Source organism: Mchenga conophoros, linkage group LG22, assembly GCF_057382185.1.
Source record: "Mchenga conophoros isolate Kocher_MC1m ecotype Shallow Benthic linkage group LG22, M_conophoros_male_GT1.1, whole genome shotgun sequence".
Lineage (NCBI taxonomy): Eukaryota > Metazoa > Chordata > Actinopteri > Cichliformes > Cichlidae > Mchenga > Mchenga conophoros.
The window spans coordinates 3,654,323-3,726,411 of record NC_140546.1 but is presented as its reverse complement, the minus strand read 5'-3'; the positions used below and the strand labels follow the sequence as shown (position 1 = coordinate 3,726,411).

At 41.8% G+C, this 72,089-nt stretch overlaps 1 protein-coding gene and 1 gene segment (V, D, J or C); both read left to right on the top strand.

Moving 5' to 3' along the window:
- The first annotated feature begins 26,612 nt into the window (after window positions 1-26,612).
- On the top strand, window positions 26,613-45,142 carry LOC146548555 (immunoglobulin kappa light chain-like). Its single transcript, XM_085262277.1, has 4 exons — window positions 26,613-26,735; window positions 26,843-27,156; window positions 43,334-43,367; window positions 44,706-45,142. The coding sequence occupies exons 1-4, from the start codon at window positions 26,684-26,686 to the stop codon at window positions 45,047-45,049; spliced, it is 744 nt and encodes a 247-aa protein (XP_085118403.1). The 5' UTR covers window positions 26,613-26,683; the 3' UTR covers window positions 45,050-45,142.
- Window positions 45,143-68,341: 23,199 nt separating this feature from the next.
- LOC146548554 (Ig kappa-b4 chain C region-like) lies at window positions 68,342-70,065 on the top strand. The segment is given in 2 exon segments: window positions 68,342-68,373; window positions 69,605-70,065. A coding segment is annotated over 1 exon segment (255 nt).
- Window positions 70,066-72,089: the final 2,024 nt, after the last annotated feature.

Genomic DNA, 72,089 nt, shown 5'->3' with positions numbered 1-72,089 from the left:
TGGGGAAAAACGCTCGTCCCAAACGAGTTTAAAGGCATTTGAGTCTCAAAAAGTGGTTTTAGTGTCAGGGTTACAGTTAGGTTATAGTTAGGCATTCACTTTTGATGGTTAAGGTTATAGTAAGCAGTTAGGAAAAGCATCATGTCAATTAGATATCCTCACTAAGATATGAAAACCAGTGTATTTCTTTGAGTGTGTGTACTCAGTCAACTGTATCAGTCTCTGCACTTGAGAGAGGTTTTTGTATGATGGCTTTTCACTATGTGAACACATACTGGCTGTTAATGTAGTGATCACTCTGACAGTAATAAACTGCTGCATCTTCAGCCTGGACTCCACTGATGGTCAGAGTGAAGTCAGAGTTTGATCCACTGCCTGTAAAACGAGCTGGAATCCCTGATTGTCGAGTGCTAGCATAGTAAATGAGCAGTTTAGGAACTCCTCCATCTTTCTGTTGGTACCAGGCTAAAAGATGGTTGTTGCTCCAAACACGAACATCCTGACTGGTCCTACACTTGATGCTCACAGTTCCTCCCACAGCAGAGCTCACTGCTCCAGGCTGAGTCACTGTGATCTGTCCTCTGGACTCTGAGGACACAGAGACAAAAACATAAAGCAGCTTCATGGTTTTGTGGGCTTCATTTCAGAGGGACAGATGTTGATAGAGGAGAGGAGTTTGATTCTCTGGACTTTACCTGTGAAGCAGCAGCAGAGGAGAGTCCAGATGAGGACGCAGATCAAAGTCATGTTTTTGATGAGGAGGATTTCTGTGGCTTCTGTTGTGATGAAGGACAGCTGTCAGTCATCCAGTGTTCAACTCTCAGGACTATAAACTCTCCCAGAGCACTGGAGCATGGTGCTGCTGATGCAAAGTGCCTCTCTATGGAAATCATGGAAATGCCCTTGTCCATTATAAAAGGTTTACTCTGTGTTCAAGAATCAGTGATTTGGTATTTCTGTCTGCTGTAATTTCATCTTTTTTCCTCTTTCTCTTTTTAATTAATCCATTGAGTTATTCATAAAATCAACAATTTGTGTTTTGTTGATTATTTTTAAAAGCATTTTTTTAAAGTTTTACATTGTGCATCTTATGCTGAGCAAGCTTTGGTTGTGAGGATTGGGCAGGCTATTCTGTGACGTACTTAAAATCTGGTAATACAGTTGGTAAATATTTGCACGAAGAAAAGTCATCATTTCTTCATCGTGCTCTGTACTACACTATAAAGATTACAGCATAAAAACATAAGCAGCACATCGTCAGAACTTATACTGAATCTTTGCACCAGACCATGTGTGTTACTCATGGCCGTTGATCAGTGGCTGTTGATTAATGGTCATGAGAATTTGCATATTAATGATCAAGGAACTGACCTCCCAGCCCATTGGTCCTTCAGTGGGCTGGTTTCAGTCATTATGCAAATGTACTGTTTCTAAGGTTGGAGAAACCTGCAGTCAGCTGAGACTGAAGAAGTCACCTGGATGAGTGACGAAACGTTTCTCCCCCTGAAAACGCTGCGTCCAGATGAACAGAATCAACCTTGTGGGTTTTACTTACCTGGATGATTGAGCGTGCATCAAGACACCATGTGTGTTAGTGCCTAATTATGAATAATATTACTCAGATATTGATCAGTGACAAACACAAAAGGCTACAGTTTCAAATATTTTAGACTCTCTGACTGGTGAGAGTAAAATGCTGAACATTTGTCTCAATGCTAGATAGAAAGCACTCAGGCATAGGATTTAGTGTTTATACGAATGTCTGTGGATGAGGCATGTTTTATGAAGAGCTTTGTCTATGTTTATGTTGTGATATTTTGATACCATGGTAGCATTTACAGGATATTGTTTTATTGTGATATTATACAGAAAAGAGTTACTCAATAAGGCCCATTTAATAGTTGTTTTTCTCTTTCTCTCTGACCCAAGAATTGATGTGTAAGACTCACAGGCTGGTACCCCAAGGTCGAAAATACCACAGAGACGAGACCACTTCCTTACTCCCATCCTCCCTTTTTCTTTATCTCTTAGAAAAAGGCTCGTTAAAGGCCAGGTGGTTCGTTTCAGAATTCACTAATGAAAGAACTCTGTATTCTATGTCTAGGAGTGTATTTTGCTGGGATGATCATAAATTGTAGCTGAACTGATAAACTACACAAAGGATACTTCTCTGCTCACAAGGCAGGAAGACGTTTCCTTATTTGGTCTGTACCGGTTTGAACTGGGAAAGCTGACACACGAACCTTTTTTTCCCTCTATATAAGCTGTTATGTACTAAATAAACCTTTGAGTCGATTGGGAAGGCAACCTAAAGCAGTCTCTGTTTTCTTGTTCTCCCAAGCTGCTCCCGAGCTCGTACTAACACGCTGAATGGCATACCTGAGTGTTACTTTAAATAATTAGGAATCTTAGAAGGAAAGGACAGAACTCTGCTTATCGCTCGTGCCTTGGAGGGAAAACCGGGATGGACATTTTTTTCCTTCAATTTGGCGTCAGAAGTGGGATGGACTGACAGAAGGTAAATATGCGTCTTTCATATTTATATAAAGACCGTATTATACCTCTCTCAGTGATCGATCCATAAAAAAAAACGGGATATGCTGACGAAGTTTCACTTAGTGATCCAGAGAGATACACTGACGACTTCCTCAGTCCCCGAATAAAGTAAATTAACCCTTGTGTGGTGTTGGTGGACACAGGAAGTTGCCTGTTGTCTTGAATATTTTAATTTTGTTAAAAAAAAAAAAAAAAAAAAACGGGTCTCAAGGGTTAAAAGCAGTAAATTAAAAGCAGAAAGACACAGGAAGTTGCCTGTTGTTTTGCGAGAAGTTGCTCGTTAAGTGAGAAGTTGCTCACCAAAAAGTGACACAGGAAGTTGCCTGTTGTTAAGTGAGAGTTGCTCACCCAAACAAAAATTGCTAGCAATAAATTTAAAGTGACCTCAGCTGTGCCGCAGCGAAAATACTAACCTAAATCCTCCTAGCGTGTAAACCCCTCTGGAAATCACTGAACATGGGTCAGAATTATTCAAAGACCACAGACAGGTCCGATAAAAAATCTAAAGTACCTGTAAAACCAAAAATTAATAAAATACAAAATAAAGTCTCAAATAACGGTTCAGTACAGCTCCCATTTCCGGTTACGTGTAACCTACGTCCGCGAATCGGTGAAGACGTCCATGATCACGTATCCAGAACATGCGGAAGTGCTTATGTGACCGACTTTGTTTACAACTTACGGACTGTAAGTTCAATGCATTCTAATTTCTTTTCGGAGCCCTATCCCGAACGATTATCGCCAGAAAACAGGTCAGTAGAAATGTTGAATATCATTTGTGATAAGAAAAGTAGTCTGCTTAAAAAGTCCTGTAGAAAATATATGACAGAATGCCGCGACGTGATACATCAAATGTTACCACTATGGAAAAAGGGACCGGAACCAGGTGTAGATGCTTTAACATCAAATAAAACTAGTGCAGGCTCTAGCAAAGAACATAAACCTACCGCAGGAAAAGCTAGTCTTGCATGTTCAGCCGTTCAGCCTACAGCCCCACCTCATTACGATGAGACCGAATTAATAGTCGCTGTAGCAGCTGCACGCAAACGATGTCAGCATTCTGATCCAACCAGCTCAAAAGAAAGCGACGAAAAATCTGAATCACATGCAACGGATCTTAGACACCTAATTAAACAGGATCAGGAAAAACAATATATACGCCGCAAGGAAGAATTAGCAGAACATAAAAAAAGAGAAAAACTTTTGAAAGAAGAATGTGAGGAACTTATGAGAAAACAATTTAGACGACTATGAAGAAAAACTTTTGCATCAGGCAGTGTCCACGATAGACACCCACATGAAACGCCACGATATCGTAGCTAGAGGTTTAGAGGTAGCTAAAGAAATACCTGTTACCCGAACTTTAATAAAGACTTATCTAAAAGGAAAAAAGGAAAAACAAAGCCGGAATGACAAAGGTCCTCACGCCAACACTCGCGGTAGTAAACAAACAGAACCAAAATCTAGTGACGTCAATGACACTTACCCCTTTATGATAATAGGAGATCAGTGTTGTATTCAGCCCCCTAAAATCTCAGAATTAGTGACAACTATTAAAGAGCTTCCCGATCCTCTTAAAAATCCTACAGCCTTTGTCTCTGCACTACAGAGAAGTACCAGATATCACCATTTGGGTGGTCCGGATTACAGGTACATATTGTGTCAATGCATTCCTGGAGTAACCGAGTCACAACTCATAAGAGAGAGAGGTGAATTAGATCCAAAGCATGATAAAGCATCCACAACTGCAGAGTTTTTGTGGGTAAATAATGACAAAATCACCAATTTCTTTAAGAATCTAAAGAAATTCCTGCTAACAATGTCCAGAGACAAAATTGACTTAAATGCAGTAACTATGTGTAAACAGAAGCCTGATGAATCTATCCTAGTATTCATAAAACGCTTTATGCACTGTTGGACAAGCTAGAGGTGCAAATTTAGCTCAGTTTTCCAGCAGCCGCAGACACCCAGAGCAAAAATGAATTTGTGTATTTCATTTAACATAAAGGGTGAAATGTTTGCTGACACTGATAACAGCTTATGTTTTCTCTGCCCTATGTACCGACATGATGGAGAAGGAACATCCTCTGTGTCAGCTGGACCCTCAGCAGAGAATGAACTCAACATCCTTTTTGTCCGGTACTCCATGTCACACACTGTGCCAAAAAAACGTGTACAGACGCCACTACCAGGTAATCCCATGACTGGGAGCCACACTTTTGTTTCTCTAAGGTCAAACAGTGATTTTGTCACATAACTCAGACATAGGTTATGACATAACTACACCATGTCGACACATAGATCTAACCTACCCTATCCACTGTACTATTTCTGCACTTACGTTGCCAGCTGAATACCAGAATATGACATTATGGTCAAAAAGTGAGAATGATATAGGATTTATTGACTGTACACTTTATCACGTACACCTATTAAAACACAACAAGCCAGTATATGTCAAGCAACATCCCATTTCTGCCGAAAAAGCCGCAGCCCTAGATGTCATGATAGGAGATTTATTGACTACAGGAGTAATAAAGCCCACACTCCTGTCAATCCTGTGCCAAAGCCTAACAAACCTGGCGTATGGCGTTTCATACAAGACTTAAGGCAAATTAATGCAGTCAACATTCCTCTGCCACCTCTCGTTTCAGATGTTCACAGCATATTGACATGCATTGCATACACATTTTACCGTGGTGGATTTATGCTCCGCTCCTTTTTCTCAGTACCTGTGCATGAAGACACACAGCTGTTATTTGCATTCACACATAGAAATAAGCAGTACACTTGGACTCGTTTGCCCCAAGGCATGATAGACAGCTCTGCTGCTTTCTCAATGGTGCTTCACTCCTCCAGGGCTGCACCCTGATCCACATGTGGATGACCTCCTCCTCTGTGCTGAAAGTGAAAAACTATGTCAAACTGCTACACACATGCTTCTCCAGCACCTCCAAAAGACTGGCCACAAAGCATCAGCAAAGAAAATGCAGTACTGTCAGACTTCTGTTCAATATTTGGGATTCACACTGTCTCACGGAAAACGTTCCATGACTACAGACAGGGTCAAAGCTGTGACCTCCGTCCCTCGTCCCACTACACAGTAGGAAATGTTGTCCTTCCTGGGCATGGTGAACTATTGCAGACAGTGGATACCAGACTGTTCTTTTCATGACCACATTCTGCGTGACTGTTGTAAAAAAGAGAAGCCTCCTCGAATACTGTGGTCCACAGAAATGACTGCCTCTTTCAATGCATTACAGGGAGTGCTGACCTCCGCCACTCAAAGGTGCTGCCTGAATTGTTCAGGGAATGCCGGCCTGCCTGAGGGCAGTAGCAGCTTGCTCTATCATGATAAGGGACTGCGAGAAGCTCACACTCTCACATGACACTATTCTACACACCAATCACCAGGTCACGACCATTCTAGCAAACATAACTACACAACATATGCAAATCTCACTATAAAAGCGAGCAGCACACCTGATTCGCCAGCACATTTATTGATCCTATGCTGTGTTCTTCTGACCGACAGGATGGCTCAGACAGGCTTGACGATCATGACTGCATGACACGTATACAGGAATCCACAGCACCACGTCCAGATTTAGAGCAAACACCTATCCCAGACTCAGCCACGGTTTATGTGGACGGGTCCTGTTCAAGGCCGAGAGACAACTCATTTCTTTGTGGCTATTCAGTGGTGACATTGCCTGACATCATACTAGAGGCTCACTCATTACCATTTCACTCAGCACAAAAAGCAGAGCTCATGGCTTTAATACGCGCCTGTGAGCTCCATTTGGATAAGCATGTGACAATTTACACAGACAGCCGCTATGCATTTGGCGTTGTGCATGACTTTGGCACATTGTGGAGACAAAGAGGATTTAGATCTGCTGATGGAAAATAAATTGCTAAATTCTGATTTTGTTCAAAGACTTTTTCAGGCTATACAGTTACCATCGGCCGTTGCAGTTGTAAAAACGAAAGGACACAGTACAGCTGACACAGACGAAGCAACAGGTAATGCCTTAGCAGACGTGACAGCCAAGGCTGCAGCTCCCACCTCCGCAGGAAGTATTATCTGTGCCCCTACAGCTGCCACTTGTTACACTCCCAGACTATTTAGAAACAAATGTTGATTTAAAATTCATACAAGAGCAAGCCTCTGCATGTGATTACACCTATTGGGAGAATAATGACTGTACCTTAGATGACAGAGATGGCTTATACAAAATCTTAAGGGTTTGATTGCCCTCCCATATTCCCTGATGCCAGTCCTTGCCCGACATTTTCACTGTGTGAGTCATGTCGGACAAAGAGGGGTAATAGGGGCAATAAAATTAAGATTTGTAATTGAGAAAACATCACATGCAGTAAAAAGCATATTAGCAACCTGTCTAACATGTGCGCGAACTAATGTAGGTAGCTCAAAAGCAAAACATCAGCATTTACCACAACCAGATTTTCCATTTCATACATTACAAATTGATTTCACACATATGCCAGCACAAGGAAGCATCAAGTACTTACTGGTAATAGTGGATCAATTTAGTAAATGGGTAGAAGCTTATCCAACCTCAAAAGAAACTGCAGAAGTAGTCTGTCAAAAGTTGAGCAATGAAATAATACCCAGATTCGGAATACCTCACCAGATTAACAGTGATAGAGGATCTTCATTCACATTAGAAGTAATTCAAAAGTGTGCTAAAACTTTAATGACCTGGGTCAAATTACTTCCTCAAGTCCTCTGTGAGATTAAAATGACTCCATCTGCAGTAACCAAATTATCTCCATTTGAAATAAGACTATTCCCAACACCATGGTCAGCTTCCAGAGGGGCACCGCTAGTAGAAGGTGATGTATATTGCATTGTCCACTGATGTTCACAACCTGGTAGAAAAACTGAATAATAACTATCAGAAAGTTTGTCTCTCTCAGCCTTTCCCCTCCACAGTTCCACCAGTGGAGACAAGGAGATGCGTGTTGGAGAAGTTGCTAAAACCAAGGACACTCTGGGAGGCCGCGCGTGTTCCAGCCCCAGACTGTACTGGCAGTGACGAAGAACCAGCATCCTCACAGACGGACAACCTCAGTGGATTCATGCCAGCAGGGTTAAGACCAGCCCAATCGGACCATCTCAGGCGTCGGATCAAGCAGATGACATCTCCGGCGGGCCAGCGCCAGGAACAAGAACAAATAAACACACACGGGTAGATGACATCTCAGGCGAGCCAGCGCCCGGATCCAATGTACATACACACACGCAATCACTGATTAACACACAACGTCTGAAAGAACAACAACAAGGTACTCAAACATCCAGCAGGAACAGAAAGCCGGAAGTACCACATGATGTCTAACCTGATAAAGCTAGACTCATTCCATCCTGATAATGGAGAAAATGAAATGCCCATTGTCATCACACGACGCTTATTCTGTGTCTCTCGAACCTGGGACCAGGCCAGGAGACGACTGAAGAACTGTTTTTCTTATATATTTAGGTTATTTATCATATCTATCGCATTAACCTTAGGATTTTTCTTTGCTATTTCGTGTTGTAGACTGCAACCATGTTCACATTTCTGCAGGTCATATTTTGCTGACTATACCTCATGCTCTATTTTGCAAGACACCTACTTAATGCACTCATTACGCTCCCTAAAATCAGTAAATAGCAACATAGACGCCACTAATAAACCATCTTATGCGCCCTCTAGAACAGGAGTCAACTCCTGGTATGAAAATGCCAGAACAGCCGCTCGTGACTTAGGAAACAGTAACTGTTATGTCTGTTCAAAGGCTAATCCAGAACAGGTAATAGTAGGATACCCCATATCCGGTTTCCCCCTCACTGAGGGACTAGAGAAAATCGGCAGAGATAATGCTCTCCTTAAAGACACTTTACAGTTGACTCTGAGCCCTCTCGACTGCTTACTTAGACACGCACACACACCAACTAACCCTGAGACTCCATTAGGCGAATTATTGAAGTTATCTAATGACACCGCAGGGACCTGCGCCCCAATGAAACGCCCCAAGAATAGGTTAAAGCCCTCACTGCCCTTAGGACAGATCCCTTTCCATTTTAATACTAGTATGATATGTCTGCGCAGACTAAAGTTAACTGGCCCAGACACACACATAGATTATACAAAGGATAACTACACATTCTTCTCTGACTCCCCAGGTGCACGCTGTAATGAGACATGGCTAGCTGTCTCTGTGGCTGAAGTTGTATCATATCTGGAGGAACACACACACAGTTCAAGTTCGAGCGCAGAATCGATCATTGTTCCCCCAGAGGGTGTCTTAAATGATACTGACTGGGGGGAGTTAGTTAAATCACACATGGTCACGCGCCTGACCAGACCAATCCCACACGCTTATTGGATGTGCAATAATACCCTTAGATTAGCTTTACCTGTTAATTGGACCGGTACCTGTGGTCTAGTGACCGTTGATGTATGCTGTACTTTCATTCCCAATAATACCGCTCCTAACGGTCCATTCACACAAGCTATGAATAAACTTGAAGCATTGAAGATAGAACTAATTGCCAATACAGGTCACGGTCAGTGGCTACATAAGTGGCTACAGGACACGTTTGGAAGATGGAAGAAACTAATTGTAGCCTTTGTAACCGTTGCAGCATGTTTTCGATGATTATTGTCTGTTGTGTGATACCATGTATACGCTCTCAGAATTTTTGATATTAAGCTTGCTCGAAGGACCAGTTACAGTTATGATTTGTCTTTATATTATGTTATTACATTCTGTCTTTATACTATGTTATCATTTCATGATAAAAGGGGGGAACTGTTGTGATATTTTGATACCATGGTAGCATTTACAGGATATTGTTTTATTGTGATATTATACAGAAAAGAGTTACTCAATAAGGCCCATTTAATAGTTGTTTTTCTCTTTCTCTCTGACCCAAGAATTGATGTGTAAGACTCACAGGCTGGTACGCCAAGGTCGAAAATACCACAGAGACGAGACCACTTCCTTACTCCCATCCTCCCTTTTTCTTTATCTCTTAGAAAAAGGCTCGTTAAAGGCCAGGTGGTTCGTTTCAGAATTCACTAATGAAAGAACTCTGTATTCTATGTCTAGGAGTGTATTTTGCTGGGATGATCATAAATTGTAGCTGAACTGATAAACTACACAAAGGATACTTCTCTGCTCACAAGGCAGGAAGACGTTTCCTTATTTGGTCTGTACCGGTTTGAACTGGGAAAGCTGACACACGAACCTTTTTTTTCCTCTATATAAGCTGTTATGTACTAAATAAACCTTTGAGTCGATTGGGAAGGCAACCTAAAGCAGTCTCTGTTTTCTTGTTCTCCCAAGCTGCTCCCGAGCTCGTACTAACACGCTGAATGGCATACCTGAGTGTTACTTTAAATAATTAGGAATCTTAGAAGGAAAGGACAGAACTCTGCTTATCGCTCGTGCCTTGGAGGGAAAACCGGGATGGACATTTTTTTCCTTCAGTTTATATGTCTGGTTGGGTCTTAGACTCCATCTCACCGCCCCCCCACACACACCCGTCTGGGGCTCTCCCCAGCTTGTTTCTAGGAGGGAGGCGGCTGTCCCTCCAGTGGTCCTGCTTGGGCTCTTGTGCTCTGGGGGGAATCTAGATGTCTGGGTCCTGGATGTCCTCCGTGCTTGCTCCATGTCCTGGGGGGCAGTGCTATGGCTCCCCGCAATTACTATTAGATAGTTACATGGAGAAACCTTTTGAAAACAAGCGCACTCACGCACACAGGTGTGCACAGACACTCACCGTCTTCCTTGGATGCTGCCTCTAAGCATATCGTCTGCTGTCGGTCTTTTGTGCTGCTCAGTAGCATTCAGTCTTTATTATTTACTCTTACTTATGCTTATCTAGGTTGTTGCTGTGGTCTCCCTACTGTGTTGTTCTCTTTTTGCTTGTTTTCTTCTTTTTCTTCCAGCAGGTGATCTTATGGGTTTTCATTGTCTTTTCTCACTGTCCCTCTTCCCCTCTGTTTTTCTTTCCCTCTCCTTTTCTTAAACTTCTCTTATCTGTCTTTCTCTTTACGATCCCCCGGTTATATCTGTTCCAATTGTAATCATTTAAAAAAATAAAAAAATAAAAAAATAATGAAGATCAATCAAGTGGACCAGTATGGCAAAGCCATAATGATACACTTGAGAAAATAAATCTGTGGAGAATTTTTCTTGGCCTTCAGACAATAATTCTGATTGCTTCATTGCCGAACGGGACAGGACAAAAAAATGTGATCGTCCAAAAGCTCATGGATTGAACTGTATTTAAACTAACATTGTATGATGGTATTTGAAGAAGTCACATCAGCTGAGTCGTGGCTGCTGTGCAAACAGTGAATGATTTTGTTGAGTTTGTTTGTTTCAGAGTCAGAGAGCCGTGTCTCTCTACAGTCAGAGGTTTTTGTACGGCGCCTCAATGAGTTTGTATCACTGTGGTGGACTTTTGGTGGAGGAACCAGACTGCAAGTTGGACGTAAGTTTATTCTGGTTTACTATCAAATACTGTCTTTTTATTAAAGTGCATTTAACAATTTCTCTTCTGATTTTAAGAGAAAAGCACGTAGCTTTACAATAAGTTTGATGCTGGAATTTTTTATCATCCTCTTGTGTCGTGGAGGATAATTCAGATCTGCTCTGTCAAAATATTATGTCTACATTTCAGTCAAATTAAACTGAAAAAAAATCTAACAATAATATAAAGAAGAAAAACTTTCAAGTATTGTTTGAAATTACTTTGAGTTTGTGTGAATTTTAAAAATTGTTTTAGATATACATGAAGTGGATTTTGTGTCGCTGAATTAATTAATTTATTCTATTTATTTGTTTCCAGTTAATATTAATGTCAGTCATGTACAATATTGATGATTTTAAACTTGTTTTGTAAATGTTTCCACATCTGCTTCTTTTATTTCCAGTGTAGTTTGAACATATTTCAGCTCAAACTGTGTGATGATTCTCTCTGTGCTGATATGCATGAGAGGTTTCTTAAAGGGAAGTGAAACAATGTGTGAGTGAATGACTGGTGGAGCAGAAAAAACACCTGACAGAAACTTCTTAACGGAGAAAATCAGCTCTTACAGTAAAGGTGTCCGACTGTCTGTGGTTTGATTGACAGCTGTGTGCTCCCTGTGCTCTAAGCTGATTGGTGTCTCCTAGGTGATACCCGTCCCGTCCTGACAGTGTTGCCCCCCTCCAGTGAGGAGCTACAGCAGGGGACTGCAACAATCACATGTCTGGCCAACAAGGGCTTCCCCTCAGACTGGAGTCTGTCCTGGAAGGTGGATGGCAGTGGCAGCATCAGCTGGGAGGAGAGCAGGAGCCCCGTGGTGCTGCAGAACGACGGCCTCTACAGCTGGAGCAGCACCCTGAGGCTCCCTGCAGACCGCTGGATGAAGGTGGGCTCTGTGACCTGTGAGGCCACCCAGGGCTGCCAGGCTCTGGTCTCAGAGCCACTGAGGAGAGACCAGTGTCCCCAGTCCTGACCTGACTAACTGTGACTTTCATGCTGGTCTTACTTTCACACTGCTTTTTTTTTTTTTTTTCCAATTTCTTCTCTCATTTTTCATTGCTTTGTTTAAAGTTGAAAGTTTGTTTAAAGTTTTAAAGAATAAAAAAATATCTATATTAAATAAGAATCGAGTGTTTGTCTTAATTTTGTGGTGATGTCAATATTAAACTCTAAATAATGATTTCCACGGTTCTAATTGGAAGCCAGTGTGCTATCTGTAGTCAATATGAGTCAGTAGAATTAAGTCACTTTCAATACATGAAGTAAAGCGAAGTTTATGTTAAAGAGTAAGTGCGAAGGGGAATTGAGAGACACTGCCATTACTAAGCAGGATATTAAAGACATTACATTTATGCAAATTCATTGCATGCTGTGTAATGAAATGTTTCAGCATGTTGCAGTTTGTTGTATAAAACACTGAGCAGGTGGAGCAGAAAAGCGCTGTATAAGAATGAGTCTATTCTCGTGATCAGTGTTGGGGTAGGTATTTTAAGAAGTCATTTAATATACAGAGTTTTTTTGTTAAAAGTATTCAGTACGTTATTTTGTTTTGTTTTTTTTCTGTAAAATCACCTGAAACACAACATGTCATAACTGTCATTGTGTTGTGAATTTTGATACCATGGTAGCATTTACAGGATATTGTTTTATAGTGATATTATACAGGAAAACTGTTACTAAATAAGGCCCATTTACTAGTTGTCTTTCTCTTTCTATGTGACCCAAGAATTAATGTGTAAGAATCACAGGCTGGTACTCCAAGGTTGAAAATACCACAAGAGATCACTCCCTTATTCCCATCCTCCCTTCTTTATCTCTTAGAAAAGAGCTTGTTAAGGGCCAGGTGGTTTGTTTCAGACTTCACTAATGAAAGAACTCTGTATTCTATGTCTAGGAGTGTATTTTCTCTTGCCTTGTCAACTCAAGATTTATGGCGTGAAAGTAGATGCTAAGGTTGGAGGGAAAACACCGACAAATCACTCTTTTACCTATCACTCCCTTGCAGAAGATGTTTATGTAAAGACCATCTGGTTTTTGTGTCTGAACAAAGGATTCCAACTGTTAGAAGGACGCCACCCCACCCAGTGGGCAAGGTCTGAAACTGAAACTTGTTGTCTGCCTATAAAACTGCTGCACAAAAGAATAAACTTTGAGTTAGTTTGGAATGACAATCTAGAACAGTCTCGGCGTCTTCTTGTTCTTCCAAACTGCTCCCGGTACTCCGGCCGGTACCGTGATTAACCGTTGATCATGCTTGAGAATATTTTAATTTTGTTATAGGTTAAAGGATGGACTCTGCTTATCGGTGCCCACGCCTCAGGAGGAAACCCGATCCACGGATGATCCGGGACGGAGATTTCTTTCACATTGAACAATATGAACTTGAAGGCTACAGTCTCTCACACCAACATAAATCCCTATCCTAACGACGACACACATATTTTCTTTCTCTTGGCATTTAGGTATATGAATACCTGTCAAGGGTCCTTGACATACAGGTCTCTGACTCGGAGGACAAAAATTAATGTCCTGTGTCTTAGGAGGGCAGGATTGCTTTGCTTTTTCATTATACGATGCTTCGCAGTATTAGTTTTGCCTGACAACCTGTTTTTGACTCCTAAATTGTCATTAATGCAACCGCTCTACATAACAGTCAGTGTAACTGATTATAAATCTTTTATTCATGAACCTACACATTACGGTTTATTTACTAGTTGTATGTATTTTAACAGAGCAAGAGGTGGACCACACGTTTGAAGAGCTGCTGGTCTTTATAACTGGGGCTGACTTACTTCCACCACTGGGGTCCTGCAACATAGACTTTTATGATCAGGAGTCGGGGATACGGTGCATCCCATACGCATCGATGTGCAGCTTATCCCTGTATCTTCCGAGACGTGTTGCATACGAGGATCAATTTAAAGATCTTATGAACACTGCATTAAAAGGATTCCTGGGATTTGGAAAGCTGTAGCTGCATTTACATGAACTGATGCTGGAAAGCTGTGGTTGAAACCTGTGGCCTTTTGGGAGGAAGTTGTGTTATTCTAAGTGTTCTGAAATGGGATTGCTCCTGGGCTTCTTCAAAATTGTACATTTTAAAAGTGTTTAGTATAAAAGTTTTTTGTTTTTACAAATGTGACTGTATATAGTTGTATTTATAGTCCCGTTGAGACAGGTGGGGTATGCATGCAACAAGCCATGCACCAAAAAGTGATGCTCAGAAAATGCTTCAAGTATTGGAAGGAAAATAACAATTCATCTACAAATGTTCTTTTGAAAGGTTGTTGTGCAGTCATGTTTAAGTATTCGGTTATAATATACTGCATAGTTTCTTGTTGCTGCGTTGTGTTTGTGTTGTTGTTTTAAATGTACAATAGCTGCCTAACAAACTTTGAACTGAAAGACGCTGACTTTTGTAAAATAAAAGTATTGTAATGTCAGTTCTCATGGTGTCTCTTTACCAATTAAAGTTGAGGCTCACCTGTTACTGTCAAATACTGGTGTTGGGATCCACTGACGAGGGCTGTTCAGTACACAGGTATGTGCTTAAGTCGAGGTAAACAGTTCAATAAATTTACCTTCATCTGTTCTCAAACTGAGAGCTCAAGATTCCATCTCAACTCAATTTGTTCAACTGCTTTCAGGAACAAAGCAGTTTTAACTCCTAAGTTTAAAGTCAGAGTTGGTTAACTCTGAGATTGGCAGCTGACCTTTGACTATAACCTGTTTAAATATTAATAACTCAATTTGAGGAATGTGAACATGTGTCAGTGCTATTATTAGAACACATACTAATATGCACAGAGGGTAACGAGGGAATACACCACAGAAGGCAGACACAGCTGAACCTCATCAGACATGACGAATACACTCACACAGAACGCAGAATCCAAATAAAACAGGGAACCAGAGAATAGCTCTGAGACACGGGTTGACAGAACATAAGGAACAGAGGGACGAAGAGATGCGACTGGAAAACAGAAAATAAATGAAACGAATCATATTAATAATCAAAAACATGAATAGGAAGTCAACAGGTCTTTGGACCATGGCAGTGTTGAACAGCAAAAAAGAGAAAATCTAAAAACCTGAGAAAGAAAAGATGGAAATTTGATCATTTGATTGATTTGGACTTAAAGTTTCTATTTGAAGTATTTGCTAAATTGTGCAGATAATTATGACTCACTGACTTTTGCTGAGTTCATTTAGTGTAAGATATTTTTTCTTACAGAAATATGATTTTTGATAATGATCAATATTTAGAAATTGAGATTTATTTGAGCTGGTATGAAGCAGAGGTCAAAGGTCATAAATGATTTGTTAAAAATAAATGATATATTTCCAACTTTGTTTTCCTTTAGCAACAATGACATTTTCCCTCTGTGTGTGTGTGTGTGTGTGTGTGTGTGTGTGTGTGTGTGTGTGTGTGTGTGTGTGTGTGTGTGTGTGTGTGTCCGTGTCCTCAGTGAACTGTATCAGTCTCTGCAGTATCTTCCACCTACAGCAGTCACTTCAGTTTCTGTTCAGTCTGACTGAGGGAGGTTTTTGTACGACTGTTTTTCACTGTGTGAACACCCACTGACTGTTAGGATAGTGAAGACTCTGACAGTAATAAACTGCTGCATCTTCAGCCTGGACTCCACTGATGGTCAGAGTGAAGTCAGTGTTTGATCCACTGCCTGTAAAACGAGCTGGAATCCCTGATACTCGATTGTTAACATAGTAAATGAGCAGTTTAGGAACTCCTCCATCTTTCTGTTGGTACCAGGATAAATAGTGGTTGTTGCCAGAAACATAAACATTCTGACTGGTCGTACACTTGATGCTCACAGATCCTCCCACAGCAGAGCTCACTGCTCCAGGCTGAGTCACTGTGATCTGTCCTCTGGACTCTGAGGACACAGAGACAAAAACATAAAGCAGCTTCATGGTTTTGTGGGCTTCATTTCAGAGGAACAGATGTTGATAGAGGAGAGGAGTTTGATTCTCTGGACTTTACCTGTGAAGCAGCAGCAGAGGAGAATCCAGATGAGGACGCAGATCAAAGTCATGTTTTTGATGAGGAGGATTTCTGTGGCTTCTGTTGTGATGAAGGACAGCTGTCAGTCATCCAGTGTTCAACTCTCAGGACTATAAACTCTCCCAGAGCACTGGAGCATTGTGCTGCTGATGCAAAGTGCCTCTATGGAAATGATCTGACTGAATACAACAGCTACTTGGCTCAAATAGTTGATGCTGTTTATCAGTTAATCAGTTTTTCACAATTTCCACTGTAATTTATTTCAAAAGAATGATTTTTTTCGAAAGGAGATTTCCTCACCCCAATCCAAGTGTTGGCCAATCAGGACTGTGCAGGGTGCCAGTTTAGCTCAGTGGGTGAGCAGGTGACCACATGCCACATGTGAGGGGGCAGCAGCCTGGATTTGAGTCTAACCTGTGGCCCCTTACTGTGTGTCTTTCCCACTTTCCTGTCTGTCTTCACTGTTTTACTATCCAATGATGGGAAAAATGCCAAAAATGACCGCAGTGAGCTGCTCCAAGATCTGATCCAGTTTGCGCTCAGAGGTTGATGTTCAGCTCCAGCCTTGAGACCACAGCTGGCACAGAAGGGGTATCCGCATGAAGTGATGGTGGTTTTTACTTTAGTGAGAACAACTCATATGAATTTCAAAGCTGCTCTAACAGTCCGACACTGGTCTCTCAATCTCCCGTTGGAGAGCTGCGAGCTTCTCCATGATGTTATCAACCTTACGCTCCGTGATGTCGTCATTCTTGTGCTCAAAGAGCCGATTCTGAGAACTCACGACCGCAGTGAGCTGCTCCAAGATGTGATCCAGTTTGTGCTCAGAGGTCTTATTCTGAGTATTCACGGCAGCCGTAAGCTTCTCCAAGATCTTATCCATGCTGCACTCAATGAGCCCATTTTGAGAAACTCAGGCCTCGTCCCATCGTTTCAATCCCAGCGGGCAGCCTTGTGGGGGTTTGAACAGCCGGTTCCGCTTTCTTAATTCTTCGATAAGTCAGGGCCAAGCCAGCTCCGATCAGCCAGAACCCTGTTACCATGGTTCCGAATAGGTAGATATCTTCAGCACTCAGGCTCACCCGAGCCCAGACTTCTCGTTGAGAAAAGGGTGTCAATTGCATTCAGGGACCAGTTGATCAAATCCATAATTCCTCTTTTAGATTTTAGAGAACAGACATGTTAAAAACACAACAGCCTTAAAAAATGCAGAATAGTTTGGATCCAGAAGCAGGGTTCATACATCATCACTTAAAGATTGGATATCCCACCCGCTGTGAATGTTTTAATGCAGTACAGTTGTTATTATTATCATTTGTCACATCCTGTTTGTGACAGTTAAAATAAATAACATTCATATAAGAAATAAAATTGTCTCGTGTAAACTGTGTGGTGTTACAGTGGCTTTTCCACATTTTGTCACATTACAGCCACAAACATGAATCAATTTCACTGGAATTCCAGGTGAAAGACCAACACAAAGTGGTGCACACGTGAGAAGTGGAATGAAAATCATACATGATTCCAAACATTTTTTACAAATAAATAACTGCAAAGTGGGGTGTGCGTAATTATTCAGCCCCCTTTAGTCTGAGTGCAGTCAGTTGCACATAGACGTTGCCTGATGAGTGCTAATGACTAAACAGAGTGCACCTGTGTGTAATCTAATGTCAGTACAAATACAGCTGCTCTGTGACGGCCTCAGAGGTTGTCTAAGAGAATATTGGGAGCAACAACACCATGAAGTCCAAAGAACACAGCAGACAGGTCAGGGATAAAGTTATTGAGAAATTTAAAGCAGGCTTAGGCTACAAAAAGATTTCCCAAGCCTTCAACATCCCACGGAGCACTGTTCAAGCCATCATTCAGAAATGGAAGGAGTATGGCACAACTGTAAACCTACCAAGACAAGGCCGTCCACCTAAACTCACAGGCCGAACAAGGAGAGCGCTGATCAGAAATGCAGCCAAGAGGCCCATGGTGACTCTGGACGAGCTGCAGAGATCTACAGCTCAGGTGGGGGAATCTGTCCATATTCGTGCACTGCACAAAGTTGGCCTTTATGGAAGAGTGGCAAGAAGAAAGCCATTGTTAACAGAAAACCATAAGAAGTCCCGTTTGCAGTTTGCCACAAGCCATGTGGGGGACACAGCAAACATGTGGAAGAAGGCGCTCTGGTCAGATGAGACCAAAATGGAACTTTGTGGCCAAAATGCAAAACGCTATGTGTGGCGGAAAACTAACACTGCACATCACTCTGAACACACCATCCCCACTGTCAAATATGGTGGTGGCAGCATCAGGCTCTGGGGAGGCTTCTCTTCAGCAGGGACAGGGAAGCTGGTCAGAGTTGATGGAGAGATGGATGGAGCCAAATACAGGGCAGTCTTGGAAGAAAACCTCTTGGAGTCTGCAAAAGACTTGAGACTGGGGCGGAGGTTCACCTTCCAGCAGGACAACGATCCTAAACATAAAGCCAGGAAACAATGGTTTAAAACAAAACATATCCATGTGTTAGACTGGCCCAGTCAAAGTCCAGATCTAAATCCAATTGAGAATCTGTGGCAAGATCTGAAAACTGCTGTTCACAAACGCTGTCCATCGAATCTGACTGAGCTGGAGCTGTTTTGCAAAGATTTCAGTCTGTAGATGTGCAAAGCTGGTAGAGACAGACCCTAAAAGACTGGCAGCTGGAATTGCAGCAAAAGGTGGTTCGACAAAGTATTGACTCAGGGCGCTGAATAATTACCCACACCCCACTTTGCAGTTATTTATTTGTAAGAAATGTTTAGAATCATGTATGATTTTCGTTCCACTTCTCACGTGTGCACCACTTTGTGTTGGTCTTTCACCTGGAATTCCAATAAAATTGATTCATGTTTGTGGCTGAAATGTGACAAAATGTGGAAAAGTTCGAATACTTTTGCAAGCCACTGTAAATAGGCCTATAACTGTACTTTAATGTCGGTCATAAGGGTGTTACTTCAAGAGACATATGTTATGAGGTGGTCCTCACTGTGAGTTTGAGAACCACTGATCTAAAGACACTGAGTGTTTGTGAGAACACGTAAAACTGTTTTGATGTATTTGTGCAGTTTGAGGTTTTGTGAATGTAGATTGAAAATTCAATTTAATGTTTAGAGTTTTGAGGAAGAAGGTGGAAGTGTCGTGGTCCGGAGTCTGTGGACTCCATGTTTATGTTTTAGGTTAATTAATATTCTGTGGTTTTGTTTATTTTGGGTTATTTGTGATTGTTCAGAGTTTAATGTTCTCTGTTCCTCGATTGTGTTTTGCTTAGTATTTTTGGTTCTATGGTAATGTTTTCAGGTTACATCCTCCCAGTCTCGTCTAAATGGAATCAACTGTGTCTTTCTCCTGTCTGTCATTTCCTTGTTTCCTTGTGTGTGTGTATTAGTGTGTGTTTGCCTCTTTGCTCTTTGTTGGAGCATCTGCGTCTCACTGGTGTTTCATCCGCATCTCGTTTCCTGCTGGCCATCCCCTGTGTTGTCTCAGTCTCCTCACGTTTCAGGTTTGGTTTGTAGTTTTCCCCAAGTTTTGTTCACGCCATACCCGTTCCTGTTATGTGCTTCACTTACGTTAAATAAAACTCACTCCCTGAATCTGAGTCTGCGTTTGGGTCCTTCCAATAAAACCCGCAGCTGTGACAGGGAGCTTTGTAGTGATGTATCTTAACAACTATAAAATGTAAATTCTCAAATTATATTTTTGGAACTTTATTTTATTGTGTTGATTTTATTTTAATTTTAAAATTATACTATTAATATGTTATAAAGCTATGATGAAAACAATTCATATTGGTGAATTTGTTTGTTTCAGAGTCAGAGAGCCGTGTCTCTCTACAGTCAGAGGTTTTTGTACGGCGCCTCAATGAGTTTGTATCACTGTGGTGGACTTTTGGTGGAGGAACCAGACTGCAAGTTGGAAGTAAGATTATAATGTTTTTAAAGAAACTACATCGATGTTTAAATGTTAGCTTTATAACAATGAAGTATTCATGTAGAGGTAATATTATAACCATTGTACACTGGAGGCTGACTCCATCAGCTTTAATTAGATTTTATGTCGACATTTCTGACATAAAGACGATGCATTGTGTAAATAATATAAACTGTCATCAGCCTGTGATTATTTTCTAGTTTGAAATCACAGTCACTGTTTCTAAGATGAATTAAATGTAACTGTCCTCAAGTTAAACAGAGTGAAGATAAAGATTTCTGGTCTTTTACTTAGTCAGTAAAAATGTAGAATTTGCTTAGAAATCATAAAAGCACTACAATAAATGACTGAAACTCACATGAGGTAAGTAGAAAACTTGTGTATTATACAGAACGGAGGTTTTTCAAGCTGAACATCTTGTATAATTGTTGCCATATCTGCTTCTTTTATTTCCAGAAGTTAAAGATGGGCATTTGACAGTGCGCAGCACGTCTGGTGTTTCTGTTGTAGCAGATATCATTTCAAATGTCATTAAAATCATGTAAGCAGTAAAAAAAATTAATCCACATCATTCAAGTAGTGCTATTAAGTTTCTTATCTCCAACAAGTGATGTGTTATAGATAACTGATGGATTTGAAGCTAAAATAGTTTTGTAAATGTTTCCACATCTGCTTCTTTTATTTCCAGTGTAGTTTGAACATATTTCAGCTCAAACTGTGTGATGATTCTCTCTGTGCTGATATGCATGAGAGGTTTCTTAAAGGGAAGTGAAACAATGTGTGAGTGAATGACTGGTGGAGCAGAAAAAACACCTGACAGAAACTTCTTAACGGAGAAAATCAAATTGTGGTTCCTGTCCTCTAACCTGATTGGTGTTTCCTAGGTGATACCCGCCCCGCCCTGAAGGTGCTGGGTCCCTCCAGTGAGGAGCTGAAACAGGGGAAGGCTACAGTCATGTGTGTGGCCAACAAGGGCTTCCCCTCAGACTGGAGTCTGTCCTGGAAGGTGGATGGCAGTGGCAGCATCAGCTGGGAGGAGAGCAGGAGCCCCGTGGTGCAGGAGAACGACGGCCTCTACAGCTGGAGCAGCACCCTGAGGCTCCCTGCAGACCACTGGATGAAGGTGGGCTCTGTGACCTGTGAGGCCACCCAGGGCTCCCACACTCTGGTCTCAGAGCCACTGATGAGAGACCAGTGTCCCCAGTCCTGAACTATATGTGACTTTTATGCTGGTCTTACTTTCACACTGCATTCTGTAGCTTTTTTTTTTCCAATTTCTTCTCTCATTTTTCATTGCTTTGTTTAAAGTTTAAAGTTTGTTTAAAGTTTTAAAGAATAAAAAAAATCTACATTAAATAAGAATCGAGTGTTTGTCTTACTTTTGTGGTGATGTCAATATTAAACTCTAAATAATGATTTCCAGGATTCTTATTGGAAACCAGTGTGCTATCTGTAGTCAATATGAGTCAGTAGAATTAAGTCACTTTGAATACATGAAGTAAAGCAAAGTTTATGTTAAAGAATAAGTGCGAAGGGGAATTGATAAGAAGTTAGAGATTATGATTTTATTACTGAGAATATTGAGCGACACCGCCGTTATTCATGCAGAGTCATTGCATGCTGTTTAATGAATGTTTCAGCATGTTGTAGCTTGTTATATAAAGCAATTTGAGTTCTCAGGTGGAGTAGAAAAGCACAATATAAGAATGAGTCAAATGATCAGTGTTGAGGTATCTTAAAGTATTCTATTATGCAGAGTACTTTTTTAAAGTAATGCAGTACATTATTTTGGTGTTTTTCTGTAAAATCACCTGAAACACACCATCTCATAACTATCATTTAACAATAAGAACTTATAGGCTACAGTCCCTCACGCCAATATAAATCCACTATCCATTCACTTAGCTTAACATCACCCTGGATTCTTGATTAGTTTAGCATTAGCATGCTGTCTGTGCAGAAGCTTGCAAGCAATCAAACTTGTGTTTCCGGCATAATGTTTAGTTACTTTGTGCTTTAATAAGTACCTCTTAATATATGCTGCAGTGTTACAGTTAAATAATGGAACTATTGGTTCAAAACAATAGTGAGTAAACAGTGATCATGACTTACTTATATATATAGTAGGTGACTTATATATATGTATAGATTCTATATATTGTGCTATTTCTTACTTTTTGTGTTGTCTGCTTTTGTTACTGTTTGTACTGGAGCACTGTAACCAACATAACTGGTGCAGGAAACAGACTGGAATTTGAAATTACGTTTACACTGATTGTAAAAATCAAATATGCATAAGGGTGAATGTTAACATCACAAAGATGTTGTATTCATATAGTAATATGAATATTCCCAGTGGAAACTTACTAAACCAGGTTTGCATAAATTTTTAATTTTATATTAATATTTCTGTCAAACTGAAATAAAAACAAGGTGATGTGTAAATATTATAAACTGTAATCATCTGTAATCATCAACTGTAAAATCAACTGTAATCATAACATAAACTGTCTGTCACGTTGAACTTGTTTCTCCCTTATTGCTGAAAGCATCACAATAAATATTTGCATTACTGCACTCTTCATGTAATAAATGGACTGATAGTGAACTTTGGTATGTACTGTGGTAGTTTTCACATTGTATATTAATTGTGCTATTTTGCCAGGTGTAATATAGATAGGTATTTGTAACATAATGTCAAAGACAAAGTTATCAGACTAGTATTGAACAGCAAAAAAGAAATCTACAAACCTGAGAAAATTGGACTTAAAGTTTCTATTTGAAGTATTTATATAAGTTATGGAGACAATTGTGACTCACTGATTTTGGTGATTTATTGTGTTTTTCTCTTTCTTTAAGAAATGTTTTCATAATGAGCAATATTCAGGAATTGGTTCACATGTATTTGAGCCGCTATGAATCAGAGGTCAACGGTCAAAATTTGATTGACTGAGATACAGATAGACTTCCAATAACAACAATAACATTTTCACTCTATCACTGTGTGTGTGTGTGTGTGTGTGTGTGTGTGTGTGTGTGTGTGTGTGTGTGTGTGTGTGTGTGTGTGTGTGTGTGTGTCCTCAGTGAACTGTATCAGTCTCTGCAGTATCTTCCAGCTGCAGCAGTCACTTCAGTTTCTGTTCAGTCTGACTGAGGGAGGTTTTTGTACGACTGTTTTTCACTGTGTGAACACCCACTGACTGTTAGGATAGTGAAAACTCTGACAGTAATAAACTGCTGCATCTTCAGCCTGGACTCCACTGATGGTCAGAGTGAAGTCAGAGTTTGATCCACTGCCTGTAAAACGAGCTGGAATCCCTGATACTCGAGTGCTAGCATAGTAAATGAGTAGTTTAGGAACTCCTCCATCTTTCTGTTGGTACCAGTGTAAATAGTTGCTATAAACATTCTGACTGGTCGTACACTTGATGCTCACAGTTGCTCCCACAGCAGAGCTCACTGCTCCAGGCTGAGTCACTGTGATCTGTCCTCTGGACTCTGAGGACACAGAGACAAAAACATAAAGCAGCTTCATGGTTTTGTGGGCTTCATTTCAGAGGGACAGATGTTGATAGAGGAGAGGAGTTTGATTCTCTGGACTTTACCTGTGAAGCAGCAGCAGAGGAGAGTCCAGATGAGGACGCAGATCAAAGTCATGTTTTTGATGAGGAGGATTTCTGTGGCTTCTGTTGTGATGAAGGACAGCTGTCAGTCATCCAGTGTTCAACTCTCAGGACTATAAACTCTCCCAGAGCACTGGAGCATGGTGCTGCTGATGCAAAGTGCCTCTCTATGGAAATCATCTGACTGAAAACAACAAGTAGTTGGATCAAATAGTCGATGCTGTTTATCAATTAATCAGTCAGTTTATGGAAATGTTTTCTTTCTTGTGTTTTAGGACACATCCACACATTGATGGATGTGTGGGATTTTTAAATTTGGGTATTTTCTGCAATCTTTTACAAAAACATGTTCATTGACTGAGAGAGGCAAGAAAATGTTTCATGATCAAACCAGAGCAGTACTTTGTGATATAACCCCAAGTGTTGCCAAATGCCAACAAAACATGCAAACAATGTCTGAAGATAAAGGCTCAGACATTCGTCCTTGTAAGACAAAATCTGATTTCCTCTTGTTCACTTAAAAAAAAGAAGAAAAGAAATGTTGTACTTGTCTACTCAAACACATGAACAGAGTTTCAGAGAATCTTCACCCTGAAAGAAGTTTTAGAAACTTACCTGTCAGCAAATCAAAGAACCGCTTACATGTAAGCAACAGGACAGAATAGAAAAGATTTCCCCCAAAAAAGAACCTGCACATTTGAACATGGCGTCAAAAATGAAAGACATTAAAAAAAATCAGAGGAAAGGTACAATTTGCAAAACCTATTTTAGAGTTTTGTAAAACTCAGTACAAAAAAACTTGCAGTGATTCACATTGATGCATGATGCTGACCACAGGATGCAAAAGTTAAACATGCCCACAGCGCAGAATCATTCATCTCTGTTTTAATTTGATATTTTTATAACAGGACAACCTGTGAGGCTGGAAAGACTTCGGTTTCATGCCCTGAACAGGTCACTTTCTGTTTGGTGATGTAGTGTCTGTAGTGTTGGGAAGGTTACTTTTAAAATGTATTCCACTACAGATTACAGATTACATGCCCCAAAATGTATTTTGTAACGTATTCTGAATACTTTGGATTACTTAATATATGATCATGCTTTTTACAACTACATGAATGTACTATTGCTGTTTGATTTATTACTGTTACTGAAGGCTACTTGCCGTACCAATAACAACTCGATTTTTACATCTTAATATAAATGAGTATCAGTAGGTGGACATTAGGTAAGGCTGCACTTTTTGCAGTGATCTGCAAACACATATATAAAACAGGTCCGCGGCTCCGAACCGTAGTAAAGGGACCTCTGGCTAATCCGTCGGGTTCGTGTCGGGCTCGTAGCTGAAAACTAGCTTTACTTTGTTGTCTGGGTCAAGTTTGTAAGAGACAGAGAGAGGCGTTGAAAGGCTGCTCCAGCAGAACTTATTGTTTCGGAGGAAAACACGAACACAGTGTCCAGTAACAGCTTACTTCCAGCTGGGCTCGTCAGGCTCTCTCCTTGGCTGCTGTGGTTATTATTATATTTACATGCTTCCAGCTCCCGTTTCTGCTCAGTGACAGCTCGTACTTTTTCTCCCTCTTCGCGCTCACAGACACATACCAGGTACAGCAGTCCATTCTCCCTGCAGCACGGACTACACTGCCCATGAGGCTGCATTCTTTAGGGCGATGCCTGTAACACTCTGCCTGTTGCCTTCATATTAAATCATTTTTTGAATAATAATTTAGAAATATTTTTAAATATTTCTTCACGTCATAATGCTGGCAGCAAGTAGAGATGACATGGGCCGCAAGATTGAGACACAGACATTAGAGCCTCTTAATGTTTTCTTTGGGTTTCAACCAGCGTGGAATTACCATAGAGAGTGCACAGCCTAACATATGAAACAGGAGAAGACGTGTAATCCATTTATTTCAACAAAGTAATTGTAATCTAAATTGATGTGATTATCAGAGTAATCCAAAGGGTGGGAATGTGCTGGAAATATCTTTTATTTTATGAATTTGTCACATGTTTTAGTAATATCACTTTTGGGTCACTTCAAGGTTCACATGTGGGGAAGATTCAGCTTTAACTCTATTGCACAAAGTCAGGCATCGTGAGAAAGTTGGTGACACCCAGAGGGGGAGAATTCAACAGGTGGTGAAGTCTTTTGTTAATCAGGTCTTTGAGGATGTGGGGAAGAGGCAAGGAGCAGTCTCTATGTGACACTGGAAGAGGAGATAAAGTTGTAAACTCTCTCCCTCTCTTGGAGGGGTCAAGGGTGTGAACAACAGCTGTGGAAATGCCTTCTGTTTGACTGTATTTAAAGAGGGCTGCTATTCATCTTTAGACACACGCATCAGTGCCCCACTGAATGTCGTCTCTCCCTCAACTGCTTGGGAATTAAAAAGGTGTTGGCTCATCGTGTCTGCAGCCTTTGTTGATTATATTTCCATGACATTATTCTGCAGTGACAAAGTGAGATATGTCACAACAAAGGAGCGAAAACTGAAAAAGTGTTTGTTTACATTGTTGAGTTAACACCGAATATAAAAGCTTCAGTGCTCTTTGGTACGGATTCTCCAGTTTTTTTATTTAAAAGTTTTATAATTACGATTTTGATTATGTCCCCACATTCGGTGTCAATGATGGTGATGATACTGGAGGATAAACGTGAGCTCTAACACATCTGCTCAAATTTACACAGCTTTCCCATCACTTCATTGTAGAGGTCGAGTTTTTCTTTATTTGTTACCTGTCTATGAATCTACAGTGTTCAGTTGAGTCACATTCCAAATATGCTGTGAAAAACTCTTTTTAAACGAGTCGTGCTGGAGTCAGTCAGATGATTTCCATAGAGAGGCACTTTGCATCAGCAGCACCATGCTCCAGTGCTCTGGGAGAGTTTATAGTCCTGAGAGTTGAACACTGGATGACTGACAGCTGTCCTTCATCACAACAGAAGCCACAGAAATCCTCCTCATCAAAAACATGACTTTGATCTGCGTCCTCATCTGGACTCTCCTCTGCTGCTGCTTCACAGGTAAAGTCCAGAGAGTCAAACTCCTCTCCTCTATCAACATCTGTCCCTCTGAAATGAAGCCCACAAAACCATGAAGCTGCTTTATGTTTTTGTCTCTGTGTCCTCAGAGTCCAGAGGACAGATCACAGTGACTCAGCCTGGAGCAGTGAGCTCTGCTGTGGGAGGAACTGTGAGCATCAAGTGTAGGACCAGTCAGAATGTTTATGGCAACAACCATTTGGCCTGGTACCAACAGAAAGATGGAGGAACTCTCAAACGTCTTATTTACTATATTAGCAGTCGACAATCAGGGATTCCAGCTCGTTTTACAGGCAGTGGATCAAACTCTGACTTCACTCTGACCATCAGTGGAGTCCAGGCTGAAGATGCAGCAGTTTATTACTGTCAGAGTTTTCACTTTCCTAACAGTCAGTGGGTGTTCACACAGTGAAAAACAGTCGTACAAAAACCTCCCTCAGTCAGACTGAACAGAAACTGAAGTGACTGCTGCAGCTGGAAGATACTGCAGAGACTGATACAGTTCACTGAGGACACACACACACACACACACACACACACACAGTAGTACAGGTCCTCCATCTTTTTTTTACCCAAAAAGGGTTTAATTTGTGAGAGTAAACTTGTGCAGTGTAAATAGTCAAACAGTAAAATGTAAACCTTGCAGCAGTTAAGGAGTGAAAGGCCATTTTTGTTGAAACACTTGTTTCCTGGTTAAGAGCATTGCTTAGAAACTCGTCTTTGGTTTACTTTTACTTTTCTGTTTGGGAAGATTGGGGAACATAAGGACCTGTTTTCTTGTTTTGGCATTGCTCACATCCAAAACAAATAAACTCCTCTATACCAAAACGAACCTTCTTATCAACTCACATTGTTGTGCAAATAAAGTCATCCTGTTTTTATTAAGCTGTATATTTTCAAACTTGAACATTGTTAAAATGATTTGGTCGATGTTTCATCTTTCACTTTGTTATTCTCCTGGTGTTTCATTTGTTCAACTGTGATGCTAAAGTTCAAAAAACAAATCCCAGAATTGTTTTCAGTTAAGCTAAGCAGTGGCTTCATGTTCTAATTATCTTTAACATTACAGGGCTCTAGAATAACTTTTTGCCTTGGTTGCACTGGTGCGCCACTTTTTCAACCGCATCACTTAACACCGTGGTTTTACATGTGCCCTTTTTTGGGGGGAAATTGCTGATTTGATTTGTAAATGATTAACTAACAATCTTGTTCTTGTGCTTAAAGTGCTTTGGCACTCTTTGGCCATAAGAATGCAGAGATGGCACCGGGTGTTATGGCACGCCGTCTTTCTCTCGGTTCTGCAATGTTTGTTTGTTGTGTTCTTAGTGGTGTCCCTGCTAGCTTGGAAAACCCACTCCCTGTTGGTGTATGAGCGACAGACGCTTTTTAACATCCGTGACTCACTGCTGATGCTCCACAGTGTTAGCGAGCGATCTGGAGGAATCCCGCCGCCGTGCCGGAGGAGCAGCTTCGCCGCGATCGCTGCTCTGCGCTTCCACAGGCCCCGCTGGTTTAGAAACTTATTCCCGTTAACGACAAGGAAGCAAGATGAACAGCAATTTTACTTGCTAGCAAGGGAGGCTGGTTGGAACCAGGCTCTTGGAGCTAAACGCTCCTCACCTGTCTGCTAGCCAGCATCAAGTAAACAGCCTTCCTTGCAGCTTTTTATTCTGAGAACACAAGCACTGTGTTTGTGTGTATGTGAGTGTGTATGTTTGTTTGGTGGTGCGTTTGTGTGACCTCCTGCTTATCAAAAGGGTCATAAAAGCCGGAAGCTTACTAACCAAGAAAACAGAACCCTCACATAGGATGTCCCTATAATGAAACACTACAGCCTCCCCCACCAACAAACAGGCTGGAGAGGTGGTCAGAGACAAAGGAATGTCTTTGACCATGCTGCTTGAACTAAGTCTTACACATTTAAGTAACACAATGACAACATTTAACAATTTGACTCCAACAGTCCCCCCTTTTTGTCAACTTTGTACATAAATTTCCACTTATGCACCCTTGTGTTTGACAGTTCAGTATAGGCTTCATTCACACACAGCTCCTCACATCATTCACTTCCTACTGCTGCAAAAGTTCACAGTTAATACATGTACGAAACGTGCTTAGCAATTGTCCTACTTCTCATTCATCTCACACACAGGAAACTACATCCTGCAAGGAAACAAATGAATGTCAACAGTCAAAAACAAGAATCAACGTTCTCAAAAGAATATGCACTACAATCCAAATGTATGCAGACATAGGCATTCAAACACATCCGTTGGTTTTTGGTTTGTCCATGTGGCTTCCAGCTATCTTCAAAGCTGTAGCCTGGTCAACACTCCTCTTTATGACCCCTTTCAAACCCCCAAATCTTCTCACTGTAGACACCCTGTGGGGTGATCGAGTCACCTGGTGAATCATCTGCATTTACAACTCCTCTCCTTTCCTGTTGTCACTGCAGAAAAAGTTTTTTAAAGGAAATTGGATCAAGTTGTTTATGATCTTCTCCCCCCTTTTTGAGTCATGTCCACCCATGGCTCAAAACTCCAACCAACTTATATAAGTGTACATGATGTAAATGTAAACAAAAGAAAGCCCCTTTGACTGTCTGGCTTTTTCTTCATAATGATAGCCATATTAGGACACATAAAGGCAATGGTTATATATCTATATATTTTAGCACAAATGACAATATAAAAAATATCAATCCTAACAATGTCCATGTGTCAAAGTAACTGAGAATAAAAAACAGAAAACATGAAGGAGATATTCCTGGCCTGGCTTTTTATAGCAGATAATCTTAAAACTATTTTGCAATTTTGCATAATTTTAAAAAGTTTACATTTCTTCAGTATTGAACAGCAGAAAATAGGCTTTCTTGTCCGAGGTCATTGAAGTAAAAGAAAAAAGAAAAAAAAAAGACAGAGGCTGACAGAGCTGCAAACAACGGTAGACTGGTGGGTAATAAGCGAAGGAATAATGCAGAAAACAGAGATTTGAGACGGGAAACTGTTCTTGAAGTACAGAGAGAGAGAGAGCTGTGCATGAAGTGTGATTTTTATCTTGGTGGAAACAAAACAGTAAAGTAAGAGGGAATTCATGACGATGTTTATCAGATGTGAATAGTTTGTTGCTTCTTTTGCTGCTGGTTCAGTCAATTTTGCTTGGAGAGAGACAAAACTTGCAGCTCAGAATCAGCACAAAAAAGACGTAAACAGCGCGGACCCGACGCATCAGAATCAGTGAGCTGTCGGCTTTCAGCCCGATGGCGTGTCCGTCTACGTGCCGTCGTGTGAGAAAGCAGAGAAAGCTGATTCTGATGCGTCGGGTCCGCTCTGTGTGTTTACGCTGTGTGTCTTTGTGTGGAATCCGTTTACCTGCTCTCATTTACTGTTTGGTGGTTGATAAAATACTTTTGTGATCTTTAACCTGAGATTCCAGCGTTTCTGGGAAAATATATTTATTTTTAAAACTCGATTTAGGATTTAATGAATCAATGTCGCTTTATTCAAGCTACTCACCTCTCTCTATCTGCCTGTACTTTCAAACGTACAGACGGACTACATGAATATCTGAACTACGACCAATCAGAGAGGTCCCACCCCTGATTATCTCTGATTGGTTTAGACCACGATAGGAGCATAATGTGTGTCGGTTGTTGACCACAGGGAGAGTTTCAGAGTTGCAGAGTGTTTTTTTATTTATTTATTTTACTCGAGTAGTTTGTCGTACCGCTGCGACCTGAGATTATTTTTAATCGCACTTGCGACCAAATTGGTTGCACTCTACAGCCCTGCATTACATTTAATTTTTCTAACTTAGCTTTGCTCCAGTGGTAATTAGAGTGAAAGGACTTGAAACTCAAAGTTTTACTCGTCTCTGTAAAACAAATTATTCATACCACCTTTACTTAACAGGAGCTTTACTGTGATAGTTTTAATACATTCTTCTATATTTAGTATGGTTTTAATATTTTCGTATTTTAAATTACGCAGGATATATGATAAAACAATAATTTACTTGCAAAGAGTTTTAATTTCTACACAAATACTTTCATTATGTGGAAAAAAAGTATTTGAGATGGAATTGTTTTATTTGATCTGAGAACAAAAAGAAATTGTTCATTGTTAATATATTTAGATCATATAAACAATATACAGGTACATTTATCAAAGAAAGTAAGAGAGAAAAAATACTACAGACGGGCATCTGAGGGTGAAGGGAGCGTGCCAAGCTCCAATCGACAGCACAGAGGGAGTTCAATGATGACATCATGATTCTGTGAGCAGCACAGAAACCAGAAGCTAGGGTGGTGATGGCGAATGACCGACGGCAATTTCCTATGAACATCACCTAATGCTGTGTCACTGTGCTAAGCATACTTTGACAATCTGAAGAGGGTCTTCCTTTGTGTCATTGTTGTTGTCATTTGCATCATGACCACTTCTACAAGACTGCTAAAGTGATTCAACAGGTGGGATCATAACAGCAGTAAAACAACTGGATCCAATACCCTTTCCGAGAAAGGTTTTCTGCAGAGATAAAAAGGACAATAGAGGAGTCATAAGTATTCCCCCCACAGGAAGAATGCCTGAAGTGAGGCGATGAGGGTTGATAGAGGCCATAAAAAAGGGCTCTATCGTATAATCATATATGCTTAGAGGTATCAATTGTATAATGATAGAGGTCTGATCCTTGGTAGTCTGCAAAGACTCTTCCAGAGTGTTCTGGCATGCACACACATCCTAAGGTCATGAGTGAGGTCGTACCTTCTTTAAATAGTATGGGAGGACACCTACTCTGTATCTGTTTAAGTATAAGAGCCTTTTGTTTAGGTGGACCGCTGGACTCCTGGCACCAGCTTACACACACACACACACACACACACACAATTCCCAATAAAAGGCAGCAAGCGGAGGCCGTCGTTGGGGTCATTTTGTGGTAGACACCGACGAGGCCTCCATTGCAAATAAATCGATCGATCGCTGACTGTCTCGTTTTCTTCATGATGAATTAGTCTCTAAACCAGCGGGGCTTGTGGAAACACAGACCCAACAACACCCAGATAGAAGACTAGTATTAATAACTGACTGCACACTTATTTCCACACTGTCATCCTCGAGTAGGTGAGAGGGAACGAAGTCTTGCCCCAAAGACATTTTGTAGGTTTGGTGGCTCCTTGGAGTACGAGCACCTGGATGACTGAGAACCTTCACAGATCTATTTTCAAGCTGAGCTCAAAGGTCATAGCCAAGCTTTTTTCAATACACTGCTCAGCTTTCTTTATCATAATCGTACACATCATGGTTTTGGGAGCTTCATTTCAGAGAAATAATTTTTGCAAGATGAGAGATTGTTTCCCGAGACTTTCTCCAACTTTTCCTTGCTGTGCAAAAAATGATGGTATTTGTTTAAGAGATCTACAGTGTGTGTGTGTGTGTGTGTGTGTGTGTGTGTGTGTGTGTGTGTCCTCAGTGAACTGTATCAGTCTCTGCAGTATCTTCCAGCTGCAGCAGTCACTTCAGTTTCTGTTCAGTCTGACTGAGGGAGGTTTTTGTACGACTGTTTTTCACTGTGTGCTCACCCACAGACTGTTAGGATAGTGCCAACACATACAGTAATAAACTGCTGCATCTTCAGCCTGGACTCCACTGATGGTCAGAGTGAAGTCAGAGTTTGATCCACTGCCTGTAAAACGAGCTGGAATCCCTGATACTCGAGTGGTAGCAACATAAATGAGCAGTTTAGGAACTCCTCCATCTTTCTGTTGGTACCAGGCCAAATGGTTGTTGCCATAAACTGCCATAAACAAGTGACTGGTCGTACACTTGATGTTCACAGTTGCTCCCACAGCAGAGCTCACTGCTCCAGGCTGAGTCACTGTGATCTGTCCTCTGGACTCTGAGGACACAGAGACAAAAACATAAAGCAGCTTCATGGTTTTGTGGGCTTCATTTCAGAGGGACAGATGTTGATAGAGGAGAGGAGTTTGATTCTCTGGACTTTACCTGTGAAGCAGCAGCAGAGGAGAGTCCAGATGAGGACGCAGATCAAAGTCATGTTTTTGATGAGGAGGATTTCTGTGGCTTCTGTTGTGATGAAGGACAGCTGTCAGTCATCCAGTGTTCAACTCTCAGGACTATAAACTCTCCCAGAGCACTGGAGCATGGTGCTGCTGATGCAAAGTGCCTCTCTATGGAAATCATCTGACTGACAGAAACATGCAAGTTAGAATAGAATAGAAAGCCTTTTTTTGTCACTATAAAGTTGTACAAAGAGATACAGAGAAAATGAGACAAAGACACAAATTTGCAGGGGGAGAAGTGCCAGAAACACATTATATTAGATTAATATTTCAAACATGACAAAATGCTAATCTTACAGCAGCTGCTGTGTTTGTTGCATCATATTGCTGTAATTGTTTATATGCTTTATATATTCTGAGCTAAGTTGATCTATAGTGTTACATCATATTCTATAAGGATGTTATGTGTTTGTAGACTTTCTGCCCAGTTTGACCCATTTAGCAGAAGTCAGCCTGTTTAAGGCTCTGATATCTATTCTGTGTGACTTAAAGCAGTTATGACATGGTCTGATTTTCTCACCCAATAAAGGAATATTTCATATATCAGTCTACTCTTCATTTTATCAGACACAGTTTTCACAGCTCGTACATTTTCCTTTTCACACATGTATGTAAGCATTGAGCCAAATGTAATAATGCCAACATATTAAACGAACAATATTTGTCTCTTATGTATAATACATCTGTATATACACTTTTGAGTGAAGATTTAAGGTGATAGAAAATATAAACTGCAACTTGAATCTTTCAAGTTCAAGCTCACTGCTGTAATATATGTACACACACACACACATATATATATATATATATATATATATAGCTATATATATATATATAGCAGCTGGATAGCGTAGTGGTTAAACTACACGCCTTTGGAACAGAGGATCGCAAGTTCGATTCCTGCCTGGGGCGTCTGTATCCAGTAAGGGTCCTAAGGCTAGACCCCCTATGCTAAGCGAGCCTACCGCAGACATGAGCGAGACAGATAAATATGAAGGCATGCCGGCTCGGACGTCGCCCGGATCAACAAGGTCCGCGTCAGGTGTTGAGGAACCAGGGCACCCTGACGAAAAGTGGGCTACTGGAACAAGAAGGCATCGGTGGGCAAGAGACGAAAACAGGGCGTTGTTGGAATGCTACTACGCAAGTAACCCCGGCGGAAGGGGCTACATGAATAGGATGAGGGACCTATGGATTCTTCGATACCCAACATCCACAATGACGGCGAAACAACTAGTAGCTCAGTGTTCCAACATTCGAAAGAAGGGACTGCTCTCACAGCTAGAGATTGACGAGGTACAACACAAATGCTACGGCAAGGAGGAGTCAGGACGCCAGGTCAGGGGGGAGATATCATCACCCCCACCCGAGATTGGGTACATAGCCCCAAGTGCGAGAGGAACTGACCTGAAAAATAGGATCATGGCCAAGCTTGAAACCTGGATCCCCCGTAGCCGGTTACCAAGATTACGTGAAGTACCCTCAGAAGGTCTGCTCGATGATGTTAATGCAGCACTACGGGCAATACCTACAACCACGATTACCGACACTAACAAGCTGATCTACAATACGGCAGCAGTGATCAGTGAGATGCTTGGCTACAAGTTGAACAGCCACAAGGCGCAGTACCCTCCATGGAGAAGGAGGCTAGAGGGCAAGATCAAAGTAGCACGGAGGGAGGTTAGCCAACTAACGGAGTTGCAGAAAGGTGCGACAAATAAGGTGCCTAAGAAATACAGCAAGTTGTCCATACCTGAGGCCTTGGAAACTGCCAAGCAAAGACTCACAGCCTTGGCCAGCCGCTTGAGGAGGTACACCAGAGAGATAGAAGGCAGGAGAATAAACCAGCTGTTCTCCACAGAACCAGCAAAGGTGTACTCTCAGTGGCAAGGGAACAATAAGAGAACAGCACCACCAAGGCTGGAGACGGAGCAATACTGGAAGAGCATATGGGAGAAGGATGCAACCCATAACGGCAATGCTCAGTGGCTAGAGGATCTGAGGGCAGACCACAGCGACCTCCCTGAACAGGGTCCAGTAACCATCACAGTGGCAGATATCCAAGAAAGGGTCTCCAGTATGAAGAGTTGGACAGCACCAGGGCCCGACATGGTTCACGCCTACTGGCTGAAGAAGCTGACTGCACTCCACGAGCGTCTGGCAGCACAAATGAACCAGCTGCTAGTTAACGAAAGACACCCGGAATGGCTAACTGAAGGCCGGACGGTCCTGATCCCCAAGGACCCCAAGAAGGGACCGGTCCCCTCCAACTACCGACCAATAACCTGCCTCAGTACTACATGGAAGCTCCTGTCAGGCATCATATCGGCTAAGATGAACAGGCACATGGGTCAATACATGAGCGGGACACAGAAAGGAATTGGCAAGAATACCAGAGGTGCAAAACACCAGCTACTGGTAGACAGAACAATCAGCCGAGACTGCAAGACCAGACTGACCAACCTGTGCACTGCCTGGATTGATTACAAGAAGGCCTATGACTCAATGCCCCACAGCTGGATACTGGAATGCCTAGAATTGTACAAGATCAATGGGACCCTAAGAGCCTTCATCAGGAACTCAATGGGGATGTGGCGTACAACACTAGAGGCCAACTCCAAGCCCATAGCACAAGTTACCATCAAGTGCGGGATCTACCAAGGAGATGCTCTGTCCCCACTGCTGTTCTGCATAGGCCTGAACCCCCTCAGTGAGATCATTAACAAGACTGGCTACGGATACCGACTACGGAACGGAGCAGTTGTCAGCCACCTCCTGTACATGGATGACATCAAGCTGTATGCCAAGAGTGAACGAGACATCGATTCACTGATCCACACTACCAGGCTATACAGCAATGACATTGGAATGTCGTTCGGACTGGAGAAGTGTAGTCGGATGGTAACAAAGAGAGGGAAGGTAGTCAGAACTGAGGGGATTGAACTACCAGAAGGCAACATTGCAGACATAGAAGACAGCTACAAGTACCTGGGGATCCCGCAGGCAAATGGGAACCATGAAGAGGCCGCTAGAAAGGCTGCAACCACCAAGTACCTGCAGAGGGTCAGGCAAGTCCTGAGGAGTCAGCTGAATGGTAAGAACAAGATCCGGGCCATCAACACATACGCCCTGCCCGTGATCAGGTACCCTGCTGGGGTAATAAGCTGGCCAAAGGAGGAGATAGAAGCCACTGACATAAAGACAAGAAAGCTCCTGACCATGCATGGAGGGTTTCACCCCAAGTCCAGCACCCTGAGGCTGTACGCTAAGCGGAAGGAAGGGGGCCGGGGACTGGTGAGTGTCAGCACCACAGTCCAGGATGAGACAAGGAACATCCAAGAATACATTGGGAAGATGGCCCCAACTGACCGAGTGCTCAGTGAATACCTCAGGCAGCAGAAACCCAAGAAAGAGGAGGGAGACGAGGAACCATCATGGAAGGACAGGCCCCTGCACGGTATGTACCACCGGCAGATAGAGGAGGTGGCTGATATCCAGAAATCCTACCAGTGGCTGGACAAAGCTGGACTGAAAGACAGCACAGAGGCACTAATCATGGCAGCACAAGAACAAGCTCTGAGTACAAGATCCATAGAGGCTGGGGTCTATCACACCAGGCAAGACCCCAGGTGCAGGCTGTGTAAAGATGCCCCAGAGACAATCCAGCACATAACAGCAGGGTGCAAGATGCTAGCAGGCAAGGCATACATGGAACGCCATAACCAAGTGGCCGGCATAGTGTACAGGAACATCTGTGCCGAGTATAACCTAGAAGTCCCGAGGTCAAAATGGGAGATGCCCCCAAGGGTGGTGGAGAATGACCGAGCTAAGATCCTGTGGGACTTCCAGATACAGACGGACAAAATGGTGGTGGCTAACCAACCGGACATAGTGGTGGTAGACAAACAGAAGAAGACGGCCGTAGTGATCGATGTAGCGGTTCCCAATGACAGCAATATCAGGAAGAAGGAACACGAGAAGCTGGAGAAATACCAAGGGCTCAGAGAAGAGCTCGAGAGGATGTGGAGGGTGAAGGTAACGGTGGTCCCCGTGGTAATCGGAGCACTAGGTGCAGTGACTCCCAAGCTAGGCGAGTGGCTCCAGCAGATCCCGGGAAAAACATCGGAGATCTCTGTCCAGAAGAGCGCAGTCCTGGGAACAGCTAAGATACTGCGCAGGACCCTCAGGCTCCCAGGCCTCTGGTAGAGGACCCGAGCTTGAAGGATAAACCGCCCGCAGGGGCGTGCTGGGTGTTTTATATATATATATATATATATATATATATATATATATATATATATATATATATATATATTTCCAGTCCTCAGATACTCAACTAATCAAAGTGATGTCATGACAAAAATGAATGACCAACAAGACATTTCTTCTCCTTCATTTCTGTCACACAAAGCTGTATGAAATGTTTCTCGCGGTTAGCATCATGGTTGCTAGGCAACCTAAACAGCGCGACGCAGGCTAGACCGTCCCATTTCACAAGCCTCTCACTTCCGCACTTCTCGTACTCATAGTACGCACCGTACGCAGTACACGTAGTGCGCGTACTTCAAGCTTGCAGACCCTGAATTGGGACACAGCCACGGACTTTACACAGAGACCTGACTGAACTGGAACAGAGGGAGCATGGGAACCAAACCTAGGAACTAGAAATCATAGCAAAAGACATAACCAGAATAACCTAAAGCATAAGATAATAATAATTAACACAAAACACTGGGTCACATGACCCAGGACCATGACACTTATAGCACTAGAATTAAATAATAAGGGAAGGATTCTGGATCAGCATCATGATGAAAACTTGTGGCCGTAGTATATACAGAATTCTGGAGAAGGTATAAAATGTCACCGTATGTGTGTGTGTGTGTGTGTTTTATGTGTATGGATTTTTTAAATTATTACTCATCATATATTACTGTCTATTAAAGTCCTGTAGTAATTTGTCCATCAGCCTTTGGAAGGTGGCCGGTGCCCCATGTAGGCCAAATGGCATCACCGTGAACTGGAACAGGCCGGCAGGTGTCCTGAAGGCGGTGTGCGGTCGAGAAGACTCCTCCAGTGGCACTTGCCAGTAACCTTTGCAAAGATCCAAGGTGGTGATGTACCTGGCCGCTCCGATCTTCTCCAGCAAATCCTCGGTTCGAGGCATGGGGTAGGCATCAAACTCTGAAATGGAATTAAGCTTCCGGAAATCAATGCAGATGCGTAGGGAGCCATCTTTGAAGATGATGACCACCGGGCTACACCACTCTGAGCAGGACGGCTCTATCACCCCAAGCTCCAGCATCTTCTCCACCTCCTGTCGCAGTTTATCCACTAGGTGTTGTGGAACCCGGTATGGACGTTGGCGGATGGGATGTCCATCCTTTAGGCGTATCACATGTTCGACAAGGGTGGTCCTGCCGGGGTTAACTGAACACAGAGATGAAGTCTCCCAAAGGACTTGGAATAGCTCAGCAGCCTGCTGTGGGGTAAGATGAGTCAGCACCGGAGACATCGTATCGGCTCCCTGCTCGGGTTCTGTCTTCCCTTCTCTTGGCATTTCTCTTGCCATCAGAGCTTTCGCAGGGGCCTGGTGGGCACGCTCTTCCCATTCTTTCAGGAGATTCACATGGTAAGTCTGCTTCGGTTTCCTCTTTTCAGGATGATGAATCTCATAGGTCACTGGCCCCATTCTGCGAAGAATTGTGTATGGCCCTTGCCATTTCGCCAGAAGTTTACTGTTGGCTGACGGGAGAAGTAACAACACCTTTTGACCAGGTTGAAATTCACGTTGCCGGGCCTGTTGGTCATACCAGGTCTTCTGGCTTCGTTGAGCGTCTCGCAGGTTGACCTCGGCCTCTTCATGGTATCTCCCCAACCGATCTCTCATTTCCAGCACAAATTGCACCACTCCTTTATCATTTGGAGCAGAAGCAGGAGACTCCCAACCCTTCCGGAGGAGATCCAATGGCCCCTGCACATCCCAACCATAGAGTAGCTCGAATGGTGAGAAACCAGTGGAAGCCTGGGGAACTTCTCTGTACACAAACAGCAGGAAGGGTAGCCACTGGTCCCAGTCTTTCCCAGTGTCTGACACAAACTTCTGCAGCATCCTCTTCAGAGTTTGGTTGAACCTCTCCACTAACCCATCTGTCTGTGTATGGTAGGGTGACGTCCTGATGGCAGAGATGCCTAGCTGGTTGTGGAAGAGCTGCATCAACCTAGAGGTAAAGTTAATCCCTTGGTCGGTCAAAATCTCATCTGGTATCCCCACCCGGGAGAACAGCTGTACCAGTGCACGCAGAACATTGGGTGCCATGAGCGCACGCAGGGGGAACGCTTCTGGGAAACGAGTCGCATAATCACACACCACCAAAATGTACTGATGACCCCGACTACTTTTTACCAGAGGACCCACAATGTCCATAGCTATCCTACGGAAGGGGGTGGAGATGACCGGAAGTGGCTGTGGCAGGGCCCTGTCTGACTTGCGAGCTGGACAAGTTTTCTGGCAGGTAGGGCATGTACGGCAATATTTTTGTATGTCTGTGTACATTGATGGCCAAAAGAAACGTGAGCTAACTCACATATAGTTTTTTTGGCGACGCAGATGACCTGCCCAGGGGAGGGTATGTGCTAATTGCATAATGAGGGGTCTACAACTAGAAGGTATCACAAGCCGTTGGTGGTCACCGTCAACTGCATACAACACATTTTTGTTAACAATGAACTTCTCTTTCCCTCCCCATTTCCCAGTTCCCCCTTCAGTCACATTAGCAAAGAAAACTTTCAACGTTTCATCCTCCCTTTGCAACAAAGTGATATTTTCTGGTACATCCCATTTCATGCTCTTAGTGTCCGGCCCCTTTGACCATAGCTGCTTCTCAATGCGGCGTTGGCGGCGGGATTTTCTTGGCCCATTAGTGCCACCCTCGCACAGACTACTGTCAAAGTCTGGCAAGGGTTGGCATCCAGCCTTCATTTGGGCTCTAGTGACCACTGGGCCAGACACGTTTAATTTAGCATTCCCCTTATCCCCCACATCAGTCTCTGTCCACTGTTCTTCTTTTTCTTGCAGCAAGTCCATGAGTACAGGCAAGTCCATCCCCAGAATAACCTCTACAGGCAAGTTCTGTACCACCCCAACTGACAACAGGTATGGCTGTTCATTAATAGTCACTGTTACCTCCACTTTTGGGTATGGATGTTTATCACCATGCACACATAAAACTTCTTCCTGTCTGCTATAGTCCACACTGTTCACTGGTACCAAACTATGCTTAATTAAAGACATAAAACTACCAGTGTCCAGCAAAGCAGTAGCCTGCAGACCATTGACCTTTACTTTTTTATAGCGTTGCACATCCACTGGCTGGACCCTTGTGGGCTCCATCTCCAGCCGGGGTGCATAGCAGGCACCAGTGACTTTAGCCTTCCGGATAGGGCATACCGAGGCTTTATGACCTGGCTGCTGGCAATAATAACAAAGAAAGTCCTTACCCGCTCCTCGTAAGTTTGATGCCTTGGGGTTTTCTGGTGGCTCTGGGTTGCTCTCCCTTTTCAGAAGACCCGATGATGGGAGTGGTGGTCGCTGTGGCATCCCAGATGAGCGTGCAGGTGGTGCTCCTTTACGCACATTGAAGTACTGTGACACCAGCTTAGCAGCGGTCAGTCCATCTGCTGGCTCATGCTCCCTCACCCAGGTCCTCACCTCCCCTGGAAGTACCTGGATTAACTGCTCCAAGATGATAGCTTCTCCCATCTCTTCTTTAGTATGCTGCTCTGGTCGGATCCAGCGCCGATAGAGGCCCTTCAGGCGATAATAGGTCTCAGTGGGGCTCTCACCAGGTGGAACTGTATTGGACCGGAACCTCTGCCGATACGTCTCAGGGGAAATGTCAAATTTGGTTAGCAACGCCGCTTTTAAATCTTCATAACGATGGGCTCTTTCTTCATCCATTGCAGTGTAGGCCTCCAACGCCTTCCCCAATAGCAGTGGAACCAGACGACAGGCCCATTCACTCTCTGGCCATCTACAGGTTTTGGCAACTCGCTCAAAACGCAACAAATAGTTCTCAATGTCTTCCCCCATCTGATAGGGTGGAATTTTTGGCCCAACAGATCGCATCCACTCTGAGACTGACTGGTCGAGGCTGTTGGTCACTGCTTGTGACTGACGAGAGGGAACCTCCTCTGGGGGATCCCGGTATCCTCTTTGACGTGCAGGTGTAGGCAGACCCATTCTGGGGCTGCTTGCTGTTGCGGTGCTTGGCGTGGCCGTTGCTGCTGTGGTGCTTGCTCCGGCTGGTGCTTGGGCTGGACTTTGCTGACCAGCAAAATCTGAATGCAGCTGAGCGTTGGGAGGGGAAACAGTCCTCAGCCCCCTGAGTTCTGTCAAAAAAACCTCCTCTCTCCTTTGCTGTCCCGCCAGGAAGTCCCTCATCATCGCAATCAGCTCTCCATTTGGGTCACGTGCTGAGGTCGAAGCTGTAGGCAATTCTGGACCAATCCTGCCGGAAACCTCCTCCTCCTCCTCTGCTGAAGAAGACGACACCGGCACTGTGTCCCATGCCAGCTCCTCTGCTGTCTTCTCCACTGGAAGCTCATGCTGCTGGGACCGCAGCCCTGTGCGCTTAACTGGGAGGCGCGTTTTCCTCTTCCGACTAGCAATCCCACTTCTGACACCATATGTCGCGGGGTCCTCTCCTAAACTTCTCCCGAACAAATGCAGGCGTAGTCAGGAAGCATTCAGTGTGGATAATTTATTCTGCCGGCCTCCCAGGTGCACAAAAGATTATTTACAAAGAAAATAGGAAACTAACTTAAGTCAACACAAAACAAACATCTATATACAAAACACAGTCTGCATGTTACCCTCTCTGTAACATCTCACTGAAAGAACCCAGGTAGGCCCTGACAGCCTTCTTTTATACCCCATGGCCCCTCCCACTAGGCATAATAGTCATCTCTTTATTATTTCTTTCACCAAACAATCTTTCCCCCTCAGCTTATTTCCAGCTGTATTCCTACAATACATATATGTATATACAGACATTTATGGCCAATTCCAGGCAGCCTACAGTGTTTCACAACAACAAAAAAGCAAACAAAAAAAATAATGCAGTTCGCGTGACCTTTCAAGCGCGCGCAAACCCACTATTTGAACCCGAGAACACCATACCATCGGCTTGCATAACCCCCGTACAATCGGCGATCACAGCGAGTCTCCGCGACCGGCTTTATTAAAGGTAAGTGGGAAAATATGTTGGCCACCCTCTGCACTGCTCAAAATATACCTCTCACCCCTTTTTGTTTATCTGCCCGGTCGACGAAAAGACGCGCAGTAATTGTAGAAACTAATGGTGGTGGTGCGTGTATTCGCCCAGATCAGCTGTCTGCGGCCCGGGACGGTGTAACTCCGTCACAACAGGGAACAATAACGCCTGTACCAGTTGTTGTATAGCAGAGGTGCTCAAGTATAAAAACAATAATAAACACAATGCTTTGGTTCTATAACATTTTTCTATCATTACTTTATTTTGGATTAGGTGCATGAGCTTTTAAGTATGGATAATTAAATAATAGATTAATGAAACACCAGAGTGTGCCCTGTTCTGAGATGTACAGCAAGTGGAGAGTGACAGATGAGATGAGGAGATGGAAGAGTGACTCACAGGCAGAGCCGAGTTCATTTCCCACAGTTTTGTTGTTTAATGCTTCTGAGCGCTGTCACCAATCTTTGCATTTTATTATCATCTCATAACACTTCTTTAATCAGCTACCATCTCTGCTGTGGACTTTTTACTGTCTACAGTCTCAAAGCAACACAGACCTCCATCACTATCTGCAGCAGGAGCAGCAGCAACCCCTCAACAGCAACAGTGTTGTTGTTATTCAGCCTGGTTCCATGTGCCCCTTTTGAACTTTGAGCACCCGTCCCTTCCAGCATCTCTGCACGGCCCTGCTCAGAATCATTCATCTGTTTTAGGTTGACATTTTATATGTTTTGTAGAATAACAGGACAAACTGTGAGACTAGAAAGACCTGAGTTTCATGCTCTGTTTTGTGACGTAGTGTGCAATGCTCAGCAGTATTATCATTTTAACTGGTTCTGTGCGCGATCTGAAGACACTAAGTGTTTGTGAGAGAACATAAAACTGTTTTGATGCATTTGTCAGGTTTTACCTGATGAGTTTTAAGTTTTGTGATTGTAGCTTGAAAATTAATTTTAATGTTTAGAGTTATGAGAAAGAAGGTGGAAGCATTAAAGTGATGTATCTTAACAGTTGTTAAATGTAAATGACCAAATTGGATTATTGGAATATAGTTTTATTGTGTTTCGTTGTTTTTTATGTAAAAATTATAATATTAATATGTTATGAAATTATGATTTAAAGAATTCATATTGTTGAGTTTGTTTGTCTCAGAGTCAGAGAGCCGTGTCTCTCTACAGTCAGAGGTTTTTGTACGGCGCCTCAATGAGTTTGTATCACTGTGGTGGACTTTTGGTGGAGGAACCAGACTGCAAGTTGGAAGTAAGTCAGCCTTAGAGCTTTTTTTTTTTAAATGTAATTTTCTTTTCTTTAATTTCATTTAATATGAAAGGCTAGGAAACTTTTTATGTAACTGATTAATTATTTTATTCATAAATTTTGTCCTAAGAAACAAAGTCAGCTTTGGAAATGAATATTCAGACACTCAGGACAATTTCCAATGAAAATCTGGGATGTTTCATATTATTCATTATTATTTCTAGTTCTGATGGTAAAGTTGTATTTTGAGGGCTTGTAGGTTTAGTTCAGTCACACAGAGAGCCGTGTCTCTCTACAGTCAGAGGTTTTTGTACGGCGCCTCAATGAGTTTGTATCACTGTGGTGGACTTTTGGTGGTGGAACCAGACTGCAAGTTGGAAGTAAGTCAAACTTAAACCTCATTTACTTTAGCAAATTTCTTTCTTTTGATTATCTTAACTTTTCTGTTCAATGCGCCTAAAAAAACCTCAGGAAAATAGTTTTTAGATAAATCTTCATGAAGAAACAAAGTTAGCTTCAGAATAAATGTTAAAATGAATATTAAACACAATATGAAACATCAGAGTGGACTTGAGGATATTTTACATATACATACATCTGGTTAAGTCTCGAGAGCTTTTAGTTTTAATCCAGTCTAACAGAGTCAGAGAGCCGTGTCTCTCTACAGTCAGAGGTTTTTGTACGGCACCTCAATGAGTTTGTATCACTGTGGTGGACTTTTGGTGGAGGAACCAGACTGCAAGTTGGAAGTAAGTCAGACTTAGAGCTTTTTTTTTTTAAATGTAATTTTCTTTTCTTTTCTTTAATTTCATTTAATATGAAAGGTTAGGAAACTTTTTGTGTAACTGATTACATATTTTATTCATAAATTTTGTCCTAAGAAACAAAGTCAGCTTTGGAAATGAATATTCAGACACTCAGGACAATTTCCAATGAAAAAAGTTAAACTGCACAGAGTGAAGATAAAGATCTCTGGTGTTCTTATTGTATCATATCATTTACAACAATGTAAGCAATAAAAAAAACACATGAGGTAAGTAGTGGTATTGACTTTCTTATCCAGAACAAGCTGTTTATTACGAAGAACTGATGATGTTGAAGCTTAACATCTTTTAAAAGTGTTGACACATCTTTGTTTTGTTTTTTTGTTTTTTTATTTCCAGTGTAGTTTGAACATATTTCAGCTCAAACTGTGTGATGATTCTCTCTGTGCTGATATGCATGAGAGGTTTCTGAAAGGGAAGTGAAACAATGTGTGAGTGAATGACTGGTGGAGCAGAAAAAACACCTGACAGAAACTTCTTAACGGAGAAAATCAAATTGTGGTTCGTGTCCTCTAAGCTGATTGGTGTTTCCTAGGTGATGCCCGCCCCGCCCTGAAGGTGCTGGGTCCCTCCAGTGAGGAGCTGAAACAGGGGAAGGCTACAGTCATGTGTGTGGCCAACAAGGGCTTCCCCTCAGACTGGAGTCTGTCCTGGAAGGTGGATGGCAGTGGCAGCATCAGCTGGGAGGAGAGCAGGAGCCCCGTGGTGCAGGAGAACGACGGCCTCTACAGCTGGAGCAGCACCCTGAGGCTCCCTGCAGACCACTGGATGAAGGTGGGCTCTGTGACCTGTGAGGCCACCCAGGGCTCCCACACTGTGGTCTCAGAGCCACTGATGAGAGACCAGTGTCCCCAGTCCTGACCTGACTAACTGTGACTTTCATGCTGGTCTTACTTTCAGTCTGCACTCTGTAGCTTTAAAAAAAAAAAATACAATTTCTTCTCTCATTTTTCATTGCTTTGTTTAAAGTTGAAAGTTTGTTTAAAGTTTTAAAGAATAAAAAAATATCTATATTAAATAAGAATTGACTGTTTGTCTTACTTTTGTGGTGATGTCAATATTAAACTCTAAATAATGATTTCCAGGGTTCTAATTGGAAGCCAGTGTGCTATCTGTAGTCAATATGAGTCAGTAGAATTAAGCCACTTTCAATACATGAAGTAAAGCAAAGTTTATGTTAAAGAGTAAGTGCGAAGGGGAATTGAGAGACACTGCCATTACTAAGCAGGATATTAAAGACATTACATATATGCAAATTCATTGCATGCTGTGTAATGAAATGTTTCAGCATGTTGCAGTTTGTTGTATGAAACACTGACTGCACAGGTGGAGCAGAAAAGCGCTGTATAAGAATGAGTCTATTCTCGTGATCAGTGTTGGGGTAGGTATTTTAGAAGTAATTTAATATACAGAGTTTTTTTGTTAAAAGTATTCAGTACGTTATTTTGTTTTGTTTTTTTTCTGTAAAATCACCTGAAACACAACATGTCATAACTGTCATTGAACAATATGAACTTGTAGGCTACAGTCTCTCACACCAACATAAATCCCTATCCTAACGACAACACACATATTTTCTTTCTCTTGGCATTTAGGTATATGAATACCTGTCAAGGGTCCTTGACATACAGGTCTCCGACTCGGAGGACAAAAATTTATGTCCTGTGTCTTAGGAGGGCAGGATTGCTTTGCTTTTTCTTTATACGATGCTTCGCAATATTGGTTTTGCCTAACAACCTGTTTTTGACTCCTAAATTGATCGTGGCTCAAGAGTTGGGAGGTCGCCTTGTAATCGGAAGGTTGCCGGTTCGAGCCCCGGCTTGGACAGTCTCGGTCGTTGTGTCCTTGGGCAAGACACTTCACCCGTTGCCTACTGGTGGTGGTCAGAGGGCCCGGTGGCGCCAGTGTCCGGCAGCCTCGCCTCTGTCAGTGCGCCCCAGGGTGGCTGTGGCTACAATGTAGCTTGCTATCGCCAGTGTGTGAATGTGTGTGTGAATGGGTGGATGACTGGATATGTAAAGCACTTTGGGGTCCTTAGGGACTAGTAAAGCGCTATATAAATACAGGCCATTTACCATTTACCATTAATGCAACCGCTCTACATAACAGTCAGTGTAACTGATTATAAATCTTTTATTCATGAACCTACACATTACGGTTTATTTACTAGTTGTATGTATTTTAACAGAGCAAGAGGTGGACCACACGTTTGAAGAGCTGCTGGTCTTTATAACTGGGGCTGACTTACTTCCACCACTGGGGTCCTGCAACATAGACTTTTATGATCAGGAGTCAGGGATATGCATCGATGTGCAGCTTATCCCTGTATCTTCAGAGACGTGTTGCATACGAGGATCAATTTAAAGATCTTATGAACACTGCATTAAAAGGATTCCTGGGATTTGGAAAGCTGTAGCTGCATTTACATGAACTGATGCTGGAAAGCTGTGGTTGAAACCTGTGGCCTTTTGGGAGGAAGTTGTGTTATTCTAAGTGTTCTGAAATGGGATTGCTCCTGGGCTTCTTCAAAATTGTACATTTTAAAAGTGTTTAGTATAAAAGTTTTTTGTTTTTACAAATGTGACTGTATATAGTTGTATTTATAGTCCCGTTGAGACAGGTGGGGTATGCATGCAACAAGCCATGCACCAAAAAGTGATGCTCAGAAAATGCTTCAAGTATTGGAAGGAAAATAACAATTCATCTACAAATGTTCTTTTGAAAGGTTGTTGTGCAGTCATGTTTAAGTATTCGGTTATAATATACTGCATAGTTTCTTGTTGCTGCGTTGTGTTTGTGTTGTTGTTTTAAATGTGCAATAGCTGCCTAACAAACTTTGAACTGAAAGACGCTGACTTTTGTAAAATAAAAGTATTGTAATGTCAGTTCTCATGGTGTCTCTTTACAAATTAAAGTTGAGGCTCACCTGTTACTGTCAAATACTGGTGTTGGGATCCACTGACGAGGGCTGTTCAGTACACAGGTATGTGCTTAAGTCGAGGTAAACAGTTCAATAAATTTACCTTCATCTGTTCTCAAACTGAGAGCTCAAGATTCCATCTCAACTCAATTTGTTCAACTGCTTTCAGGAACAAAGCAGTTTTAACTCCTAAGTTTAAAGTCAGAGTTGGTTAACTCTGAGATTGGCAGCTGACCTTTGACTATAACCTGTTTAAATATTAATAACTCAATTTGAGGAATGTGAACATGTGTCAGTGCTATTATTAGAACACATACTAATATACACAGAGGGTAACGAGGGAATACACCACAGAAGGCAGACACAGCTGAACCTCATCAGACATGACGAATACACTCACACAGAACGCAGAATCCAAATAAAACAGGGAACCAGAGAATAGCTCTGAGACACGGGTTGACAGAACATAAGGAACAGAGGGACGAAGAAATGCGACTGGAAAACAGAAAATAAATGAAACGAATCATATTAATAATCAAAAACATGAATAGGAAATCAACAGGTCTTTGGACCATGGCAGTGTTGAACAGCAAAAAAGAGAAAATCTAAAAACCTGAGAAAGTAAAGATGGAAATTTGATCATTTGACTGATTTGGACTTAAAGTTTCTATTTGAAGTATTTGCTAAATTGTGCAGATAATTATGACTCACTGACTTTTGCTGACTTCATTTAGTGTTAGATTTTTTTTCTTACAGAAATATGATTTTTGATAATGATCGATATTTAGAAATTGAGATTTATTTGAGCTGGTATGAAGCAGAAGTCAAAGGTCACAAATGATTTGTTAAAAATAAATGATATATTTCCAACTTTTTTTTCCTTTAGCAACAATGACATTTTCACTCTGTGTGTGTGTGTGTGTGTGTGTGTGTGTGTGTGTGTGTGTGTGTGTGTGTGTGTGTCCTCAGTGAACTGTATCAGTCTCTGCAGTATCTTCCAGCTGCAGCAGTCACTTCAGTTTCTGTTCAGTCTGACTGAGGGAGGTTTTTGTACGACTGTTTTTCACTGTGTGAACACCCACTGACTGTTAGGATTGTGTTCACTCTGACAGTAATAAACTGCTGCATCTTCAGCCTGGACTCCACTGATGGTCAGAGTGAAGTCAGAGTTTGATCCACTGCCTGTAAAACGAGCTGGAATCCCTGATTCTCGAGTGCTAGCAGAGTGAATGAGACGTTTGGGAACTCCTCCATCTTTCTGTTGGTACCAGGCTAAAAGATGGTAGTTGCTCCAAACACGAACATTCTGACTGGTCGTACACTTGATGCTCACAGATCCTCCCACAGCAGAGCTCACTGCTCCAGGCTGAGTCACTGTGATCTGTCCTCTGGACTCTGAGGACACAGAGACAAAAACATAAAGCAGCTTCATGGTTTTGTGGGCTTCATTTCAGAGGGACAGATGTTGATAGAGGAGAGGAGTTTGATTCTCTGGACTTTACCTGTGAAGCAGCAGCAGAGGAGAGTCCAGCTGTCAGGACAGCTGTCAGTCATCCAGTGTTCAAGGTTCAAGGTTCAAGGTTCAAGGTTCTTTATTATTTGTCACATGCATAGTTATACAAGTATAACACACAGTGAAATGTAAATATATATATATATATATATATATATACACATATAGTATATACACTGGGTGAATGTGCAGTGGTAGCAGCAAGCAGGTGAATTCTGTACATTAATATGAATAGATATCTGACTATTTTACAGGATAGACAATATAAACATGTTTAAAATTAAAGGAATTTGAAATGTACATTGTGCCTTGGTTTAGTGTCTGGAAGAGTCCTGTCTCAGTCAATTATAGATGATGTGAGAGGGCGGGTGTGTGTGTTTAGGGCACGGATGGCTTGGGGATAGAAGCTCCTCTTGAGTCTCTCTGTCCTTGCCCGGATGATGCGGAACCTTCTACCAGATTGCAGAAGTTGGAACAGTTTGTTGCCAGGATGGGACGGGTCCTTCAGTATCTGCGCTGCTCTAGTCCGGCATCTCCTGGTGTAGGTGTCCTGAAGCGGGGGGAGAGCAATCCTGCAGCAGCGTTCTGCTGTACGGATCACTCTCTGGAGAGCTTTTTGGTCCTTCACACAGCTGTTCCCGAACCACGATGTCATGTTCTGTGTGAGGATGCTCTCCACAGCGCCTGTATAGAAAATCCTGAGGATCTTTGGAGAGACCCTGAACTTCCTCAGTTGTCGTAGGTGATACAGGCGCTGCCTAGCCTTTTTGGTCTGGACCTGAATGTGGGCAGCCCATGTCAGGTCTGAGGAGATGTGGACACCAAGATACTTGAAGGACTGCACCCTCTCCACTGGAGCTCCATTGATGATAATGGGCTTGTAGTCTCTGTGCTGACCCCTTCTGAAGTCCACCACCAGCTCCTTGGTCTTGCTGACGTTCAGCTGGAGGTGGTTGTCCTGGCACCACGATGCCAGATTCTTCACTTCATCCATGTAGGCCGCCTCATCGTTGTTGGAGATGGCACCCAACACCACTGTGTCGTCAGCAAACTTCACAATGGTGTTGGAGCCATGGGTGGCCACACAGTCTGAAGTGTAGAGGGAGTAGAGCAGTGGCGAGAGGACACATCCCTGAGGTGCTCCTGTGTTGATGGTGATGCTGTTGGAGAAGCACCTGCCCACCCTCACCACCTGAGTTCTGCCAGTGAGGAAGTCCAACACCCATGCACACAGACGGCTGTTAAGTCCCAGATCCCTCAGCTTTGTGAACAGTCTGCAGGGCACTATTGTGTTAAACGCTGAACTGTAATCAACAAACAGCATTCGCACATAGTTACCCTGTTTCTTGTCCACGTGGCTGAGAGTGGTGTGTAGGACGTGGGCGATGGCATCCTCTGTGGATCTGTTGGATCTGTAGGCGAACTGCAGCGGATCTGTGGTGTCTGTGATGGAGGAGGAGATGATGTTCTTCAGCAGCCTCTCAAACACCTTCATTACTACCGAGGTCAGTGCAACTGGCCGGTAATCGTTCAGGGATGAGGGTTTGCTGTTCTTGGGCACAGGGATGATGGTGGATCTTTTGAAGCATGTGGGGACCACAGACTTCGCCAGGGACTCGTTGAAGATGTAAGTGAACACACCTGCTAGCTGGTCAGCACAGCAGCGCAGCAGACGGCCGGTGATGCCGTCTGGCCCCGCCGCTTTCCTTGTGTTCACTCTCCTCAGTGCCGCTCAGACGTCATGCTCCGCGATGCTGGTCACCGGTCTCTCGCTGATGACGTCACTGTCCTCGGTAGTCAGGCGGTAGATAGCATTAGCCGCCTGGCTAACCTCGAAACGGGCGTAGAACCGATTCAGCTCGTTGGTGAATGCAGAGTCGGCGTTGATCGGCGCAGTGTCCCTGGCTTTGTAGTCCGTAATGGTGCGTAGTCCGTGCCACATACTCCGTGTGTCGCCCTGGTGGAAGTGGGACTCCACACGTTCCCGGTACCTGCGTTTGGCATCTCTTACCGCGCGCCGCACGCCGTATGAGGCCGCTTTGTAGGCGCTCATATCGCCAGTGGCGAGACCCGCGTTGTAGGAGGCGGTCCTGGCGTTTACTGCAGTGCGGATCGATCTGTCCATCCACGGTTTCTGGTTTGGGAATGTGGTGACTCTCGCAGTGGGGATAATCTCCTCCGCTAGCATATTGACGAAGCATACTGCTACTTCCGTAAACTCGTTGATGTCGACTGCGCATGCTCTGAACATGTCCCAGTCGACGTCGTTGAGTGCGTCCTGTAGCGTAGCTTCTGATTGGGCAGTCCACCGTTTTACTTCCTTCGTGGTCACGTCTTCCCTCCGTATGCTTTGTTTATACTGGGGAATGAGGAAGATGGCGTTGTGGTCAGACTTCCCAAAAGCCGGGTGTGAGACAGCTTTGTAGCCCTGCTTGTATGGCGTGTAGCAGTGATCCAAAATCCGATCCCCTCTCGTTGGACACGAGACATGCTGGTAAAAGTTTGGCATGACTTGTCTGAGGTTCGCTTTGTTAAAGTCTCCTGCTACAATGAGGGCTGCACCCGGGTCCTTGTTTTGAAGCGAGCTCAGCACATCATGTAATTCGGACAAAGCCATACCTGTGTCCGCTTGGGGTGGGATGTAGACCGCCGTGGCGATGACTGAGGTGAACTCACGGGGCAGATAGAAAGGGCGGCACTTAATGCTCAGGAACTCCAGATGTGGCGAGCAGCCGCTGGAGAGAGTAGAAATGCTCCTGGCATCACACCACTTTCTGTTTACCATGAAACACACTCCTCCACCTTTGGTTTTGTTCGACTCTGCCGTTCTGTCCGCGCGGAGCACAAAGAATGAATCCGACGGAGTTACGGCCTGGTCCGGCACGGTGGGGGACAGCCATGTCTCCGTGAAGCACAGAATGTTGCAGTCCCTCATGTCACGTTGGAAGGTGACCCTTGCTCTTAGGTCGTCGAGCTTGTTCTCCATGGATTGTACATTGGCCAGTAGGATACTGGGCAGTGGTGCGCGATGCGCCTGCTGTCTCAGTCTGTTCCTAATACCAGCGCGTTTTCCCCGGCGCTTCTTTGTTCTGCGCCTCGGATGAGCGGCCCGTCCTTTGTTGTTCTCCGCGCCGCGTAGAATCTCTGGCGGCCAGGAAGGGTCAGGTTTAAAAGTGTCCGAGATTAGATGTGCAACCTTGGCACCGATGTTTACAAGTGATCCGCTGTCGTATACTATAAGACTAGAGGATTTTGGGATGTAAACCAGAGCAAAAAATAAGTAAAAAACAAGAAAAGTGGATAGTCGGAGCGGAGCGGTCAGGAAGGCGTCTGGACGTGGCCGCGCCATCTTCAACTCTCAGGACTATAAACTCTCCCAGAGCACTGGAGCATGGTGCTGCTGATGCAAAGTGCCTCTCTATGGAAATGAACTGACTGACTTGGATCAGTCTGACGATGCTGTTTATCAGGAATGATTCAATCCATCATAGTATTGAGCAGATATATCAGTTTGTTCTTCAGAATATTCTTATTCCAAAATATTTTCTATTATTTAAATGTTTTGTTTTATGGTTCATTGATGGATTCACATGTTTATCATAATATTTAGTAAGAATATATCTCGATTAATTAAAAATATGAATTAACGAGGTCACAGGTTCATGCTGTAGAGTAGCTGAGCTTAGTCTCAGAGAGTGAGGAGCTCAGACATGTGGAGGTACAGTCACTGCTCTTTGCTTCAAAGGACTTCTTATAAAACACAAACAGACACAATCAGTATCTTTTAAACGAGGCTGTTATCTCTGACAGCAATACCTATAACACCTCTTTCTGTAGCTATGATCACAACCATGTGACATGTAACAGCGGGGCAGATCAAGCATCGTTGTTCACTGCTGTTGATGTTTTTTTAATCACAAATTACAAACAATTACACAACTGAATTCCAGCTTTATTCAAATGAATAAAATTAAGTAATAAAACCCATCATGATAGAATCTCTGTTATCATCACGGACACTTTAAGTTCAAGAACATGTACCTGGATAAAAGCTGCTGTTGGAGGTAAAATCCTCAGACTGAACTTGGGACCTTCACATTTCTAATTCTTACAGAATTTAATGAGCAGAAACAAACAACTGATTGTTTAGAATTTATGATTGTTCAGCACTTTTCTGCACCTTACTGAGTGCTTACATTTGAGTCTTTCATGCTACTCTGTATACAAATCTGTACATCTGTGTCCATAACAGAGAGAGCCAAAATGGGTATGTTTGATTTGCCTTCTGTGGCGGAGGTGTGGTCCTTGGCTCATCTGCAGGGGAGGAGTGGTACAGTGAGCTCAAGGGGGCGGTACCGGGAGGCAGGTGAGCCACAGGTGGTGGCGACTGACTGATGACGCTGTCTCTTTCTGTTTCTCTATATAGTGAAGACAGAGTCGAGCGGGGACGGGGAGAGCTGGACTGGAACAGACTGTGTTCCTTGAGTTCATAACTGTCAGTAAAACGCAATAATAGTGAGCACAATCATCGTGTGTGTTGTGTACTTTTACACCTTTCTAACAATCCTATTTATGTGAAGTTGGGATAAGGTTCCAAGAAACTTAAAACCTCTGTGAAGTGTGAGTGAGGTCAAAGGTCATGAAGCTCAAGTGTCAGCATTATAAGTTAGCTTTTTAGGAGTTTCACCATTTTTCTGTTGGTAACAGAACACGTCATTACCTTCATCTACTCCAGGATTGGTTGTAAATCTGAGGGTGATGGAGACCAATAAACTTCTTTTGATGAAATAATACACACTATGTTTGTTGACTCCAGAAACACCAACAGTGACATCTGGAGGAGGTTCCCCACATGTTTTGTTTTTTGTTTTTTTGATTTTTTTTGTAATGTGCGTTACACGTGTGGCATGCCACTATACTGTGGAGAACAACAGTCACTTATGGGGAAAAACGCTCGTCCCAAACGAGTTTAAAGGCATTTGAGTCTCAAAAAGTGGTTTTAGTGTCAGGGTTACAGTTAGGTTATAGTTAGGCATTCACTTTTGATGGTTAAGGTTATAGTAAGCAGTTAGGAAAAGCATTATGTCAATTAGATATCCTCACTAAGATATGAAAACCAGTGTATTTCTTTGAGTGTGTGTACTCAGTCAACTGTATCAGTCTCTGCACTTGAGAGAGGTTTTTGTATGATGGCTTTTCACTGTGTGAACACATACTGGCTGTTAATGTAGTGCTGACTCTGACAGTAATAAACTGCTGCATCTTCAGCCTGGACTCCACTGATGGTCAGAGTGAAGTCAGAGTTTGATCCACTGCCTGTAAAACGAGCTGGAATCCCTGATTCTCGACTGCTAGCAGAGTGAATGAGACGTTTAGGAACTCCTCCATCTTTCTGTTGGTACCAGGATAACCAATTACTATAAATATTCTGACTGGTCCTACACTTGATGCTCACAGTTGCTCCCACAGCAGAGCTCACTGCTCCAGGCTGAGTCACTGTGATCTGTCCTCTGGACTCTGAGGACACAGAGACAAAAACATAAAGCAGCTTCATGGTTTTGTGGGCTTCATTTCAGAGGGACAGATGTTGATAGAGGAGAGGAGTTTGATTCTCTGGACTTTACCTGTGAAGCAGCAGCAGAGGAGAGTCCAGATGAGGACGCAGATCAAAGTCATGTTTTTGATGAGGAGGATTTCTGTGGCTTCTGTTGTGATGAAGGACAGCTGTCAGTCATCCAGTGTTCAACTCTCAGGACTATAAACTCTCCCAGAGCACTGGAGCATGGTGCTGCTGATGCAAAGTGCCTCTCTATGGAAATCATGGAAATGCCCTTGTCCATTATAAAAGGTTTACTCTGTGTTCAAGAATCAGTGATTTGGTATTTCTGTCTGCTGTAATTTCATCTTTTTTTCCTCTTTCTCTTTTTAATTAATCCATTGAGTTATTCATAAACTCAACAATTTGTGTTTTGTTGATTATTTTTAAAAGTATTTTTTTAAAGTTTTACATTGTGCATCTTATGCTGAGCAAGCTTTGGTTGTGAGGATTGGGCAGGCTATTCTGTGACGTACTTAAAATCTGGTAATACAGATGGTAAATATTTGCACGAAGAAAAGTCATCATTTCTTCATCGTGCTCTGTACTACACTATAAAGATTACAGCATAAAAACATAAGCAGCACATCATCAGAACTTATACTGAATCTTTGCACCAGACCATGTGTGTTACTCATGGCCATTGATCAGTGTCTGTTCATTAATGGTCATGAGAATTTGCATATTAATGATCAAGGAACTGACCTCCCAGCCCATTGTTCCTTCAGTGGGCTGGTTTCAGTCATTATGCAAATGTACTGTTTCTAAGGTTGGAGAAACCTGCAGTCAGCTGAGACTGAAGAAGTCACCTGGATGAGTGACGAAACGTTTCTCCCCCTGAAAACGCTGCGTCCAGATGAACAGAATCAACCTTGTGGGTTTTACTTACCTGGATGATTGAGCGTGCATCAAGACACCATGTGCGTTAGTGCCTAATTATGAATAATATTACTCAGATATTGATCAGTGACAAACACAAAAGGCTACAGTTTCAAATATTTTAGACTCTCTGACTGGTGAGAGTAAAATGCTGAACATTTGTCTCAATGCTAGATAGAAAGCACTCAGGCATAGGATTTAGTGTTTATACGAATGTCTGTGGATGAGGCATGTTTTATGAAGAGCTTTGTCTATGTTTATATGTCTGGTTGGGTCTTAGACTCCATCTCACCGCCCCCCCACACACACCCGTCTGGGGCTCTCCCCAGCTTGTTTCTAGGAGGGAGGCGGCTGTCCCTCCAGTGGTCCTGCTTGGGCTCTTGTGCTCTGGGGGGAATCTAGATGTCTGGGTCCTGGATGTCCTCCGTGCTTGCTCCATGTCCTGGGGGGCAGTGCTATGGTTCCCCACAATAACTATTAGATAGTTACATGGAGAAACCTTTTGAAAACAAGCGCACTCACGCACACAGGTGTGCACAGACACTCACCGTCTTCCTTGGATGCTGCCTCTAAGCATATCGTCTGCTGTCGGTCTTTTGTGCTGCTCAGTAGCATTCAGTCTTTATTATTTACTCTTACTTATGCTTATCTAGGTTGTTGCTGTGGTCTCCCTACTGTGTTGTTCTCTTTTTGCTTGTTTTCTTCTTTTTCTTCCAGCAGGTGATCTCATGGGTTTTCATTGTCTTTTCTCACTGTCCCTCTTCCCCTCTGTTTTTCTTTCCCTCTACTTTTCTTAAATTTCTCTTATCTGTCTTTGTCTTTACGATCCCCCGGTTATATCTGTTCCAATTCTAATCATTTAAAAAAATAAAAAATAAAAAATAATGAAGATCAATCAAGTGGACCAGTATGGCACTGATTCACTTGAGAAAATAAATCTGTTGAGAATTTTTCTTGGCCTTCAGACAATAATTCTGATTGCTTCAGTGCCGAACGGGACAGGACAAAAAAATGTGATCGTCCAAAAGCTCATGGATTGAACTGTATTTAAACTAACATTGTATGATGGTATTTGAAGAAGTCACATCAGCTGAGTCATGGCTGCTGTGCAAACAGTGAATGATTTTGTTGAGTTTGTTTGTCTCTACAGTCAGAGGTTTTTGTACGGCGCCTCAATGAGTTTGTATCACTGTGGTGGACTTTTGGTGGAGGAACCAGACTGGATGTTGGACGTAAGTTTATTCTGGTTTACTATCAAATACTGTCTTTTTATTAAAGTGCATTTAACAATTTCTCTTCTGATTTTAAGAGAAAAGCACGTAGCTTTACAATAAGTTTGATGCTGGAATTTTTTATCATCCTCTTGTGTCGTGGAGGATAATTCAGATCTGCTCTGTCAAAATATTATGTCTACATTTCAGTCAAATTAAAACCGAAAAAAAAATCTGACAATAATATAAAGAAGAAAAACTTTCAAGTATTGTTTGAAATTACTTTGAGTTTGTGTGAATTTTAAAAATTGTTTTAGATATACAGGAAGTGGATTTCGTTTCGCTGAATTAATTAATTTATTCTATTTATTTGTTTCCAGTTAATATTAATGTCAGTCATGTACAATATTGATGATTTTAAACTTGTTTTGTAAATGTTTCCACATCTGCTTCTTTTATTTCCAGTGTAGTTTGAACATATTTCAGCTCAAACTGTGTGATGATTCTCTCTGTGCTGATATGCATGAGAGGTTTCTGAAAGGGAAGTGAAACAATGTGTGAGTGAATGACTGGTGGAGCAGAAAAAACACCTGACAGAAACTTCTTAACGGAGAAAATCAGCTCTTACAGTAAAGGTGTCCCACTGTCTGTGGTTTGATTGACAGCTGTGTGCTCCCTGTGCTCTAAGCTGATTGGTGTCTCCTAGGTGATGCCCGTCCCGTCCTGACAGTGTTGCCCCCCTCCAGTGAGGAGCTACAGCAGGGGACTGCAACAATCACATGTCTGGCCAACAAGGGCTTCCCCTCAGACTGGAGTCTGTCCTGGAAGGTGGATGGCAGTGGCAGCATCAGCTGGGAGGAGAGCAGGAGCCCCGTGGTGCTGCAGAACGACGGCCTCTACAGCTGGAGCAGCACCCTGAGGCTCCCTGCAGACCGCTGGATGAAGGTGGGCTCTGTGACCTGTGAGGCCACCCAGGGCTGCCAGACTCTGTTCTCAGAGCCACTGAGGAGAGACCAGTGTTCCCAGTCCTGACCTGACTCAACCTGATACTGGTTTAATGCTCTCATTCTCAACTCTGTAACTGTCTCTCCATCTTTCTTTTTTAAGAACAAATAAAGACTAAAACTGTTATTTTCTTTCTCATAATGACAACATTCATGTTTTAGGTAATAAAGATGTTTTGCAAAGTGAATTTTGGTTGAATCAGACATTTAATTTTATTCAAATCTACAAACCTGCACTTGATGAATATATGTTTCATTTAGAAGAATTCAGACCAACTCTGCACTCCAACATGATGTCTTTATTTTACACTGGTAAAATAAAACACAGGCTGAAAGAACCACTAAGGAGATCTGCATTTTGGCAAAAAGGAGTTTTAAAGTTGTACAGGTTATTTTTATGTTTATTTAAATGTGTGTGGTAGGTTGTTGGTGGTGTTGCTCACCTGAACCAGACAGACTGGTTCATGAAGCAATGCTGGGACCCGGTTACCACGGAAACAGTCTCACCAGACTACAAAGCAAGTCTAAAGAAGAAAAAGTCTTTAGTGTCTCTAATGAGCTGTTTGTTCTGAGGAGAACTCACAGACAGGAGAGTCAACGAATGCAAGGAGTGCTTAGAAAGAATCTGAAGAACAAAGTTTTAATTTCACTGACGAACACGGAGAAGATTAAATGAATGATGACATGAACAAAATATGAAAAAACACCTTCGGTTCAATAACAGCTTTTTCACTCATGTTCATGTTTGATGATATGTTTACACTTAAATTCACAGGTGTGTTGTTTTTATTTTGAACCTCACTGATCAGGAACATTTTCAGATTTTTGGATTCAGATTATTTTATCTTGATATAGATTCAGTGTTTGCTCTAAGGTCAAAGGTCATGAACAGGACTTATCCTAGTATCTGTTAATGGCCCACATTTGTTCTTTAGTTAAATATATATTTGAAAGTTGAACACAACATACATGCGATGTAGGACACAAATTTGTGATGAATCACTTCATTTTGTGTGTGTGTGTGTGTGTGTGTGTGTGTGTGTGTGTGTGTGTGTGTGTGTGTGTGTGTGTGTGTGTGTGTGTCCTCAGTGAGCTGTATCAGTCTCTGCAGTATCTTCCAGCTGCAGCAGTCACTTCAGTTTCTGTTCAGTCTGACTGAGGGAGGTTTTTGTACGACTGTTTTTCACTGTGTGAACACATCTTGACTGTTGATCTCATGATAACTCTGACAGTAATAAACTGCTGCATCTTCAGCCTGGACTCCACTGATGGTCAGAGTGAAGTCAGAGTTTGATCCACTGCCTGTAAAACGAGCTGGAATCCCTGATACTCGAATGCTAGTAGAGTGAATGAGACGTTTAGGAACTCCTCCATCTTTCTGTTGGTACCAGTGTAAACGGTGATTGTTGTTCCAAACAAAAACATCCTGACTGGTCGTACACTTGATGCTCACAGTTCCTCCCACAGCAGAGCTCACTGCTCCAGGCTGAGTCACTGTGATCTGTCCTCTGGACTCTGAGGACACAGAGACAAAAACATAAAGCAGCTTCATGGTTTTGTGGGCTTCATTTCAGAGGGACAGATGTTGATAGAGGAGAGGAGTTTGATTCTCTGGACTTTACCTGTGAAGCAGCAGCAGAGGAGAGTCCAGATGAGGACGCAGATCAAAGTCATGTTTTTGATGAGGAGGATTTCTGTGGCTTCTGTTGTGATGAAGGACAGCTGTCAGTCATCCAGTGTTCAACTCTCAGGACTATAAACTCTCCCAGAGCACTGGAGCATGGTGCTGCTGATGCAAAGTGCCTTTCTATGGAAATGAACTGACTGACTCACACAGGGACTTGGATCTATCAGCTCACATGTTATTGAATATAAGTATTTTTTGAAGAATGGTTTGGGGTTGAACTTAACTTAACCTGGACAGATTTGTGCCCAGTGAAATGAAAGTCCTTTGCACCATTTAATCACATTTAAATCGTGTGTCTGGACTAGTGATGTGCGAATCATGAACGAATCGTTCAATACTCGAGAATCACTTTACTGCCTCGTGAATCATGATTCACAACCCCAACTGACTGACTGACTCATCCCTGTTGCTGTTTGCAAACTAATTTCATTAGTAGAAATATATCTAGCTTATAATTAAAATTGTGGGAAAAAAACAACAGCCAGTTATGGTTTAGGGCCCGGATGGCTTAGGGATAGAAGCTCCTCTTGAGTCTCTCTGGCCTTGCCTGGATGATGCAGAACCTTCTTCCAGATTGCAGAAGTTGGAACAGTTTGTTGCCAGGATGGGACGGGTCCTTCAGTATCTGCGCTGCTCTAGTCCGGCATCTCCTGGTGTAGGTGTCCTGAAGCGAGGGGAGAGCAATCCTGCAGCGGCGTTCTGCTGTACGGATCACTCTCTGGAGAGCTTTTTGGTCCTTCACACAGCTGTTCCCGAACCAGGATGTGATGTTCTGTGTGAGGATGCTCTCCATAGCTATTTGACACTAATAAAATACTAATAAAATAAAATAAAATAAAAATAAATAAAATAAATGTTCCCTTTAGAAATCTTAATTTTTTTTGCTCTTTTTTGCTCTATAAAAATAGTTGTTTTTCTTTTTCAGTCACTCATCTTAGCAGTAGGATTTACATGAAAAGAGAAACAAATTAAGTTTGAGTGAAAATGTACATTTTTTGCACTCTTTGGGCAACTGACTCAGTGACTCAAAAAACCCGATTCATTTTGGTGAGTGACTCATTCAAGCTCGATTCAGTAAAAAGAATCAAATTTACCATCACTATCTGGACTCTTGGGGTAACTCTTGACTCTGCATTGATTTAGTTTAAAATCTCAAATCTCTCGTTCTGTCTTGTTTCTTCCCTTAAATTGCTAAGTTAAGGACCGTTATGTCATCCCCTGAACTGGAAATTGTTATTCATTTATTTCATCACTGTAATTAATTGTTCACTTCTGTAAGAATAAAGTCGCTCCAATGTCCACAGTGTTGTTCATCCAGCTGCACAGGCTCCCTGTTGAACTCAGAATCAGACTCTTGAAGTGGACTCTGTCTTCATGAGTTCTTCCTGGGCAAGCAGCAGCTTACATCATTAAACTGTTTCAGCCATACAGCCACACCAGGTCCCTGAGCTCTTGTGATCAGGGTCTGCTTACTGTACATCGTACGAGGCTGAAAACTAAAGGAGACAGAGCTTTTACCACAGTGACCCCAGACTCTGGAACTCTCTCCCTCTGAGTCTGAGATCTGTGGACGCAGACGCAACCAAATGTCATGTTATTAGACTTGAATTTAGTAAACTTTGTTCTTTAATGCTCTGTTATTTTGTTGTGAAGCACTTTGTGATCCTTGTCTTGAAAGGTGCCACATAAATAAAATCTGACTTACTTACTTTTGTCATATGGTTGATCGATGGATCAGGTTTTTTGTTTTTTTTACAATATTGCACGTGTTAACATTTTTTATACGTAGGATTAAAATGAGTAAACAATATGGAAAAATTAAAATAAAGGCTGTGTAATTTTACTAAAGAATGATTCATCAGCTGTCAGAATTACACAGGGAGTGAATGATTTGTTGAGTTTGTTTGTTTCAGAGTCAGAGAGCCGTGTCTCTCTACAGTCAGAGGTTTTTCTACAGCGACTCAGTGAGTTTGTATCACTGTGGTGGACTTTTGGTGGCGGAACCAGACTGGATGTTGGATGCAAGTTTATACCTTTTGTTTGCTTCAATTGTTGACTGTTGGGTGAGAGAAAAACATCCAAACTTTATTTTGTTGTTTTTCCTGATATATCAAGGAGGCTGACAGAAATTTGCGTCTAAATTTATGTTTGAAATTTTTACCTACTTCCTGTCAATAAAACAGTTCCTTCAATGATTTTTTCTCAATGTTCTTCATAGTAAGTTGTGGTTAAACACAACTTTACTTGAATAAAAATTCTTCAAATAAAATTAAACAGACTAAACTTAAAGACATATTCAGATTAAAGTTAAATGTATAGTAAATATCTCTGTTTATCAAGTAAATAGTTTTAGTGAGTAATTATTTTTCTAAACTCATGTAACACTTAAAATCATGTGTGTGTTGCATTTTTGTGACTTTGACACTGGTTTGTAAAATGTTGCACTTATTGCTTCTGTATGTGGTTTGGACATATTTCTGTGCTGAGAGGTTTCTTAAAGGGAAGTGAAACAATGTGTGAGTGACTGTTGGAGCAGAAAAACATCTGACAGAAACTACCTGTTACCCGTCCTCTAAGCTGATTGGTGTCTCCTAGGTGATGTCTGTCCCACCCTGACAGTGCTCGAGTAAGGAGCTGGAGCAGGGGAATGCCACACTCACATGTCTGGCCAACAAGGGCTTTCCCTCAGGCTGGAGTCTGTCCTGGATCGTTGACGGCCGCAGATGCAGCGGCATTGGTTGGGAAGTGAGCAGGAGCCCCGGGGCGCTGCAGACAGACAGGCTCTACAGCTGGAGCAGCACCCTGATGCTGCCTGCAGACCAGTGGGAGAAGGTGGGCTCTGTGACCTGTGAGGCCACGAGGGGCTCCGATACTCCACTCTCAACTTTCCCACATTCCCAAATAACATGCATAAATGTCCCTGGATCTGAGCTACATTTCCAGCATATATTATTGGGACTGATTCCCATTCTATAAAGTTTAGAAGGAGTGAAGTACCATGCATCTATTAATTTGTACTGAGTAAATTTACCCCTGGCCTCTCTTATATATTTATCAGAGAATGACAAAATTCTACACCAATCTTCTTTACAAATTACATGACTGAAATATCTCTGCCGCGCTCACGCTCACAGGTGCTCACACATACAAACTACACCCTTTTTGGCTCCTACCTCAAAGCACACTGTGCGCTGTCGATGTTACATGCTGCACAATAATGTTTAATATTTAGTACTTACTGTTATATTCCCATAGATCATCGCGATGATGTTGTTTATTATATAGCTCTCTCTTTTTGTGCTTGTTTTCTCTTTTTTCTCTCTCAACAGGTGATCCAGGTGATTGATAGATGTATTTTGTCTGTTTTGTTGGTTTTTGTTTTTTGCCCTTTATCACCGTTCCTCTTCCCCGCTGTTTTTCTTTCCCTACCTCTCTCTTTCTCCCTTTTCTTTCCCCCAGTCATGTCTGTCCCGTGTGCAGCAAGTGAAAATAAAATAAAATAAATAATAAAAACAAAGGTCAATCAAATGGACCAATACTGTAAGGCTGGGATGGTCCATTTGGTAAAGTGAATCCATTGGGCATCTTTCTTTGCCTTTAGACAATAATTCTGATGGCAAAAGAATCAAACGGGACAGGCGCAAAAAAAAATATATATATATCTCTGCCATATAGTCCTCAAGTTTTCACATATCTCTGTTTTTAGATTGTTAGACATAAACACATAAGCATAATATCCTCTAATTTTGGGTTTAATAATATTCATAAATAATTCATACCTGAAGGTAAATACTTAAAATTGAATGCAGTAATGGATCTAGAGTGACATGATGCTGATAGTGGCGTGCCTTCCAATTTGTACCAATTTATCTTGTAACCTGACAACCTTGAAAATGACTCAACGCATGCGAGTAGCGCTGGTAGAGACTGGATGGGATCCGTTAATACTGCTAAGATGTCGTCAGCATATAGAAATAACTTGTGCTCCATACCCCCTGCGTGAATACCTCTGATATCCCTGTTAGCTCGAATAGCTAAGGCCAGTGGTTCCAGAAATATCATGAAGAGCAGCGGGGACAAAGAACACCCCTGCTGGGTCCTGCGAGTGAGATGGAAAAACTCTGACACCAATCCATTTGTCAAAACTGCTGCCCTTGGACTTGAATATACAGTTTTGACCCAGTTACAAAATCCAGGCCCAAACCTAAACCTTGCAAGGGTTGTCATAAGGAAGCCCCGTTCTACCCGGTCAAAAGCCTTCTCGACATCGAGCGAGAAGGCCGCAACCGGGGCTAGCTTGAAATAATAATAGAAGTCTTCTAATGTTATCACCTGAAGACCTATTCTTAATAAAACCAACCTGATCAGCGTTGATGATATCTGGTAACATTTGATCTAAGTGGAAGGCCAAAACCTTTGTCAAAATTTTGCAATCAACTCCTAAAAGGCTTACTGGCTGGTAATTTGCTGGGTCTGATACAAGGGCGTAGATTTGGCATGGACGGAAGGGACATGTCCCCACCAATATCCAGCGATTATTGAATTGTCCCCACCAATAATTTGATCTCTTCGAGTAAAGAAAAACAAACCCGATAGAAAGAATGTAATGTTGTTACGTATGTTGCTAAATAGACTTTGATGAACAGGTATTACAAAGGGGTTATATATAAAATGAAAAAAATACCTGTTTCTCAAGTATCTTTGTAACTGTGTTATTTTACTTACATTATAATGAATCAGCTTCCTTTTGTCCACTTAAATTATGTTTACAGAACTATTTTTGCATTTACTGCAATTTCAGCATCTTGGCCAGATTACTCTTAAAAGAGACATTTTTAAAGTCAACAAGAATTTTTTGAACTGCATAAATAAAGGTTACATAAAAGTCACTGCCAAAAACTGAATGCAGCTTCTACCTTGTTACAGGAATGTTGTTTGTTGCTAAAGATGACTTGATATCATTCATGAGGGATACATTTGACTTATGTTTCACATATTATAGACCAACAAGTTATTTATAGCAGTTTAAATACAAGCAATCACTTTTTGGCAAATACCAGAAGTCAGTTTTTGGCAGACAGTTACTTCTAGACACAACACCGGGTCCTCAGGTGGACGCAGTCTTTGAATTTGGACACCCCCGGCCTGTTTCCAGACAGACAATAATAGTGGTGACATTTAACTTTAACGAGAGGAGAAGGCATGTGTTTGGCTCCTTCACATAGTGGACATTGAGTTGTTGTGTGGGGGACCAGTAGTCCATGTCTGTTGCTGTAACAGTAGTTCATGTTTAGAAAATCCCAGCTCACTGATTTGATCGGGGCAATAGTGCCTAAAACGTTGCGTTATTTTGCTGAGAGATCTTTTACTTTGTGATAATCTTAGATGAGTAGTTTTATGGACAAAAACCAGCAGGTCATTCAGTGTTCCCTTAGTGCTGTTGTGGAAGTTTCCCATTAAATAAAGCCTGCAGACGAGCGGTGAGCGGTAGCTAACATTCTATAATCCAAACACACAAAGAACAGACAACCAAGTTTGATGAAGTCCCTGCATGACCGCGGGGCAGACGGTCAGCAGAGTCTCCCTGAGCCCAGCATGGCTCTCAGTTAAATACCTTCTCCAGGAACAAAAGGCAGTACACAGCTGTTTCACACCTTAAGGTTCACACTCCCTTGCTGCCTCCCAAAGAGACAAAAGATTCTTCCTGTGGAGTGTCTGCTTCCCCCAACTTCCTTACTAGACCCCCACCATTTGTCTTACTGTATGAGTGTGAGACTTGTTAAAATCTAGTGGCGCCAAGGCATCATACAATAAAATAATGTGATTAATACATAAGTAAAAGAAATTCCTATACAGTGCTAATGTATAAGAGACGTTATATGGCTGAAATAACTAAAGTCTAAAATACTTAGTCATTTGTCTAATAGTAATTTAACATTATATAATTCACATATAAAACTATGAATTGTAATTTTAAATGGTTTAAAAGCATGCAGAATAGGATATGTAGGCAAGTATATTTCTCCTTTTTTTATGAAGAAGCAAAGACAAAAAGGAGAAAAAAAGAAACGGGGCAGAGTTCGGTGGTTGAATTATTCGTCCCCACCAATGCCAAAACCAAAACTCTGCCCTTGCTCTGATATATCCCTATCCTTTTTAGGAATAAGGGAGATTAGTGCATCATTAAATGTACTCGGTAAGGAGCTTATTTTTAGTGCCTCAAGGTCAACTTTATGCAAGACTGGAGCTAAAATATCAATATATTTCTTATAGTACTCAATCGGGAAGCCATCCAAGCCTGGCGATTTCCCATTTTTCATTGATGAGATGGCAGCTCTGACCTCTTCTTCAGTTATAGGCACATCCAGTCTTGTTCTTTGTTCATTTTGTTATCTTTTTGTTCAAATACTAAGAAATGACAAAAGAAGATTATTTCATGGAAGAAGATACATCTATCCTGTGTCCCTTGGAATATTCCACACTGTTCTGTAGATACTGCTGCTTATGTGCTGTTCTTCTTCCTCCTCTGCCTTTATCTTCAGTGAACTGTATCAGTCTCTGCAGTATCTTCCAGCTGCAGCAGTCACTTCAGTTTCTGTTCAGTCTGACTGAGGGAGGTTTTTGTACGACTGTTTTTCACTGTGTGAACACCCACTGACTGTTAGGATAGTGCTGACTCTGACAGTAATAAACTGCTGCATCTTCAGCCTGGACTCCACTGATGGTCAGAGTGAAGTCAGAGTTTGATCCACTGCCTTTAAAACGATCTGGAATCCCTGAATATCGAGTGCTAGCACGATAAATGAGCAGTTTAGGAACTCCTCCATCTTTCTGTTGGTACCAGGATAAAAAGTCGTTGTTATAAACATCCTGACTGGTCGTGCACTTGATGCTCACAGTTGCTCCCACAGCAGAGCTCACTGCTCCAGGCTGAGTCATTGTATATTGTCCTCTGGACTCTGAGGACACAGAGACAAAAACATAAAGCAGCTTCATGGTTTTGTGGGCTTCATTTCAGAGGGACAGATGTTGATAGAGGAGAGGAGTTTGATTCTCTGGACTTTACCTGTGAAGCAGCAGCAGAGGAGAGTCCAGATGAGGACGCAGATCAAAGTCATGTTTTTGATGAGGAGGATTTCTGTGGCTTCTGTTGTGATGAAGGACAGCTGTCAGTCATCCAGTGTTCAACTCTCAGGACTATAAACTCTCCCAGAGCACTGGAGCATGGTGCTGCTGATGCAAAGTGCCTCTCTATGGAAATCATCTGACTGACACAATGAAATCCTTCGTGCTTTTTCTGTCTGAATTAATGATGTCTTTTCTGTTTTTGCTTAGTTTCCTATTAATTGATATTAAAAATTACTCAAAATTTAATTTGCAGTTTATGGATTACAGTTACAGTTAATGTGTAACCTGCCCCTTACCCTGGGACAGCTGGGTAAAGCTCCAGCCTCTCCAGAATCCTGTCAGATAAGATCACAGATTGAAATAGAAAGTGTGACATCATCAATATTTTTTATAACTTTCATTTGATGCTTTTTTTTTATATATAAATTTGTTGGCCCAACAGCTAATTTAGGAAATTATATCGGTGACTCATAACTGAATGATCAGTCATTCAGTGTTTAACAGAACGGCTTATTCATTTATTAATGTCAATAGTAAATGATCAACTGTAATGAATATTATCCGTAGTGTCCATCTTAACACAAGGTCACTCTTCTGAAAAGAAAAACAAATTATCATCAAGAGAACTAAAACCATGAATAACAATAATCAAGAAATATAAATTAAACACAGAACACTTGGTCACAGACCAATGAAAGCTATTTTGATTGAAAACATAAATTATGTTGTTTAATTTATAATGACGCAGAGTTGGTAAAAGAGGAAGAATTTATAGATTATCTGGGATGAAGAATAGTTGAGTTCTTTAAAATAAATAACACAAAAACATCTGCCTTCATTGAATGAAAGCATTGAATTAATAAAAATATTTATATTTTTATTGAGATTCATAAAAAGCTTTATTACTTAAAGAAGTACAACAAATCAGACTGCTTATGTAATGGAGTTATTTCTAGGAAAACGTCTGTCAGAAGATTGATCCACAGAGGGAAAAGTAGCCATATGCTATGAGATGATGAATTAATGACGTTTGAAGCAAATGCTTAAATTTACAACACGTGTTCTTTGGTCAGAGTGGCAACCCAGGTAACTGTTGGTATGACAATATATATTATAATGAGGTTGTTATTACACATTATGTTGAAAACAGCAAAGCTCTTGGAGAATTTCACCAGCCATTTGTACAGTACTGCACTTAAAACAACACAGAAGAGCTACTGATTGAAGGTGTTAACTACAATTTCAAATGGAAACAGAGGATAGCTGGATTCTGAAATAAACACTGGATGCTGGGAAATGGTGCAAAGTAATTGAACGACTGTCTACTACAAACCATTTCATGGGGAAACAAAATTATCTTTGTAATTCATCTTGGAATAATGAGGAAACAAAGTATTTTGAGTTCAAGAGGTGAGCTTGCATGTATCAGCATGAGGTCCAGGAAATCATCAATCAGCTGACAAACTAAATCAAACATAGAGAAAAAAAACTTTATTACTGTCAAGTTACACTCAAGAACTGGAAGACTGGATTAGACTTTGCCAGTAAAACATTTAAAAGGTCAAAAACAGTTAAAAGATGAACTTTTTTCAGCATGACTGGAAGAGAAAATTAAAAGGAGAAAAACTGATCTGATGCAAATCACAACATCTGTCAAAGATGGTGGAGACAAAGTTATGGCACTGATGGTTTTGGCTGTAAGTGTAGCTGGGCCACTGGTATTTACTGATAATGTTACTGCTGATAGAGGTAGCATGTCACAATCTGGGAGGCAGATCGTCTGGAGGAGGATTTGGACCCAAACGCAAGCACGGACGACAGCGTAGCTGTGAGCAAGTTTATTAACAATGAAAGGCATTTTCCATTGACATTTGTTCACGCCATACCCGTTCCTGTTATGTGCTTCGCTTACGTTAAATAAAACTCACTCCCTGAATCTGAGTCTGCGTTTGGGTCCTTCCAATAAAACCTGCAGCTGTGACAGGGAGCTTTTGTAGTGATGTATCTTAACAACTATAAAATGTAAATTCTCAAATTATAATTTTGGAACTTTATTTTATTGTGTTTATTTTATTTTAAAATTATACTATTAATATGTTATAAAGCTATGATAAAAACAATTCATATGGTTGAGTTTGTTTGTTTCAGAGTCAGAGAGCCGTGTCTCAGAGGTTTTTGTACGGCGCCTCAATGAGTTTGTATCACTGTGGTGGACTTTTGGTGGAGGAACCAGACTGGAATTTGGAAGTAAGTCGAACTTAAACCTCATTTATTGTATCAGATTTCTTTCTTGTGGTTATCTTGACTTTTCTGTTCAGTGTGCCAGAAAACAAAAATCATTAAAATAGTTTTTAGATCAATTTTCATGAAGACACAAAGTTAGCTTCAGAATAAATGTTAAAATCAATATTAACAAATAATATAAAACATCAGAGTGGACTTGAGGATTATTGAGATATATATATGTCTGGTTAACTCTTGAGAGCTTTTGGTTTTAATTTAGTCTGTTAGAGTCAGAGAGCCGTGTCTCTACAGTCAGAGGTTTTTGTGCAGCGGCTCAGTGAGTTTGTATCACTGTGGTGGACTTTTGGTGGAGGAACCAGACTGCAAGTTGGAAGTAAGATTATAATGTTTTTAAAGAAACTACATCGAGGTTTAAATGTTAGCTTTATAACAATGAAGTATTCATGTAGAGGTAATATTATAACCATTGTACACTGGAGGCTGACTCCATCAGCTTTAATTAGATTTTATGTCGACATTTCTGACATAAAGACGATGCATTGTGTAAATAATATAAACTGTCATCAGCCTGTGATTATTTTCTAGTTTGAAATCACAGTCACTGTTTCTAAGATGAATTAAATGTAACTGTCCTCAAGTTAAACAGAGTGAAGATAAAGATTTCTGGTCTTTTACTTAGTCAGTAAAAATGTAGAATTTGCTTAGAAATCATAAAAGCACTACAATAAATGACTGAAACTCACATGAGGTTTTTGAAGCTCAACATCTTGTATAATTGTTGCCATATCTGCTTCTTTTATTGCCAGAAGTTAAAGATGGGCATTTGACAGTGTGCAGCACGTCTGGTGTTTCTGTTGTAGCAGATATCATTTCAAATGTCATTAAAATCATGTAAGCAGTAAAAGAAATTAATCCACATCATTCAAGTAGTGCTATTAAGTTTCTTATCTCCAACAAGTGATGTGTTATAGATAACGGATGACTTTGAAGCTAAAATAGTTTTGTAAATGTTTCCACATCTGCTTCTTTTATTTCCAGTGTAGTTTGAACATATTTCAGCTCAAACTGTGTGATGATTCTCTCTGTGCTGATATGCATGAGAGGTTTCTTAAAGGGAAGTGAAACAATGTGTGAGTGAATGACTGGTGGAGCAGAAAAAACACCTGACAGAAACTTCTTAACGGAGAAATTCAAATTGTGGTTCCTGTCCTCTAAGCTGATTGGTGTTTCCTAGGTGATGCCCGCCCCATCCTGAAGGTGCTGGGTCCCTCCAGTGAGGAGCTGAAACAGGGGGAGGCCACGCTCATGTGTCTGGCCAACAAGGGCTTCCCCTCAGACTGGAGTCTGTCCTGGAAGGTGGATGGCAGTGGCAGCATCAGCTGGGAGGAGAGCAGGAGCCCCGTGGTGCAGGAGAACGACGGCCTCTACAGCTGGAGCAGCACCCTGAGGCTCCCTGCAGACCACTGGATGAAGGTGGGCTCTGTGACCTGTGAGGCCACCCAGGGCTCCCACACTCTGGTCTCAGAGCCACTGATGAGAGACCAGTGTCCCCAGTCCTGAACTATATGTGACTTTTATGCTGGTCTTACTTTCACACTGCATTCTGTAGCTTTTTTTTTCCAATTTCTTCTCTCATTTTTCATTGCTTTGTTTAAAGTTTAAAGTTTGTTTAAAGTTTTAAAGAATAAAAAAAAATCTACATTAAATAAGAATCGAGTGTTTGTCTTACTTTGTGGTGATGTCAATATTAAACTCTAAATAATGATTTCCAGGATTCTTATTGGAAACCAGTGTGCTATCTGTAGAAAGTCAATATGAGTCAGTAGAATTAAGCCACTTTGAATACATGAAGTTAAGCGAAGTTTATGTTAAAGAGTGTTAAGGTTCAAAAATTGAGGAAGGAGAGTACAAACAACCAGGTCCAGAAGATCTTGGTCAAACAAATGATTTTAATGAATACACACGTGGGAAGAATAATCTGTACGCAGACAAGAATTAATCTTCGACTTAATCAAAGCATACACAGATTTTTATAGCATCAGGGTTTGAATTACTGACGCCCCTTCATACGTCACAGACAGAATATATACACACGTCAAATCAAAACCACAATGACTTTTAACACAGTTTAAAGGAACGTTGTCTTCTATCTTCATGGCCGGTACTTCCTGTCACTGCCGGATGCTCTCTTGTCATCTTGACACCTCAGCAGCAGTTCTGCGACAAACTGCTCTTTTTGCAACCCCAAGCAAAACATGATTAAACTTCCACCTATAAATGATTCTCTCTAACTGAGTGTGTGTGTGTGTGTGTGTGTGTGTGTGTGTGTGTCTGTGTTGTTCTCTCAATTCACCCGCTGCACTTCTGACCTTTTACCAGACCAGAGGCTCATCCTTATGTGTAATAACCTAACTGAAACTACATGTACTATGTTGAATAAATGTTTTAATCAAGAACCTCTACTAAGAGCTTAGTAAAAGAATATAAAAGTATAACAGACAATTTGAATAACCTAGTAATTCAAATAGCCTCGTCTAACCTGCTCCTCAGAATAACTTTCGGTTTCAGTCCTGCAAACTCTCTGCAACTTCCTGTCAACTGCAACTTAGTCTTTCTTGAAAGACACACACTGTTTAAACCTCTGAATACAATATCAATGCTGCAGATTCTATTATTAATGCAATAGTAATGATGATGATTATTTGACAATAGCAGTAAAATAATTTCCCTGCTCCACAGTGCGAAGGGGAATTGATAAGAACTAGAGATTATGATTTTATTACTGAGAATATTGAGCGACACCGCCGTTATTCATGCAAAGTCATTGCATGCTGTTTAATGAATGTTTCAGCATGTTGTAGCTTGTTATATAAAGCAATTTGAGTTCTCAGGTGGAGTAGAAAAGCGCAATATAAGAATGAGTCAAATGATCAGTGTTGAGGTATCTTAAAGTATTCTATTATGCAGAGTACTTTTTTAAAGTAATGCAGTACATTATTTTGGTGTTTTTCTGTAAAATCACCTGAAACACACCATCTCATAACTATCATTTAACAATAAGAACTTATAGGCTACAGTCCCTCACGCCAATATAAATCCCTATCCTAATGAGGCCACACATACAGTGGCTTGCAAAAGTATTCGGCCCCCTTGAACTTTCCCACATTTTGTCACATTACAGCCACAAACATGAATCAATTTTATTGGAATTGCAAGACAAAGTTATCAGACTAGTATTGAACAGCAAAAAAGAAAAAAATCTACAAACCTGTGAAAATTGGACTTAAAGTTTATATTGGAAGTATTTTTATAAGTTATGCAGACAATTGTGACTCACTGATTTTGGTGATTTATTGTGTTTTTTTCTCTTTCTTTAAGAAATGTTTTCATAATGAACAATATTCAGGAATTGGTTCACATGTATTTGAGCTGCTCTGAAGCAGAGGTCAAAGGTCAAAATTTGATTGACTAAGATACAGATAGATTTCCAACTTCTTTTTTGTTTAGCAACAATAACATTTTCACTGTGTGTGTGTGTGTGTGTGTGTGTGTGTGTGTGTGTGTGTGTGTGTGTCCTCAGTGAACTGTATCAGTCTCTGCAGTATCTTCCAGCTGCAGCAGTCACTTCAGTTTCTGTTCAGTCTGACTGAGGGAGGTTTTTGTACAACTGTTTTTCACTGTGTGAGCACAGCTTGACTGTTCAGCCAGTGATAACTCTG

Excerpts from the sequence above, each read along its gene's own strand:
- LOC146548555 (XM_085262277.1), top strand. The coding sequence starts at position 26,684 with ATGACTTTGATCTGCGTCCTCATCTGGACTCTCCTCTGCTGCTGCTTC. Across the intron at positions 27,157-43,333 it reads CTAACAGTCAGTGGGTGTTC|ACTTTTGGTGGAGGAACCAG; the intron begins ACACAGTGAAAA and ends TCACTGTGGTGG. Across the intron at positions 43,368-44,705 it reads AACCAGACTGCAAGTTGGAA|CTGATTGGTGTTTCCTAGGT; the intron begins GTAAGTCAGCCT and ends GTGTCCTCTAAG.